At 35.1% G+C, this 72,089-nt stretch overlaps 4 protein-coding genes across 8 annotated transcripts in view; 2 read left to right on the forward strand and 2 right to left on the reverse strand.

Annotated features, from left to right (window-relative positions):
• Nucleotides 1-2,749, forward strand: part of LOC136804067 (kinesin-like protein KIF16B) — a 20,099-nt gene extending 17,350 nt beyond the window's left edge. Inside the window, exons 19-21 of the mRNA XM_067060807.1 lie at nucleotides 1-270; nucleotides 753-957; nucleotides 1,247-2,749. The exon at nucleotides 1-270 is cut by the window's left edge and continues 85 nt beyond it. Of these exons, the coding sequence (XP_066916908.1) occupies nucleotides 1-270; nucleotides 753-957; nucleotides 1,247-2,628 (1,857 nt within the window). The 3' untranslated portion in view covers nucleotides 2,629-2,749. The remainder of the gene's footprint in view (nucleotides 271-752; nucleotides 958-1,246) is intronic.
• Nucleotides 2,750-14,806: 12,057 nt separating this feature from the next.
• On the reverse strand, nucleotides 14,807-30,135 carry LOC136804070 (CCAAT/enhancer-binding protein epsilon-like). Of its 2 annotated transcripts, none has more exons than XM_067060811.1 (2): nucleotides 29,992-30,135; nucleotides 14,807-16,459 (listed from the first exon to the last, which is right to left on the reverse strand). In XM_067060811.1, the coding sequence occupies exons 1-2, from the start codon at nucleotides 30,016-30,018 to the stop codon at nucleotides 15,446-15,448; spliced, it is 1,041 nt and encodes a 346-aa protein (XP_066916912.1). In that variant the 5' UTR covers nucleotides 30,019-30,135; the 3' UTR covers nucleotides 14,807-15,445. The 2 variants fall into 2 exon arrangements, with proteins under 2 accessions (XP_066916912.1, XP_066916913.1); XM_067060812.1 differs by lacking the exon at nucleotides 29,992-30,135 and adding an exon at nucleotides 16,898-17,047.
• Nucleotides 17,415-51,746, forward strand: LOC136804069 (nuclear valosin-containing protein-like). 2 transcript variants are annotated; one of them, XM_067060809.1, is made up of 23 exons: nucleotides 17,415-17,524; nucleotides 26,021-26,141; nucleotides 32,779-32,846; nucleotides 33,429-33,581; nucleotides 35,576-35,651; nucleotides 35,895-35,997; nucleotides 36,212-36,457; nucleotides 36,781-36,845; nucleotides 37,052-37,186; nucleotides 38,108-38,327; nucleotides 38,960-39,098; nucleotides 39,439-39,576; nucleotides 39,903-40,039; nucleotides 41,472-41,551; nucleotides 42,501-42,623; nucleotides 43,009-43,113; nucleotides 48,067-48,129; nucleotides 48,441-48,563; nucleotides 48,763-48,862; nucleotides 49,082-49,188; nucleotides 49,588-49,664; nucleotides 51,032-51,236; nucleotides 51,641-51,746. In XM_067060809.1, the coding sequence occupies exons 2-23, from the start codon at nucleotides 26,037-26,039 to the stop codon at nucleotides 51,686-51,688; spliced, it is 2,616 nt and encodes an 871-aa protein (XP_066916910.1). In that variant the 5' UTR covers nucleotides 17,415-17,524; nucleotides 26,021-26,036; the 3' UTR covers nucleotides 51,689-51,746. The 2 variants fall into 2 exon arrangements, with proteins under 2 accessions (XP_066916910.1, XP_066916911.1); XM_067060810.1 differs by having other exon boundaries at nucleotides 17,428-17,524; nucleotides 33,429-33,572.
• A 7,839-nt stretch (nucleotides 51,747-59,585) lies between these two features.
• Nucleotides 59,586-71,745, reverse strand: LOC136804066 (serine/arginine repetitive matrix protein 1-like). 3 transcript variants are annotated; one of them, XM_067060804.1, is made up of 2 exons: nucleotides 71,645-71,745; nucleotides 59,586-62,442 (listed from the first exon to the last, which is right to left on the reverse strand). In XM_067060804.1, exon 2 carries the CDS (start codon nucleotides 62,377-62,379, stop codon nucleotides 60,193-60,195), a length of 2,187 nt encoding a protein of 728 aa, XP_066916905.1. In that variant the 5' UTR covers nucleotides 62,380-62,442; nucleotides 71,645-71,745; the 3' UTR covers nucleotides 59,586-60,192. The 3 variants fall into 3 exon arrangements, with proteins under 3 accessions (XP_066916905.1, XP_066916907.1, XP_066916906.1); XM_067060806.1 differs by lacking the exon at nucleotides 71,645-71,745 and adding an exon at nucleotides 66,557-66,612; XM_067060805.1 differs by lacking the exon at nucleotides 71,645-71,745 and adding an exon at nucleotides 64,129-64,166.
• Nucleotides 71,746-72,089: the final 344 nt, after the last annotated feature.

Raw genomic sequence — 72,089 nt, forward strand, 5'->3', positions numbered from 1 at the left:
AAAGTGGCTGAAGAAGAGCAGAAACGAGTGATGGAAGAGACGCAGAAGCGGCTGGAGAAACAACGAAAACACCTAGATGATCTCAAACAGGAACAAGACCAAGCGAAAGAGAACGCACACCGTGAATTGCACGAATTGAAAAAACGCATACAACAAGAACAGGAAATGGAGAAAGCCAAGTTTGACGAGGAAATGAAGAAATTGTTACAATTACAAGAGGTGCAACAAAAATCGGTTAAAGACAAAGAAGAACTACTGGCAAAACAAAAGGTACTATACCAAATATTTTGCTTCTCCCTTTCACGTTTCTATCAAACTACATAATTATTATCAATCGGTGATGTTGACCGAGAACTAATTAAATCACAGTCTTGCCTATTTTCTATCTCAAAGAATCAGTTTTGTTTTTTCGATCAGTTTTGTCCAAGTTTTCTGTTTATTTCACCCACAGTTGTATCACCTGCAATGAACGACTTGCTTGAAAGTTATAATGAAAATGCATATTCAGTCAGACTCAGTTTATACTTTTTGAAGTACCCCTTTGATGAGGGACCTACCATCTCATCCTTTATTTTCCAACTATGTTTTTTAAATATTCTTGATAGTATTGTTCTTTAGACGTTTTTGTAAGGATTTGATCATTCTCGATGAGAGAAACCCTGCTTGCTTGAATCTTAGAGATATCCAGTTTTTCTGTTTTTCATTCAGTATGGGACTTATTCATCTTACTTCATCACCTTATCTACCCTCAGGCTGAAATGGAGCAAGATATGTTGAACCAGAAGGAGATGATCGAGACGCAGCGATCGGAAGTTATACGCTTGCAACAGGAATATGACAATTACAAACCTGCGCCCTCACCACAGAAGAAACGAGAGCCATCTGTTGTCGAAGAAGACATTGCAGAGGGCGTTGTCGAGGGCGCTGAGGGTGGTACTGATGATCAACCAAAGAAAGGTAAGAAGTAGTCTTGTTGTATAATATTGGTATTCGAATATCGAATTCGAAATGTTGGCTACTTTACACTTGTCTTATCAACAAACTTCAAGTCACCTTAAAATAGGGTTTTTTACCTTATAGCTCCCTGTTTCCAGCCTTTAATGTCTTTTGATTTCGATAGTTTTCAATTCACAGCCTTATACTTTTCGCAGACGGGAAAAAATCTAGTGGACTACCGAATTTTTACTTTTGAATTATCGAAGAATTTAATCTACATCATCTTTTAATATTTATTTTTACTCCTCAGTCGAAGTGGAGAAATCGGGTGATCTGCGTGCAAGACTTGAAACTCTTGAAGCTGAATACGAAGAAGCCAGTAAAATCGCTCAAAAGGAGATTCAAGAAGCCAAAGGGAATTTGAAGAAGGCAGAAATGGAGACGTTACAAGGGAAAGTCGGTCTCATGGAAGGGAAAATGGCTTTGCAGAAACACTGGAAAGAATTGGAAGCTCTACAAAGTAAGCATAAGAAAAAGCAAGAAGATATACAAAGTCGTATTCGAGAAATCCGTGGTAAAGTTGACAAAGCTGATGTGGTCGAAGAAGAACAGTTGGTTAAGAAGGAGAAATCGATTGTGGAGAGACGTAAAGCGAGGAAGAAGGTGGAAGAAGCAACACAAAAGTTGATGGAAATGGAGAACAATTCACGAAAGTTGACGCGTACCGAATCACTGTCGTTGAACCAAGATTTAATGGAATGGCAGAATAAGGAAGAAGTACACGAGATGCAAGAAGAACGTAAAATCTTAATGGAGCTGTTGAGTAAACATCAAGTCGCGCTCGTCAAGGCTTCGCAATTGGTGACGGAAACGAAAACGAAACTACAAAGTCACATCGAGAATGAAACGACAGTTGTCGGGCCTGTTCGAGAGCAGTTAGCCACTTACGAACGTGAAATGGATGATTTAAAGAAAACGGAAGAAGCGTTGGAAAAAGAATGTCAAGAGCTTGATCGTGATACTAAAGAGCGTAAAAAGATATTGTATAAGCAACGAAAACGGATAAATCTTCTTGAGAAACAGCATGCTCAGAGTTGTGGTCAAGAAGGTTTGCAAGGTGAAGAGTTGGAGGAATACCAGCGTGAACGAGAAGCAGAGTTGGAATTGATCCATCGCGAGAAAGCCGTCTTGCATGAAATGGAAGACAAATATAGAAAAGATCAAAAACTATCTGAGCTTGACATCGGCGAGAAATGTCAGGAACTCGAACAACAGAAAAATGAACTATCAGACAAAATCAGTTCCGAAAGGAAAAAGTTGACCGAACTAATAGCTGTGCATGACGAGACGAGAGAATTTATTGAAGCTGAACTAAATGGACGTAAAGAAATTTTAAAACTTTCGAAAGAAAAAGTAATGCGCGATAAAAAGGAACTAGCAAAGCTGGATATGAAGCAACAAAAAACTGCTACTAAAGCAGCTGAAGAACTATTCATGATGGCCGAAGTTCTAGAAAAGGAACTTGCCGATTCTGGCAAGAAAGAAGAATTAGCTAAAATTAAAGATCACAGGCGAAAATTACAAGAGCTCGATCGACAATTACGTTTGGCCGAGCGCAAAGAGAGATTCACGGCCAATGATGGAGCAGAAGGTATGACCGGCCCTGATGGACAGCAATGTGTTATCCTATAGTTGCCATAGTTTCAAAATGGTATCCTTAAGTAGTTGTGTGTGTGGTAAATGCAAATGGTGTTTGCAGCAAAATGTCCCAGTATACACAGGATGTCCTCCTTCTTAAAGCTGGTCTCGATACAAAAATAAAAATGTTGAAATAGCCAAGAAAGGATCTTCCTGTTGCAAATATGGACATAAGTCGAATCCGTCCTTTTTATGAAAAGGAAATGAGTATACGTTGTTAGAGCATTAAATCAATATAATTTGACGGAACGACTTTAAAAATAGCTATAGGTATTTTGCTAAAAGGATATAATCTCTAAGCTGATGATATCTACCTCTAAACTGGAAAGGTTTTGAAACAATAGCTTGTGAGTATGAGAGGATTTTAGCGGAAAGAGAAAATTTTGGGCTTTCTTCAATTGCAAAAGAGTGGAGTAAATTTCGAAGAGATTTTGAAATTCTTAAAGATCATCTAAATATTTTAATACTGTATGCTGGATTTAGATAAGATGAAACTTCTTTTTTATTTTCGTATGTATAAAATAAGATACAAGATTATATTTTTGGGGTTTATCTTATTTTTATGGACTTTTATTATCATCAAGTATTTTCAAAATTACTTAGGCAACAAGCTGAGGGACTGTTGTCAGTAAACGAAAAACTTTTGAGCGCCAAAATTGCGAATTGTAGATACAGCCTTCGTTCATAGGTAGTCCTTTAAGTCCAAGTGTTAAAGATGTGGCGTCCAGCCTAACGAGTGCTTTTAATTTCGGCCACTTTGAGTCTAAAGACCCGTAGGGGCTAGAGAGAATTTTTAACCTTTGTCAAGCAAGAAAAATTGAAGCCTAAAGATTTGATATTTTCACGTGGCATAACAAACCAATTCATCATCCACCCCCTCTATTTTTCGAAATGTTTATCATTGATCAAACGGTCGGTTATTGACAATTTCCCCGAAGTTCGGGTTACGGTAAGTACACTGTAACGTAACGTTTTACTTGATGACTTTTTCTGAGATATTGCGAAAATATTAAATCTACCCATTATAGCTTTCGTGGTGTAATGACTAAGCAATTTTTATTTTTATACTTCCGATTTCCTTGTAACCGAGTGCCATTTGTAAATTTTGAACAGGGATATCCGTATGGAATGCAAAACCTTAAATCTGAAATTAATCTTCATCACAATGAAATATCTATCAAAAATATTGAAATGAAATATTGCACGTTTATAGTTATGAGAAAATAACATTTTTTAATTCGGTTTTTTTAAGAACCTTCCAATCCAGCCTTTCATAAGGCTGATTATGGCAAAAAGTTTAGAAACATGTAAGAAACATTTAAGGCTCAAAAGGCCGATTTCTTTAGAAACATTGAGGATGCTTGGTAAAACTAGTTTCTTAAAAAAAAACGTGTATTCCTATAATTCAATTTTTTTTAATTCGAGCCGCAGTTCTCATTCCCTGTCAAGTAGAAATACTCACAAATAAGGATATTCTACTACACTTAAAAAGATTGTAGAGATTCCAAGGAGCCGAAATCACCAATAAGAAACAATGTACCCCGAATGTAGGCTCTTTTACTAAAATGAAATTCTTCACTGTACGTAATATTTTGCTTGAGATTAATTTTTATATATTTTTTATTTTTACTTATATTTTCTATGGATAATCTTTTCATGACTGTCCTTGGAACCAATCACCTAATCAGATCACAAAATCTGAATATGAATTGCTTGTGTTAAATTTGGCGAACTTTTCTCTCTTTATAAGGTCAACTCTACGCTTTAAAATGAGTTTTATGAATGAATCAGATCACTAGCCACAATGCAATTGGTAAATTTAGAGTTTTTTTGCCAGAGAAATAAGCACACTTTTCGTCTTTTGGCGAGATCTCACTGTTTAGTTTGGTAAATTTATGTTTTGGTAGCAATGAATGAATATTTAGTTAAGATTAGAAAATTAATTATTTTCAATTTAATATTAATGACCAAAGAAAACCATATTTATTTCATTCAAAAATTAAAATACTTTTTTTAATAATATTAAAATACAATAGATGTCCTCAATAGAATTCCTATGCTAGTCAATTATTTTTTTCAACCACTGAGAACCTGTGGTGGTCAATGTTGTGGTACCAGCACTAGTGGTACTTCACCTTTCTTGAGACCACAAAGAAATGGCTTTGAAGGGGCTAATTTTTCCGAGAACTAGTTTTGGCAAAAATATTACTTTTTTACCATTTTTTGGGGAAATCATAAAAAGTTAGTTCAATGTATTCTCGGCGGTATTAAAAATTTCAGGGTGGAAAATTCATCTTAACCGTGGGTGCATCTCAAAATAAAAAACTGCATGCGTGGATTTGTAAATCTAAAATGGCCATTTTGCTGGTATTATATCACTACTGATGTTTCAGAAGAGATAGTTAGGGCTGTAAAGAAAAACTTTACCTTTGATCACTGTAATACAGCTAAATTTACGATATTGAAACTTTCTCCCAGTCTCCATGTTACGTCTTACAGTATAGAGTACAGTGTGTGGCCTCCAAAACGGAGACAGTCCCCAAAATGTAGGTCGTCATTAAAATGAGGATTCTGACCTGTAGATTTATCAGAATTAGACGATTTTTGTTTATTTTGAAAGAATGATGGTCATACTTAAAAATGAGCATGTTTTTGATGGTTTGAGACAGCTTCAAAATGACATATTTCCGTCTGAAGGAAATATTTGAACACCAAAATTAGATAAAAATTACATATAACTCACTCTAGCTCCTTGGATAGTGAAAAATGGGGTATAGGAAACTTTCTACACCTAATGCCTTTCAGAAAATGCACATATATCTGTGACTTTAGAGGGTGGGTAAAAGATATAGCATCTGAAAGGTCAACCAGTATTTTGGAGTCCTAGAACCAGCATTGATAAAACCGGAATCATAAATTTTACATCCATCGGGTCGTAAATTTAAGGGAAAACACAAATATGTTCATAGTTTTCCCCCCTATTACCACTGGGCTGAATAATTTGATTTTAACTACACCTACGTTTTGGGGGCCCCAAACCTGCGTTTTGAGAACCAGGGTTATACTGTAAAAATTTTATCAAACAAATTAATGCCAAAAAACCTCTAAATCACATTTCAAAACTATGGTCAAAATTTTGTATTCATATCTTAAAGATATTTCGAGAAATCGCTAAAATTGCAAACCTCCGTTTTGGGGGCCATTAGAAAAAAGCTACCTATCTTTAAGCGATTGAAAAATATTGTTGAAATTGAAAATTTTGAAAAAGAACTTCTGGGAAATAAAGTTGAGATGTTACAGTTTTTCATGCAGCAAAAATTTTCGCAAAACGCCTTTTCCTCTAGATTTGAGAGAAATTTTAAATTTGATCGACGTTTTGGGGGCCAAAATGTATGTATTTGAATATACTACTAAAGTGTATTTTTTGAAGAATAAGAATAAAGTGTGTTGTGTGTATTCTTAAAGGAAAATGGTACAATTCTGTGTATTCTTAAAGAAAAATGGTGAAATTATGTGTATTCTTGAAGGAAAATTGTGCAATTCTGTGTATCTTTGAAGGAAAAAGATACAATTCTGTGTATTCTTGAAGGAAAAAGACATAATTTTGCGTATTCTTGAAGGAAAATTGTGCAGTTCTGTGTATTCTCGAAGGAAAACGGTGCAGTCCTGTTTATTCTTGAAGGAAAATGATACAATTATGTGTATTCTTGAAGGAAAACGGAGCAATTCTGTGTATTCTTGAAGGAAAAAGACATGATTTTGTGTATTCTTGAAGGAAAATTGTGCAGTTCTGTGTATTCTCGAAGGAAAACGGTGCAGTCCTGTTTATTCTTGAAGGGAAATGGTGAAGTTCTACGTATTCTTGAAGGAAAACGGTGCTATCATGTGTATTTTGGAAAGAAAGTAATGCAATTCTGTGTATTCTTGAAGGAAAACGGTGCTATTATGTGTATTTTTGAAGGAAAATAATGCAATTCTGTGTATTTTTTAAGGAAAATGGTAAAGTTCTGTGTTTTTTAGGGAAATTTTGCAATTTTGTGTGCTTTTTTAAGTGCAATACAATGTTTCTGTGAGAGGTTGAAAAATGGCAAAATTATATCGTTAAAGAAATTACTTCATGGAAACTTCTCTGATTAATTTGACGAGGTCCAAAAATCCAATCATATGACACGTGAAAGGACGTGCTTTAATGATAAATCTTAACAAAAAAAACAAAATGGCAACTTATATTGTGTCAACATATACAGTATCGAATTTCGAACTTGACAGTCAGTAACCCTATCTGCTATACGTTAGGAGGCGCTTCTTTTCCTCTGTATAAATATAGAAAGTAATGTAGAAAAATAACCATAATGCACACACACGAGTTTTTTTTCAGTTTTTTTGTTGACAGTCAGCCAATATTTATGAGAACACTTCATACTATTCAAATAAGATTAGATGAATGAAAAAAGTTAATACAAACATGTTATTGATCGAACTATTCATGCTAAAACAGAAATTATATGTGAGATTTATTTTTTGCAAGGTCTAGAAACGCAAAATTTACAGGGGGGTGTAAAGAGGAATATTCTTAATGAATTGAAGTTAAATGACATATAAATAAACAAGATTTAAATTTTGGGAACAAAAAATCAATCTTTACCCCTGAACTATTTGCAAATCTTTTGCACCAATTTATGGGACGAATTACCCTGTTGATTTAAAAAAGTTTAACTTTCGCCGAAAACTTTTTTATCTTACCCAGGTCACGTTTTCCGATTTCGATGTTGACTCAGGCAAATTAAGGCACGTCCAAATTTACCATAATTTTTTATCACCGTTTCCACTTGTCATAGCATATCACTTCATACATCGAAAGAAGCCTATTGGAGTGTAGATTAGATCACTAGAATAGCTGTGCCATAATTAATTTTTTCACCCAAAAAAAGATATTAGACAAAAACCAAAAAATGCTGACGTCAGCAAAACTTGTTTTTTGAATAACTCCAGTTTGGCTTATGGTATGTATAAACATGAAATTTGGACAAAAGTTGCATATCAATAATAGGAAGATTTTTGCATAATTGTTTTTGCAAATTTTGCTGACGTCAGCAAAATTTCCAATTTTTTTTTTTTTAAATGATCCTTTTAATGGTGAGCAACTTTGGTCCAAATTTCAGGTTTTTACCATAATCCAAACTGGAGTTATTTAAAAAACAAGTTTTGCTGACGTCAGCATTTTTTGGTTTTTGCCTAATATCTTTTTATGGGTGAAAAAACTAATTATGGCACAGCTATCCCAGTCTGACAATAAAAAAGAATACTGCGTTAAATTTTTTCTAAAATTAAAAGACCCCAGTAACCCGATGAGAATGGATTGAAAATTCATTTTTCACGGTGGCAATAAATAATTATTTTGGACGCTACGCGTGAAAGAAAAGACTTAATTAGTCTTAATTAGGATATCTAAGCGCGCAAAGTTAAATGCGGAAAATTAAATTGAAGTTTTAATGCCTTCAAGGTGAGGATGGAAGGTGTGTATTAGTCTAATGGAAATGAGATTTTCGGGTATCTATCTCAACGGAGACGGTTCTTTAGTCGTTCTCTTGAGTGAGACTAAGTCCATCCAGGGGGATAAAAGGGTGTCTTATAACCTAAAAAAGGATGTTTGTCGTTGGAGAAAAAACAGTTATAATCTTTCATAATTATCAACATATGAAAATATTACAAAATTTCTACGCTTCGGGCATAATAACTGACACATTATCCTACTTTCTCTTAAATTCTTAGCTCCGGGCTAATAAATACTGCATATGCCACACAGATCAATGAAAAATGACGCTCGCTTTGATGGTAATCGAGAAATGAAGAGTTGCCTTCAATAATAAGAAAACTAAGATGTTCAATTTTTTAGAAACCTGATTGATCCTGCCCTTTCGATCAAATTACTTTCTTATGATAGTAATTTTATCTCATCCTTGACATTTGAGCTGTACAACAAAGTGATAAGAGAGTACCATGTCCGTTATAAGTTTCCAGTCTCTTATCTCAGTTTCTTTCGGTAGATGAAGTTTATTTGTCATTGAGCGTATTTTGTCTGGTTTTATAAAGTTAACTCCATTCATCAGTCTATACGAGAAATCTCTGAATGTACAGCATGGTCGCATACCTCAACAGTTCCACCAATTCCTAATCACACCACTGCCACACAGCCCCGGTGGAGATCCAAATGGAAATTAAAATTCTATTTTTCCAAAAAGTAACAAAATCCAGTGGGGACGGTTTTTCAGTGCAATTTTTTACATTGAATTTCGAATGGGAATTAAATTGAAATAAATTTCCGGGTGGGGCTCAAATTGTAGTCTTCCAAAAAAAAAAAAAAAGCCACCACCGATGGTTGGGGGGTCCTAGGGTCTGTGACACAGGGTGTCTAATTCTACATCTATACCATTCGTTAGTAGCCATGCTACGCGAGCATTGATTAGAAAGCCAACTTCCCACCGCTGACGAAATTTCGGCTTAATTTTCCGGTGGTCGCAGGGTCTGTGAATCAGGTTGTCTAAGTCTACATCTATAAACTATCCGTTAGCAGCCATCTATCATATTTCTACGTGAGCAGCGATTATCCGTAACTTCGTCAAGCCAAGTGTAAACTAAAATATTAAAGATGGCCAAAGCAGCGACACGGTAGATTGCTTTCAAGACAAGCGACGATGAGAGATGACATAAATAGAGCAACCAAAAGCAAGATAAAGCCATGATTCGAAAGTATCGAATACAAGGGTTCTCTTCTTTATCATTCTGTTGCGGATCTTTGCGTGTGAACAAATCATCGCCGTTGCTTTTGAACAAAATTCCCAACATTTTTTGTTGATATAACTGTATTACCAGACTGCTACGAACTTTGATATCGTCTGAAAGTACATTTTGTCTATAGACCAGCTTTCACACAATATTTGCTGTTTTGGTTTTTAATGTGAAAATATATTTTTTTCGATCTCTATAAAATATGAGAAAAATGAGATATGCAGACGGTTATGTAACAACTCTCTACAATGTTAAGACGTAAAGGTATTTTCGCAAAGCTACAAATCTTTCTTTTCTATTTTGAGCTCACACACTCACAGTGTACTCAGCAAGCAAAAAGTAACTCAGACAATACACGTTTTTCTTTTATAAGAACAAACTATATAAGAACATAAAGCTTCGATGGCAAAAACGCTGAGAACAATTAAAAAATTCAAAGCTTTGCAGACTCTAAAACAGCCAATTTCTTAGTAAAATGGAAAAAAATACATAAAAAAATGAAGAAAATAAGAACATGTTAAGAACATTTTAGGCTTCAAAAATTTTATAAAGATGTTATAGTAAAAAAAGCTACGCGTAATTAGTTAAACCATTCCAGAGAGAAATCAATATTTCAAATTGAACCTTCCTAGCAACCTAAAGTACAGATAGTGCTTAGTGGATAAATTACAAGTCTGAAATTGATCAAAATATATCTATTCAAGTCCATATCGCACGTGAAGGACAAGATGTAAAGGGCGAAGAAATCATAAATAAAGACATCTCTTTTTTGGCTACCGCAAAAGAATCCAAGCTAGATCTATTCATTTATCACTTTATCCAATCATCTGAAAATCCGTATAAGCTAAAATACCACCCCGGAATACCGCCACGAGTAAAACATCATACCAAAGGAACTTCGTGAACAGAACGCACAGTGCAGAATATGAGAGAAAAACCTCGAAGAAGATAAAATAGAGCTGGAACGCTAAAACAAACATTGTTCAACCTTTTTAAACAAGTTGCAATTCGTTCAGCTCGATATATTTAAGGTTACACATGGTTCTGACTGTAAGGTAAAATTCATCCGTCCAATTTTTCTCCACATAGCAGACAAAAAGTCGAAAAAATACGTGATTGTAAGAATGGTGTATCCACCTTTCATCGACTCATCAAAAGGTGTAAAGTCCAAAGGACAGTGAAAATTAGAGATAGAGGAGTGTTAATAAAGATAGAGAAAACTATCAACCAAACTTTGCCCCCTTTTATGAAAACATCACGAAAAACTATTTATGATCACGTGACATGCCAAAGGAAAACACTCGAGTGCAAAATGGACGTGATAAATGAGCTGACCGCAAAAAACACCAGATTGTCAAGAGAGAATTTTTTTGTGAATGACAAGAAGGGGATCTCTTGAAGGTATGAGGGTCAACAGTACAGTTAAGTTTGATGGTGAACATGCCACTTGAAAGCAAAGATGTGAAATAAAAGTAAAATCAAATCAGAACAAAAATTCATGCAATTTGGGACAAACCATTATGTAACAAACCTCCAAATTGAAAATAAATTGCCCTAAAAATCGCAAGGCAATAATGCAGTTAAATTGTCTTGTTAGTAACTTTAAGAAAGAAGTTAATAAATCCCGAGTCTTTTCTGATACTACTCCCTTCTTTCACATCGTCACACTCATCTCTCGAGCGCCTCGCTGAAAAGCCTCGGTCTCGATGAAAAGAAAGAAGGCATTTTTTGGGTGATTTTCCTCAAAATCATTTTCATTTGGGAGGTTGTTACATATATGCATGATTTTTTGGCGTCAGTGTAAATCATAAGATCCTTTAATTTCTCCTTGATATATCCATACAACCCTTTGGCAAGAAACAACAATAAACAAAACAAACTGCGTATAAATGGTAGTGGCAACGAGTTCAGGGTTTTCTATTAACTTAATCAGATCTTCCCAGGGGGTAGAAGGTCGGAGAAATATTTCGCCAATGAGCGAAACTATTAATCGAGGTAATGTTAAAGACAACCCTGTCTTCGTTTTCCTATGGGAATGAAATTTTAGGGCATTTTTCTCACCGAGAACGATCTTTCATGTGGTAAGGGCGTCCTCCGCCCGTGTCTGAGACACATGTGATAGGGATTTTATGGAACTAAGCCTGTCAGTGAAGAAACAACCCTGTGGATTTTGAGCAGCCAGCAGGGTGAGATTTGAAATTCACTGAGGTGCAAGTTATGGATGGTAAATTTCCTTGATGTTCATGGGTATGATAATATATTGAAGTAAAATATTTTGAAATTTCTTTTTTTTTCGGATATTTCACCTTCAAATAACGAATTCCAAAAGAGAAAGGAGGAGACTCTAGGGCCACTTTTTTTGATGGGAAATAACTATTGGGGTAAGTTAAAATCAGAAACTTTTGAGTGAGGTATTGTGTGGATTCCTTATTATTTTCAAAGGGTAACTATTTAACTATTACACTCCAGTTGGGAGAGTCATTTGTCCAGTGTGGCAGAAAATTGGGCTACTTTTAAGAAGACCTTTCCATTGAGGTAGATTCCACTGTGTCACAATACAAAGACAGGGGTGAGCAGTGAGTTTGCAGTGGAAAAAATTGATTAAATCATATTTCAATTTCAGTAAACACTGCAACATTTCTAACTTTGGACTCCTTTCAATCGAAAAAGTGAAGAACAACAGTAAATCAAAAGCGTTATGATGAGAGCATCATGTCTGAAAATGGGACAATTCTGTCAATAATTTATACAGTGGTTTAAATTACTTTTGACAGTTAAAAATCTTACGATAAAATACAGTACATAAGAGTCATCCATTGTTCACAATCAAGCGACAGAAGGGGAAAGTAACGGGTATGAAAATTTTTCTCCTTATTCAATATACCTCAAAAAATAATCAATTAATGAATAATGCATACAAAGTAAACCAATTTGGACAACCTACGATTTGTGTTCGTTCAGGGAAAGGAAAAGAAGTAAAACCTCAACTAGGTTATGATGAATAACAGATTTGGACAGATTGGTTGATAGTAAAAACAATAGACTACAATGAGTTGTCACAGTGATCATAAAATTGATATTTGACCTGTATGTGGTCTATAAACTCAATTTTTTTAAATAGATCATTCAAAGCAATGTGACTTATGAATACAAAAATTCTATCAGTGATTCATTGGGTCGCATTTTAAGAATTCATTTAATATTTACACAAGTATGGTCCGATACGAAATGGGAGGCACATTGAAGAGTGTAGTCCATTGATGCTAGGTACAATCAAACATTAAAATATCATGCAGTCTAAAGATACAGTCTCCGCCTTTCTTAGCAAGAATGTATATGTTTTTTCGGCGAAAAAAACTGTCTGAGATCCCAGATATGTCATTTATATGTCCGATATACAATCAAAGTCCATTGAACAGTGGCGGATCGTCTTACAATAACGTTATCGAAGAGAGAGAAACAATTCTTTGTCTTCCAAGAAACGTACACGTTCTGACAATATTCTTGGGACAGATGCCAAAAAACAGTTATTATTCGATTAAAGACATGTTTAATTTTATAGGCGTTTTCGGCTGTGAAATACCCTTTTGAACGGCAAGGTTCTCGCTTTTACTGTGCGATCATTACAGAAATTTCAAGTTGAGCTACGTCGTCGAGACGCCGGCTTACTGAGAAATGAGGAAGTAGATAAGATGTCGAAATCCAAAGCTCGTTACAATGTAAGTACTAGATCGAGTAAACGGAAGAACGAACGGAAAAGGCATAGTCCATCAAGGCTCATAATCAATTAACAACAAAGAAGGAGATTATAATTTGTCATGTTTATTTCTAATCACATGAGTGGATTGTGCAAAGCCAAAACAATTAAGAAAATCAATCGATCGATCATGTTGAATTTGACACAAAGGTAATTGAATGAAATGAAAATGACTTCCGGAGATCGAAAGGTTGCTGACGACAAACCATCAATTTTATAGAATTAATGAGGGTCACAGAACAACTCGACATAAAATCATATGAAATATCTTCATAATCCGCAGTTAACCTGCAAATCAAAAAGGTCACTCCAATTAAGAGATAATGTGGAAAAGCTCAGAACACTCAAAGAGTCATGGTGTTTCTAGTCTGATGTAGAGCCGAATCCTTTCATAAAACTAAAAGTCATCATTGTAAGAAATCAAACAATTAAAGGCTAAGAAGAATCAGTTTTTCAAGATGTATTCTTTAAAAAAAGATGCAAATGACATCCCTACGTATCATTTAGTCACAGCAAGAAAAATCCCACACCTTAAAAAGTAAGACGCAAGAGAAAAGGGAGAAGGAGTTTTTACTCCGGAAAAAGGATTTAACATCCTCTCTTCTTCATTTATGACGAAAATACTGAATATGCCAAAAGGGAAAAGATGCCTACTCTATCATAAAAACACGTCACATATCGAAGCGTCTGTTCGAAAGAAGGAAATCGCATGGGGTGGCAGAGTGCCGAAACATAATAAATAAAAGTTTCAGATTTAAGAAGATTTAAAAGTAGATCAAATTTCTCAAACTATCGACGACAAAGAGTGACAACGAGGACCATGTAGAGTAGAAGGGGTACAGTGATATTAAAATTATATGTAATCGACAGTTGCGATGCATACTATCTCTTTGAATACGGGGACAAGACTAAGTAAATCTGAATCTCAAATCAAAACAAGCTTAATTTTAGCCTTTTTTTAGATAAGACATAATGAGGAATTAATGAAATAAAATTAATTAAATCGGCAGAAATCGGCTGTATAAAAAAAGTGTCCCATGGAAAAAACCTCAAACAATCGATTCTATTGTTCAAAAGACGTATATTCCTAATGGGGATTTATGTCTTACAAAATATACACTCAAAATCTAAATGGTGATGCAATCTCGATGTCTCCCACTGTTTACTGTTACTTATCAATTAATTTAGACGATAATGTTACAATTTAAAAGTATTTAAATTTCGAAAGAGGCTCTCGTCTCCTGTTATGACTAAGTTGTTGACAACTGAGAAAATATTTCAAGTCAAATACGCATGCAGGTTGATCTAGCGAAAGATTTCGAAATCCCTTTATATTCCAATATTGTCAAGAGCTTGTACAAAAAAGCAATAAGGACATGTTTTAGATCTATTGTCAAACATTGCACAATATTGGTTAGTACAAGAGGGTCGTATTAATTGTAACAGACTCAGTATCTCAGTGACAAAGGTGATTAGTAAAATAGCACTGGGGGAGTCACTTGAAATGACGTTAAACTTACTAAGATATTGCTTCATATCAAAATGGTCGAAATTCTTTATTAGAAACTAGAGCATTACTCAAGTCCTAGGCATTTTTAAAGAATTCTGAATTGGGAGACTGAGATATGATTTAAAGGACTAAAGTTTCCTGACTTTTTTTCCTTCATAAACTTTCGTGTTACATTTTTTTCGTTAATAATTCACTATTTATATAAAAAAACCAAATTGTAAATCAAAAATTTAAACCAAATAAAAGGTCTACACAACGTATAATATATACATTTGTCATTTTCTTTTCTTTTTCAAGTCTTAAAGCTACGAACAGTCAAAAAATAAAAAATACAACCATATTTGATATTTTGCAATTTTTTCTTCTTTTTTTCAGATACATTTTTTCATGGTTAGAATTAATTTTTGGATAATAGGAACATAGAAGTGTCATGCAGTTTAACGAAATGAAAAATTCAATAATATGAATGTAATTAATTAATTAATGTTATTACTTTACAATTTTCACCCTAGAAATTTCAAATACTATCTTTCAAATGAAGGCTTCCTTTTCGTGTAACTTTCTAACAATTTTAACTTTTCCAGCATTCTGTTCATGAGTAAGTGAAATTTCTGATAATCTTTGCGAAGTGACGAATCCATAAAACCACTAGTCCATAATATACAAAGTAAAATAAATCCAATTTTTCAAAACATTAAGATGGTGGATAGACTGAAATGAAATGTAATTTGAGAACATTTCTTTCCATAAGTTTCTCACATATTATTTACAATCTTGCTGTTTGAGAAGATTTGAGGATATGATGAGAAATGTGCTGGTTTGATTCCAGGATTGTTGTAAGAGATGTAACTCTTCAATGCATTCAATTCCTTTTGAAGCTCACTGATTCGGTTACGTAATTGATCATTTTCTTCAGTCAACTCTCCTACACGCATCTGGGTTTCAATATGCTTTAGTTTAGCTTTTGTCCTGCTTTTGCGCACAGCTACATTATTTCGTTCACGTTTCACAAGATATTCCTCACTACCTTTCTCAAGTGATTTCCTCGACTTATGATGACGAGGAGATTTGTTGCTGGATTTTTCGTTTGGGCTGACGTTGCCTTTCTGTGGGCTATCGCTTTCTTGGCTTTCCAATTCAGCCAAAGCAGCCTTCAACTTTTGGGCATTCATATCCAGCTTTTCCATGTTCAACTCACCATCAGATTCTACATCAGATGATTGATTGCTTTGGTGGGCTGACTGGAGTTGATGCATTAAGCTTTCCCCTTTATTTGCTGCACCGTCGCTTCCTTGGAATTGAGGTGTGGGGAAATCAGCATTGTCAAAATCATGTTCAGGAAGTAAACTTTCTGGCGTTGAGCATCTTGAGGTGGCCGCCGAATCTGGTTCTTCTTTAATTTTGATCACACCAGGCAGAGGTTTGTGCAACATTTCTGCGTCTCTGGCAACTTTTTCGTGAAAGATATCATCAAAAAATTCCCGAGGAGTTGTAGGTAGATCAGAAGTTAAATATTTAGACAAATCAAGGACACATTCGGAGAAAAGGCTGTCTTGGTGTTGTTGGGAGACAGTTCCATCTGATTCTAAACTTGGGACAGCTTGGATGCCTTCTTGAGCTCGGCGTTGAGCTGCTTGAAGTTGAGCTGCAAAGTAAGTTGGAGGAATCATTGGCATTATATTTGTTTTCGACACGACCGGTTGTGATGAGCGGAGATTGTTTGCACTCAAATTTTTATCAAGATGGTCAGTACCACTTCCAAAACATTCCTTGAAAAGTAAATTGGAAAATTGTTTTTAAGTCTGTGTGGCTGCATGAGAAAGTTTTGGACATCATAAGACTTTATTGCAGAGTACAGGACATAGATGAAAGTTATGATCTGTTAAGAGGATTCGATGGCTCTGAATGAACATTCTCAAAAGAGGATTTTCCTTTCTTTGAGTAGTGAACTCCAGCCAGCCACAATATTTTTATCTTCCAAGAAAAATTTATCTAAGTTATGAGCTGATCGACTAGTAATTTCTCAAGATTATCTAAAGCACTAATTACAGCTACAAAAACTAGGAATTAAGTGATAATTCTAAAAACTTGTTTACATGTTTCAAAAAGATACAAGAAAAAATTGACATAAACAAAAAGGTAAACAAAAATGACAAAAAGCTGAGAATCCTTTCAAAATCCAGATATTCAGAAGGATATATGTTTACCTGACTTTCCGAAGTATTTGCCAGGATTGTATGGTTCCTTTTCCAGCAATAAAGCCGTTAGGATAGGGTAAACTGAGTGTAAAGTCTTGAGGCTTACGACACAAATCAAGGTTTGTTTCTTTTGCTAAATTTTCATCGCAAAGTTCGACTCTAGGTAGAAAAATAATTAGCGAAGCATAACGCAGAATCGACGATTGTTTAAATGAGCGTTCTGATTGGTCAGGACCCTTGTCGAAACAATCTAGAGAATACATCCCCTTTTTCATAAGAAAGTACATTCAGGGGGTAGAGTTGTAACCTGGTATAGCTCAAATTTGTAGATGAGATCAGTTTTGAGGATAAAAATTCAAAAAATCTGAATCGAAATAATGTTTTAAATATGTAAATGGCTGATTTGATTTAAAAAATGTCAAAGTAAATAAAAAGTAGGTATACCTATTTAAACGTTTAGACCCCCTGATAAAACTATATCAGTTTTTCGGAAAAAGTTGACAAAAAAAGTATACTTTGAACGACCGATTATTATGTCCATAGCTCGAAACCACACTTCAAAACACATGGTACAAAATTTTTATTTACAGAAATTGAGCACTTGAAGTCACAAAGCATCACAAATAATAGAATAAGGTATTGAAATTTCAATGTTAGGCTCGAAATCATTAGATGTATTTCAGTATATGGCCTCCTAAAACATAGGTTTGTAATCTGGCATCTGGTTGTGTTTTTCACAATTTAGCTCCTGGATTTTACGAACAGATTGTCCGCTGGAAAATTATGTATGTGCTTTTCCTTAAAATGTGCTCCTGGATTTTAAGAACAGATGTCTTTTAAGGTGACCCCTGGATTTTACTTGGGTGTTTTGGAGGAAAGTCTCTCCTAGATTTATCTATAAAATTTACTCTCCTGGAAAAAAAGAACAGATATTTAAAAAAAATCTGCCGGCGGCGGCTGCTCTTGATGAATATGGCCATGTTCGTAAAAAATAAGCTTGGTGGTGGCTTCCTATTATTTCTATCTCTAAAGAAGGATGTCAAAATCAGAAGAGTGGATGTCCACATTAGACCTAACTTACGGAAATCTGTTGACAGGGTTAAAATTATAAATTTAAGGAGCTTCACTATTTTTCGAGCGATGTCAGGTAAAAAAAGGAGTGCCGTTTGCAAAGCATTTTTAGTACCGTCAACTGCTCTAACTTGGGACTATCTGACAAATCGGCCACCATTTGATTTGATGACTTAATGAACGGCGTATTAAAAAATACACGAAACCAAATTTGTTGTCTTAAAGAGATTTAACAGCCAGTGAAAATACAGACTAGATATTAACCAGTCCCATGTTTCGACCAATCGCGGTTAGTTTGAAACAAAGGTGACGGGGCACGGGGTGACGGGGCAGCTCTAATCAAAGTAATTCAAACAGAAAATGTTCTTTCGAAGTTTGCGTCGTGTACAACGCAGACCAGAAAACACCGCAACATATTACATACATATATACATATAATAAGGTTATATTAATCAATAATACACTTTTAATGCTATATGCATGTTTGTTATATGTTATATGCAAGTAATATACATATTACAATTCCCATCACCTGAAAACCGAGCTTTCTCAAGAAAATGATAGTAAGGCTATTGTTAAATCATATCTCATTATATCCCCTCCATCACCTTGATGGTTGAGTATGAATATGATTTTAATGGATAATACTGTAAGTTGGTCTAATGTCGACATCCGTCTTCTAATTTCGACACCCTTCTTTAGAGATAGGAACAATAGAAACTGAGGAAGGTCGGAATCGCTGATTGACTTTGATTAGCGCGGCGAGAGGAAAAATCTTTAGTCTATCAGTAATTTCGACCTTCTTATTATTCCTATCTTTAAAGAAGGATGTCGAAATTAGAAGACGGATGTCGACATTAGACCAACTTACGGTAGCGTAGAAATGGTGGTATTTTATAAATGTGTCAATATTTTCCACCTACCATTATGAATTTTTAATAAAAATGACATAATTATACTCATACTCTAAAACAACAAGCTTGCAGCATTTAATCGTTTTTAAAAACATGTCAATCTATATCCAGTCACATGATTAGCATACTGAGTATGAAAAAATATTTTGCTGTAAATTGGTTCAGAGGCTTATATTTCATGATTTTGACAATATTTTTGCCATTCAATATCATTTTGTCAAAATTTGTGGGTGACATGTTATTTAAAAATTTTCATGATAATACTTATTTGTACAGGGGGGGAGGCACGCAGCTACTACAAGACAGTATGACACTTACTACCGTGGTGGTACTGTATTCAGAAGTTATGAAAACAGTTACTACACAGTGTAGTAACTGCTGTTTGGGGGTGGTGCCAAACACTAACACTAGCACTTTTGGTGTAGTAAGTGCTTATATTTTAATTCTTTTTCAAGAACTTTCAAAATTTTTCGCCAAAAATGAATTTTTTTGTGAAAAAATTCTTTGTTAAAAAAAATATTTTTGTTATAAATGGACAAAAAATTTGAAATTTTTCTCAGACCCAACTTTGAAATTATGCCTTCCCTAATTATCATTAAAATGTTCTCAACAGCTGTTAACCAAGTAAATTAAAAGAAAATCTAGCACAAAAATGGCTTTAGGTTGAAAAATAATCGCAATTTAGGGTAATTTCGAGCATGTTTTTGATGATTTCACTCAAAAACAGGGGTGGTACCTGGAAATCTTTTCTGAAAACAGTTACTACCAAGGTGTAGTAACTGCAAAGGGTGGTGGTCCTGAAAAAAGTGTTGAAAAAGTACTTACTACACATCATGTCTTGTAGTAACTGCGTGCCCCCCCCCCTGATTCGTATATAATTGTTTTAGACATACTATACTAGTAGTACTAGTACTATTTTATGTGTTATGTAGTACGTGTTATGAATTTTACGTCATGATATTGTTATATTTTTTCCGGTCTGTAATTTGTATGCCCCGTGCCCGTGACCCGTGTTTCGAACTAGCCAGACCAATCGTCCCAAGTTAGAGCAGTTGGCGGCATTTTGCAATGTTGTTTGGAAAAAAATGCAAAAGTATCTTCAATGTATTTCTCGAGAAAAGCAAAGTAAGACTTGAAATAAGTGATTGTAGACGAAGCAAAGTATAGTGAAGTAGCGAGTAAATACAGCAATAGATAAACGAGTAAAGAAAGTAACAAAGTAGTAGCGAGTTGATAAATCAATAGATAAACGAATGAAGAAAGTTGTGAAGTAGTAGGTAGATGAAGCAATAGATAAACTATTGAAGAAAGTTGCGAAGTAGCGAGTAGATAAAGCAAGATATAAACGAGTGAATAAAATTGCGAAGTAGCGAGTTGATAAAGCAATAGATAAACAAGTGAAGAAAGTGGCGAAGTAGCAAGTAGATAAAGCAAGAGATAAACTATTGAAGAAATTTACGAAGTAGTAAGTAGATAAAAAGCAATAGATAAACAAGTGAATAAAGTTGCGAAGTAGCGAGTTGATAAGGCAATAGATAAACTATTGAATAAAGTTGCGAAGTAGCGAGTTGATAAAGCAAGATATAAACGAGTGAATAAAGTTGCAAAGTAGCGAGCAGATAAAGCAATAGATAAACAGAAGTGTGGATAGACAAGTAGGCGTTGTCTTATGATTTTTTTACTTCTAAATCTAAAATTCACTTCGCATTTTGCGAAGTGCGAAGCTATAATTCAAACCCTGGTTGACTTCAAAATTTTCATCAAAGGTGTAAGGTAAGGCCACAATCACAAATAACTTTGTTTGCGTCGTTTTTAGGTAAAAAAATGAGTCTGTCAGGCTGGCAAAAAAAATGTAAAAAAAGAGGATTTTTAAACTACGAGTTTCAGGCAAAAATCAAAGCTTATAAATTGAAATAGATTGCCCGCTATTTTGCCATGTTTATGTAGACATTTGTCAATGTGGTTCTTATAGATTTTCCCCTCTTTTCTTGAAATGTGATATCTCTGTTTTTATGACTAGGGAGATGATAACACATCCCCACAAACCTATAGGAAAGGGTTGGATGGACAGGGCAAAATTTCCCCCTCAATTTTTAAAAACCAAACTAATTTTATTTGAAAGCCCTTACCTTAGGGAGAAAAATGAGGGGTCATTTATCAAAATTGGTTAAGTATTTCCAAAGTTATTTCATATTAAAAACACACAAAATCTCCTTTCCAAAGAAATGTCTGCTTGCACGGCTTTAGTAAGAAATAATTTTTCAAAAGCATGAAATCTAGCCTTCCATGCATGGCAGGGAGTGCAGAGTTTTGCTGGTGCAGTCTGAAAATCGGCCCGATGACTATTAAACTTTGTATTATTGCTAATGAGCTGGAAATGATAGCTAAAAAAATTTTAGCACTAGAAAGCTGAAAACCTCAGCTTTCAGATGGTGTATGCTGCTTATATACATGAAAAAATTGCAATTTCTTATTATTTTTCAAAATTTCAGACGGCCTGTAGATTTTCAAATAAAGCAGCATAATGATGGATTGTAGCCTAATCTTACCCTGGATTTACTGAAAAAACTGCGATTGAAAAGATGAACCAGCTCATTAGCACAGCCACATTTGTTTCCATGTGGGTTAAGAATTTTCCAGTGCAGTAAGCATAGTTTGCCCCCCCCCTTTCTTAAGGGGGAATGACACCTTCTGAAAAGTTGAAGAAGGGGGGGACAGGAATTTTCATGAAAAAGAGGGGGTTAGCAAGGAAGGGGGCTTACTTTACATATATATTGTAGATTATTTTCAAGCACAGGTTATGAAATTTGGTCTTCATTAAAGGAAGTTTTCTGTTAGAGTAGTCTGAGTCGAAAAGAAGAAAGAAGTTTATTATTTTGCTTTCTCTCTAAGATATTTCACCATATATTTGTTAGCTATTTTTGTCCAAAATCCTTAGGGGATAGGCATTTTTAAAGGTTAGGGGATCATTTAAGAAGGGGGGGTCAGACCCCTTTCCGCACTATGGTAAGTCAGCGCTAAGTCGTGTTTTCACCTTGACGTTGAAAAATATCAATATCTTTGGAAAGAAAAGAGATATTCAGATGAAGTCTTTTTAATTTGTTTCCCTGATAATTTCTGATTGATTTAAAAAAAGAATGAAAAGATTTGAATGATTTAAAAGTAAATACTAATGCATTGAACTTAATTTTGGTGAAGTCTTCCTTGTGACGCGCCAAAAATCTTGACAACTGCGCACCCAAGATATTACCTCCGTTATATTTTGAAATTGAATTTTTCTGTGTAAAACAATGAAACGTCTGATCGAAGTAAGGATGGTGGGTGAAGGATGGAATTGGATAAAATTCCCATCAATCTTGCTACCTCCTGAGCCAGACTCAAAATAATCAGAAAATAATTAAGAAAAATGTGTCCCTGCAAGCGATTTAGAGCACATTCAAGATCGGCCAGGATCGGCCAAGTAATTCTACGGCCCAAATCGGCCAGGTCCGGTTCGGATCGGCTAGGTCCGGTCTGGATCGGCCTATAACGGCCAGGTCCGGTTTTGTCAAATTACAAACCTGATAAAACAAAAATAATGATGTTCGGCCAATGTAAGACCGGTCTAGGCCGATATGGACCTGTCCAGGCCGATACGAACCGGTCCAGAATGTTTTACGGAAGCCGAAATACTTATTAGAAGCAAAATTGTTTTCAAACAGTCGTCGTTTTTGTCGTAAATCATATACTCCCTTGTATATCATAACATTGACTCACTCGCTCTTATTAATCCATTAAGAAAAGATTGTTAGAAATCCTCCTTAGAATAGAATTGCACTGTGTCCCTTCGTTAGTTTATTTAGACATCGATCCCTGTATCATTTACATATCTCCCCTGTTAAAACTTGCATGTCAATATTTTTCTTCGTATTTCATACCAAAACCAAAAGGAATACCAATTGTTTCGACCTTTTAACTAACAACAGCACAATCTCTGAAAAAGAAACTGTTACTTGCCTTTTCCTTTGCTGATATTCCAACAATACAGTAATCTTGATACTTTATAATGTTATCTATTAGCTCATGAAAAATTGTTCTCGTGATGGTTTTAGTGAAAACATAAAAATGAAAATGCTTCTTGCTTCTGTTGTGGTACTTTTCCTTTTGCTTTTGTTTTGATTTTAGAGTTAGAGACTTTTAAAAACATCCGGAAAACTTTTTTAATAATTTGATCGAACAATTTTCAAAACATTTGAACGTTCTCTGGAGTTCATTCGAACACTTTACAAAATGATTCGAAAGTTTTTAGGCACTCGAGATTGTAAACAAAAAACCGTCATACGAAAAAGAGTTACTTGTTTGTTTTCAGACCGGACTTGGCCGAATTGGACCGGTCTAGATCGGCCTTTGTTTAGAGAAAAGATTTAGAAACATGGCTCAGCTAAGATCGGCCTAGATTGGCCAAGATCGGTCAACATCGGCCGAATTCGGCCAGGAACGGTCCAAGCCGGCCAAAAGTTCGGCTTTTTAAGGATCGGCCCATTTTCAATGTGCTCCAAATCGCTTGCAGGGACACAAATGATCAGTCAGTCAAACTACGTGAACACAAGTAATTTGTGATTGTGGCCTAAATCAATAAATAAAGGAAAGTGATCCACAAAAAAAATTCAAAGTTTTTGGCCTGGGTCCAGCATATTTCAGCCAAAACAGATTTTTGCAAATTTGCTGACGTCAGCAAAACTTTTTGTGAATCACTTCCCTTCATCCATTTATACCTTTGGTGAAAATTTGAAATCAAAAGCTTTCCTCCACTTGAAGCTATTCAAAATTTTCTTTTTTATGATGTCATCAAAATGGGGCAAAAATTAAGTCTTTTCGAAGTTTTTCAATAGACAATATCGGCTTAACGTGAAAACTCAGATTTGACCCCAAATATTGCTCACAATGCTTTGCGCGGAAAAAAGTTCATGGTGAAATTTTTTCCGCACAAAGCATTGTGGGGAATTCTCGGGGTCAAATCTGAGTTTTCATGTGAAGCCTATATCGTCTATTATGGAGCAAATAGGACCATCTGACCATACCCTATCTCCTTTTCTGTATCAAAATGCTTTGAAAAAACCTATAAAACATTTACATTCTATGATATGCGGCCACTAGGGTGTGCATTAGGTATCTCGAGTTGTTTCTAAAACACTTCTTTGAAAATAACGTCCCAGATCCATTAAGTCTTATAGTGGTTCTGTTAACCTAGTTAACTAAGCCCATATTTACAAGGCTTTTGGCAATATGCGTTTTTAGCGTTTTTCATTTTTTTCTCTTGTTGACTTCTTATAAAAAACACACACAAATTTTTTTCTTCACTCTCGCTACACTTTACAATAAATGTCAATTTATACAGTACAAAAGGAACGCATAAACTGTAGTTACATACTTAGCAAATCCAATATTAGCAGCCAAGTAAATAAGGAACTCGATTAGGAACTTTTAGGATGAAACTCTCTAGAAAAATAAGGAACTCCAGGCTCGGAGCTAAGTTATGATTCCTTATAAAAAAGCGTGTACTAAGAAAATATAGCAGATTAGATTTGAGGGGAAATAAACATAACAACAGAATGTACCTCAAATTTTGTATTTGCTGTAAAACCATGGTTGCAGGAATCTTGCTTTCTGAATGGTCTCTTTTTATAGCCTAACATGCCATCTGTGCATCCCATTGAGCATAAAAATCTTATATGAACTAAATGAGTTTTGGCTTTTAAAGCTGGAGCAACAGGTTGATTATCACATTTGTGATATTATTTTTTGGGTACTCCATCAGGTACTCTACTGGAGTACTCCATGGGTGGACTCCATATTTTACAACTACTTAATCTCAAAAGCTTTAGCATGTTGAAAGAAAGTTTCTACAAGACCTTCATCTCAAAGCAAGCGCTTTTTTGAATCTATGACCAAGGATTGGTTATAATAATCAATCTGAAGCCATAAGTATCCAATACATGTATACCAATCCAATTCAATTGGTCAAAATGGAAGCTTTTATGATGGGTTGTCTCAAGTACCTTACTCCTTGTTTTAAAAAATATGTAGAGGTTTTGGATAGTATAGTGGGCACCCCCATCTCAAAAAATAGGAACATGATCTTGCCCCTAGGTAATAGCTATGTTGTAAAAGACAAATCAATTATATAGCATTATCCTCAACAAATTTTATGCTGTAGCAGGCTGTAGTAATTAGTTATTCAAAACACCCTCATGTTCTCTCAACTAATTATTCCAAATACTTCAAGCATACAAACTTTTGCTAATTTAATTTACTTTTCGCAAATTTGACAAGAAAAAATCTTTCATTTTTTTATAAGTTTTACAGATTTTTTATTTTGTCAAGAACTTCCAAGAATATTCAAAGACATTTACTTTTGCGAAAAATGGTTAAATTTGCAGAAAGCTCCGAAAGTTTTTGCTGATTTCTTTTATTGTAATCTCAGGCCTGTTGTTCCATTTTTACCGAAATTTTGACAGAAATGATCCATTTTCAGTAGCTAATTCCAATTAAACAATTTCAAAAGCTGGAACTAATTCTATGGATACTGTCCTGTCTTTCTTTCAAAACGTGTCATGTATTCCCAGATATTCAAGCTAATAATTAAATGTGCTAGCATGATTTACATTTGGAACCATGTTTACCTTTGAAAAAAGCAAAAGGCTCAAAAATTCCTAAAATAATGGTAAATAATGTCCTTAAAAGATAAGGGTGGGTATTTACCAGTTCTGAAAGGGGATATGTATATACTATATTCGCTGGCATCGAGGCAAAAGGTCCAATTAGTGTCTGAGAAAATTGAGGCTTTTCTAACTTAAGATTGTAACATTGGGCCTTTTCTTGTAGTAGAGAATGGTTCTATCTACAAGAGAAAAGAACACATCTCTAAATTTTATGTTATCAAAGCAAAAAAAAAAGTTTTCTCGGACACTTATTTTGATATTGGACCTTTTGCCTTGACGGCAGCGATATTTACAAGAGGGTAACATTGTCAGGTAGGTGTTAAAGGGGTCTTGCTCTGCCACACATTCCTAATAATCACAAAAAGGAAGGTTTAATGGACACTTGTAGACGTTTCATTGTATCTTAAAATGAATCTGAATGAATTGTTCTCATTACTTATTATTAGGGCTTGATGTTGAATAATGTCTCAAAAAACCCAGGCTGCTTCATTTGGTGGAAACAAGAGGAAAAATAGTGGCGGTGGCTCTTATTTTGTGGATCGAGCTTTTTTACCAAGAATAAAAGAGGTATGTGTCGATTGTTTGTTCTCATTTTAGTTAAGTCAATCATGCAACAAGACTTTGTATGGTAATAAATGGCCAAAATTTGGCACAGGTGATTCTTTGCGTTAAAATAAGATTTCAACAGTAACACCTGATTATATACATGACAGATGGACGCTCGGAATTCCCGAGTTAGTAAAACCGAAATAGAAAACCGAGTTAGCAAAAATCCTATAACTTCTTTTGTCAAATTAAAATTTTCGAGTCAGCTAACTCGATTTTTTTTGTCAAATTAAAATCTTTCGAAATTTTCGAGTTTTAGCTAACTTGATTTTTTTTCTCATTTTAAAATTTTCGAGTTAGCTAACTCGATTTTTTCTTTTAATTAAGATATTCGAGTTAGCAATCTTATACAAGAAAGTGTTGTTTATCTACGAAAACAAAACAAAAGCACACTGTTACATAATACGTTTTGGTTTATTAATTTATTAAATTTTGCATAGCGAAAGTATTAAGATAGCCTTTCACGGCGGTGTGGAATAAAATTTAGATTTAGAAAAGGAAAGTGTTTGATATGGTGGAAAATCACTAAACTCACTGATTTTAAATTATTTACAAGTTCGTAAAACAAACGGAAGATTTTCGCAGGTTTTCTTTGGATCACGTCATATATCTTTGTGTCATGAGCTTCACACTTATTATTTTCTTATTTTCTTTTAAGCATATACTTTATGTGTTTTATGAGAATAAAATCAATAACTCTTGATAGAGGTTAATATACCCTTCGGTCATTAGTTCTTACAAAGTAAACAAGGTCTGGCGCATAATATGAGCATATTAATTTTTGTACCTACCCCGCCGGTGGGCTATAAATTAACCTATGTCCGTCCGTCCGTTCGTTACCAACTTTTCTCGGGATTGAGTAATAGGAATCTTTTGATTTTTGGTACAAAGGTGCAAAATGGTGGCGGCCAAAGTGTGTGACGGAGCCCGATTTTCGAAAAAAAATGTTTTTGGGCAAATTTGGGCCAAAAAACGGCTAAAAAACGGGTTTTGGACTTTGTGAAATATTGGATCATTGATTTTTTCTGATTTTTTGCATGAAAGAAGGTAAAAGATGGCTCAAGCAGATTTTTGTAAAAAACGAATTTTTCAGCTCAAAAACGCATCTTTATCTTTAAGAATCACTATTAATAAGCATACATCAATGTTCTTAGCCAAATTACTCAATTTTTTGATGAGATAGATGTTTTTTTTGCTCACGAAGTCTTGAATATGAAAGAATATTTCAAGAGCATGAAATTTTTGTTTCTAAACGTTTTTTTATAAGAAACAAACGACTAATTTTAATAGATCGTCACTATTTGTGTTCTGAATGATTGTTTAATGGTTACGCTCACGTAGATATCAATTATATATGTGTTAAATGCATAACCAGGTAGGTCCATAAAAGTATCACTTGTTCTTATAAGAATCTACTTTATAAGAATCCCATGCTACAACCCATGCCGCGAGTGTAATAACACGGAGATAAATTAAGGTGTTGTGATATTTTTGAGTTGAGAAGTTCGACCAATAAAGCTATATTTACACTCAATTATCTTTCTCAAACCTTTAAACAACTTTTTTGTCATCTAATTTTCGCATATTTTCGCATATTATTCTCTTCCTTTCCAAAAAAAAGCAAGTTTAATTAGTCATAATTTACACTTCTAAAATTGATAATGTATTTTAGAGAGGGACCTGCCTTCGAAAGAGTTGCAGAACATTCATAAAACATTACCTGTTTCTGTTGAAAAATGATTGTTCTTCTAGTTGGTAGTAAGTGGAAAAAAGCAAAAATCAGAGGATAAAATTTGACGAAAGATAACGAAAGACTTGTTAACAAATACCCAAAACATATTTTCATCGGAAAACGGCAAATGAAGTGTTTCATGTTGAGGCGACGATTTTCTGAATTTTAAAAGGATTTTTTTCTGAATCGGGAAGTTTGTTTCTTTGCATACATTTTTCTATCTTGCTTCCCGTTTCTGTTTTGAAGAAATCGAACCTTCCTAAACCGGCAAATCTTCCGAATTAGGAAGAATTCTCTATCTTCCCGTTTGGGTGTCGAGTCGGGAAGATCGTCCCGTTTGGATTCAAGTTAACTATCCTGAATAAATTACTCTTAACAGATAGTTACATACCATCGTGCAAAGTAAACACGAGTGTTGGATGTATTTTTTTCTTATTGATGCAACCTTACGAGAAAAAAGATTTGGTAAATGAGTCCCTGACTCGAGTCGCATCTATGAAAATCTTATTGAATTTGTATATGGATTGCATTTCTTGAAAGTGAGATAAAGTAAATATCTAGGCTGTGTTAAGCAATATATCCCGTACTTAATTTAAGACCAAAAACTCTCAATCTTTTCTTTGTAGCAGTAGCTGCCATCTCTAACTACTTGTTTTTCCCATGCAGTTTAAATATAAGGCGAAATTTTCAACTTAAAGTCGTCTTGTTTATTTAGCATAGACATTTTCTGATGATTCAAAATTTTGTAGTCAGACGAACGGGATAGTCTTAATTTATTAATTGTTTTTTTTGAGAGATTTTCTTTTACCTCGTGTGGTTTTACACACATTTCAAATCAAATACTCCCATGACAAGCCTAACCTTTAGTGTAGGTATTTTGCAAATTAAAGAAGCTATTAAATGAAGCTTAGCAAACTCTTAACCTCATTAAAGCATTCAATTTAATACACTCCAATGTCATTCGGACGGATGGAAACATGCTGTGTTTAAATCTATTCTCAGTGTAATAGTGTATTGAGCCAATTAGATCGGATATTGTTGGAGGCAGCATCCTCCTAACTCCCTGAGGCACTTTTAAGCTCCCTTAGTACATGAAATGTAATGGATTTGATCTTTTTCATATTTTGATATCATGTGCGTGATGGGCCTGAAACCGTATTCTTTATAATAATAATAAAATAAGCCTTTCCTGCCCGATTAAAATTCCGGATATTAAAATTTTGGTCCAAGAGAACACAGGTGAACCAAAACGTTAGCTAATACAAAATTGGTAAATTCGATGGACCACAGTTTGAAACATGTAAACTGGCTAACAACCACTTCACTATCTGGTAATTCCATTTCTATATCCATTGTGAACGTAATTACCTTATTACACGAATATTACTAGTCATTTTATTAACACGAAAAAATTCGTGTTATATATTCGTGTAATAAAGTAATCTCCTATCCTGCTGTAGCACTTGCTCTTAAAGTAGTAAACTGTATTTACACATTGTATCTATAAAAAGTATATTCTGTTTAGGAGAATTTTTTCTGCGACACCTTTCTATGATACCCTCACTTGGAACTATGCCTTTCTAGATATCCTTGATTTTTAAATCACTTTACTAACATAATTTATCAAACCTTTTTCTTGCATCGGTATTCAGATACCCCCAGAACAGAAATATTCATTTTAGAAAGGGCATACAGACATCTGAGAAAATGATCACAGACGTCCTAATCTTACTAGTTTTACTGATTTTTCAATTTTTACTAAAACTAACTTGTGAAAATGTTGGCTGGGAGCCCTGTGATCATTCCCGTGGGGGGGGGCACTCAAGATAAATGACCTACCATACGTGCGGCCCTTAGGGGTATATTTTCCAAAGTTCCCAAAGTGTACTGTAAGGGTCGAAATCAGCAAAGATGAGAAAAATTGCACCCAAGGGGTGTAAACTTCGAAAATCTGACCACATTATATTTTGCCTGTTCACTGTAAGGATCCGATTTCAAAGGTCTACTTTTGGGCCGCACGTATGGTCGTTTTTGAACCGAATGCCCACCCCCCCCGGATCATTCAGATAAAGATCATACCTGTTTATGTTGTTTGATAATCTGCATGTTTGCTTCTACTGGTGTTGTTCTATCCGAAGCAAACCTAGGACATTATCTTTGGGTGGTTATGGTAAAAATCTTTCTCTCTGTGTGTAGAGTCGACGAGTTCAGAATGACATTTGTTCTGCAGAAATCGTGATGGTGCGTGCTAGTTATACTGGTACATTGTGACGTTCAGGGATAGTTTGAGTCTCAAAGGTTATTTGAACTTATTACAAAATATGTAACTACCAGTGGGACGAGCAGACGCGACTGTCATAAAAGTCTGGCTTTGACGTCTGTTTAGAAAAGTTATTTTGATTCTATGTTTCCAAGTTGCTTTTGATAGAACAATCTTTACTTGTAGTCTTTTTTAACAAGCTTTGACCTAGGAAATCTATTTTGTTTGAAAAAATATATCTTTAGACCGGTTCTTTCTTTTTTTTTTTTTCACTAAGTTAAACATTTATGATCTTTTGAATGACTCAGTCTCCAGTACTTTTCTTATAAAAAGATCATTAACGCGGTCATTAATTAGTGTTATTTGAGCGTCTATATAAATCCATAATTACCTTTGAAACTTTTGCACTCTTTTAATACTAGTAATATCTTGATCCTGCCAATTAATAAAATACTATAGGTCACGAATTTCATATAGATTGCCTTCTAAAAGTGCGGAAAGCAAGAACCTGAATCTTAAAAATCATTAATAATTATTATGAGGAACTCGAATTGATGTCTCAAAATCCCTTATCATCGCATTCGCGTAAATGAATGTTACCTTTGGACAACCTTTTGACATAAACTTATTGCATATAGGAAAGAACACTAACCGTAATTAATTTACACGTCTTTTTTTTATAAGAACAAACTATATAAGAACATAAGGCTTCGAGGCCCAAAAATTTAAGAACATTCTAAGAACATACTAAGTCTCCAAGACTTTAAAAACATGCATTTTCTTAAGAAATTACATCAAAATGCTCAAAAAATGCTGAATATAAGAACATTTTAAGAACATTTTTAGGCTTCAAATCCAAAAATTTAAGAACATCCGAAGGCTTCGAAAATTTTTGACGTTCTTATAAAAAAAAACGTGTATCTGTCAATCTTAACCCTTTAACTGCCGTGCTTTTATTTAAGGTTCGACCTATTTGCCAGATGTTGGCATATGCCAACACCAGTGACCGTAGTGTTTACCATCAAATTTAGATCGATTTTCTGAAAAAATATCAGAAGAATGAGTTGAAAAATGTATGATTAGGGAAAAAATCTTTAAAATATGTTTTAATTATTCAATTTTGCCATTAAAATGGATATAGTTCAAAATCGAACTTTCGATAAACTTCATAAAAACGGCCTATGCCGACATCAGCATAGAAAGATTAATAATTTACCATTTTACAACCTCGGTGACTCACAGCACTAGTGCCACGCAACAATATACAGGATTTGTTGTTGTCATTAGATACAAAAAGAGGCTTTGGAGTGGGTGAAGTCTATTAAAACGGTCTTCCAACTTCTAAATAAAGTGACCTGCTTAATTGAATTTTGATTACAGGAAACCCGCTTCCAAATATCTTGGCCAAAGTCTAATATCAATGTTAATATCAGATACTGGAAGACTAAGAGAGAACACTGTTTCTAGATATTTGGGGCAAAAAATCTTCAGGCTTTTAGAGGATATCCTCAGGATCCTCTGTTTTGCCTTGGATACGGCTTGATAAAAAATCAATATTTTAATTTCCCAAGGATCCTTGGCTAACTCAGGATCCTCATTTTTTATCTCTTCTTCTCAAATATGATCCTTAGTGTCCTCAGGATATTGCGAGGATATCCTCAGGATCCTCACAAATTTGTTTTACGTCAATTATTTTTCATTAAAGAAAGTGAATCTTAGGATCCTTAGGATCCTCAGGCTTTCCCAAGGATCCTCAGGATCCTCAAAAAAAATTTTGACGTCAAAGGCTCATACTTTGAGAAAAAAATAATTAAAAAAGTGAGGATCCTCAGGATATCCTCGCAAAATCCTGAGGACTCTAAGGATCCTAAGGTTCATATTTTGAGAAAAAAAGAAAAAAAAGTGAGGATCCTCAGGATATCCCCGCGAAATCCGGAGGACCCTAAGGATCCTAAGGTTCATATTTCGATGAAAAAAAATAAAAAATTGAGGATCTTGAGGATATCCTCGCAAAAGCCTCAGGACCCTAAGGATCCTAAGGTTCATATTTTGAGAAAAAAAGAAAAAATGTGAGGATCCTCAGGTTATGCTCGCAAAAGCCTGAGGACCCTAAGGTTGATATTTTGAGAAAATACAGAAAAAGGTGAGGATATCCTCAGGATCCTGAGGATAAATGTGAAAAATCCGTGCTTAGCTCTAAGACATTCTGAAGTTTCGAAATTTAAAATTACTGCCCCGACTCACGAAAAAAGTATTAATTTACGGTAATGGGAACAAAATGGTCACAGAAATAAGAATACACCTTTTTACGGTGAGCTGTTTCGTATAAAAAGTCACCAACATTTTGAGTAAACAAACCATCCTATTGGCTAAAAGCAAAAACATAAACAAAAAAATTTAAGAATAAGAGAACAGAAAGCACATTTTTTTGTTTATGTTTTTGCTTTTAGCCAATGGGATGGTTTGTTTACTCGAAATGTTGGTGACTTTTTATACGAAATGGCTAACCGGAAAAAGGTGTATTATGAGACTACGAAAAATGAGATTATTTACATTTGTTTATTCAAACAAAGCGTTTTTTTAACATCGAACTTTCCATCATATAGTATTTGGAAGTACGAGAAGGGCCACACGAAGCCGATGACGTGGTCGATTATCTTCAAAATCGGTTCCAGTAAGTCTGTGTTCATTTTGAGATTTCGACGTTTTAGCCAAGCAACAAAAATATAGTCTCATTGTCCATTGGGCTATTCCAAGTAAAGTCTGTACCCCCTATGTTGAGGAGGTGTGACTGGAAAATAAAAAATCCAGGTCTGGTTTTTTGAGTGTACAAATCCAGAGTGGTCAGTAAAATGAGGTGGAAAATCCAGGGAGCTCAGTAAAACGAAGTTTGAAATCCAGGGTGGTCACCTTTCCCAAGAAAGACCTCCTCAACATAGGGGTTACAACTTTTTTCTGGAATAGTCCATTCCTTATGGACCTTTTAGCAATACACTCTTTATTATGAGAACCATTTAACTTGAGTTGAGGTTTAGATGTTTTTATTTCTAGGGCAAAACTAGGCTATTTTTAGGCCCTATACCCTACTTTTGCAATGTGAGCCTAAAGCTTGTTTAGTTTAGGTATTCCGAACTCGAGATATTTATTTGATTGCTCTTATCTTTGCCTCTCCGGCTAATAGATACAACGATGTTTGGGTGGTAGTGTGTATGAAAAAACAGCGTTTGTAGGAGCAAAATTACTTTAACTTTTTCAGCGAGTACAATCGTAAAAAGCGTACCGTATTACGTTTATCAGTGGAGCGTGCTTTGGTAACGCTTTTGACCAAACCCAAACCGGATGGAGACACGCCGAAGTTAGATTCCCTGGAAGAAAATTATTTACGCAAACGTCAAAAAAGGTCGAACAGGTGATTCTTGTCCTCATTTCGAAGTCAATTAACTTCTCTTGTTCAAAATTAATTGACTTTCTTTTCCCCAACCTTAAAAATCCATGAATTAAGAAGCATCTTTGCAGTTATAGAGCTAGTTTATTGTTTGATACAATGATTCCCGATTCTTATTGCACTTGCTTTTTTAAGTGATTTTAATCGGGCTTCTCTAGAACCAGAACCCACGGATCGCCGCTGTCGTTTACGTTCGCCGCTTACGTTCTATTTAACAGGTCAATAAAACAGTCAACGAGATATCAAAATGATAAAAACAGGAGATCTTTTTGGAATTCTACGTCGTAGAAAAATACACATACATAAACTTGGTAATGATAAAAACAGGAGCATTTTTTTGGAATTTTATTCTGTTTTTGAATCTTAGTTGTTTATTGGACCTACCTTGGAGGTCCTATGAATTAACCGATGTCCGTCCGTTCGTTCGTTCGTCCGTCTGTTACCAGCTTTTCTCGAGATTGGCTCATTAGTTTTTTCTGATTTTTGGCACAATGATGCAAAATGGTAATGCCCAAAATGTGACGGAGCCCGATTTTCGAAAAAAAATCATTTCCGGCCGAAAATGCCGGAAATATGCCGGAAAAACTGTTTTTTTGGCATTTTCTCAAGATTCCATCATTAGTTTTTTCTGATTTTTTGCACAAAGATGCGTATTAGCAATGCCCAAAACTTGGCCGAGTCCGATATTTGAGAAAAAATCTTTTCCGGCCGAAAATGCCGGAAATATGCCGGAAATCGCCGTTTTTGCAGATTTTCATCGGACTTTTTCCTTATAATTGATTGTTTTTTCACACAAAAACATTGTTAATAGCAATGTCCACGATCAAGCATGGTTCAATTGTCAATAAAACTGATTTTTGAAGCCGGAACTTTCTAAAAATCGCCGGAACAGCCGATTTTCGCCGGAAAAACGGTACTTCTTGAATTTCTCGAGCTGTACTTTATATTTTTTTAAGAAATTTTGCACACTGATGTAAAATGACAATACCTAAAAAGTGACCGAGCCCGATTTTCGAAAAACATTTTTTCCGGCCGAAAATGCCGGAAATATGCCGGAAAAACTGTTTTTTTTTTTGCATTTTCTCGAGATTTTATTATTAGTTTTTTCTGATTTTTTTCTCAAAGATGTGTATTAATATTGTTCAAAACATGGCCGAGTTTGATTTTTGAGGACATTTTTTTTCCGTCTGAAAATGCCAGAAATATGCCGGAAATCCCCGTTTTCTGGATTTTCATTGGACTTTTTCCTTACAATTGGTTGTTTTTTCATTCAAAAACATTATTAATAGCAATGCCAGCCCACCATCAAGCCTGTTTCAAATTTCAATAAAATTGATTTTTGAAGCCGGAGCTATTTAAAAATCGCCGGAACAACCTATTTTTGCCGGAAAGACAGTATTTCTTGAATTTCTCGAGCTGTACTTGATATTTTTTTATGAAATTTTGCACACTGATGCAATATGACAATACCTAAAATGTGACGGAGCCCGATTTTAGAAAAACATTTTTTTTCCGGCCGAAAATGCCGGAAATATGCCGGAAAAACCGGTTATTTTACATTTTCTCGAATTTTCATCAAAAGTTTTTATGCTCAAAAAATGGCTGCGTTCGATTTTTGAGAATTTTTTTTTTCAGTTGAAAATGCCGGAAATCGCCGTTTTTGCAGATTTTCATTAGTATTTCTATGTTTTTTCATACAAAACATTATTGATAACAATGCTCACCATCAAGCATGATTCAATTGTCAATAAAACTGATTTTTGCGACCAGAACTTTCTATTTATTTTTCCCCTACAACCCTTCCCTCTCCCCCCATCAACAATCAATGATGAATTTATTGTGTTATGCATTTTCGCTAAACGCTACATTTTTTGACTGATTTTTTTCTCCTCGCATTGCGATCCAACTTTCATCATCAGGTAGGTCCATTCAGCATCTAGCTTGTTTTCTTTTTACAGCCAAGAACAAGAGAATGACGACGTTGACAGTGATGACTCATTAGGAAGTATGGATGAAGAACTCGTCTTGTTCAAGGTTTGCAAAGAACTGATCAATTTAAAATTACGTTTCTTATACTTTTCTGTTCGTCTTCCATATTCAAAGTTATCATTGAAGTCTAGATGTGTTAGTAGAAATGGTTATTAAAGGTCATTCGAAACTTATGTCAATAAGAAAGAGGTGGAAGAGAATGATTTGATTTTACTGTAATATTACATTTCTATCCTTGTCTGTTCTTCTTTCACATTTAAAGTTATGATTTTTGATTTCTTTTGTCAGGACACGAACGCAATGAACAATTCCATGCAGAACATGTATAAGAACGTCTCTAAAACACCGAAAGGTAACAATGAGGTTCAAGTCACCAAAGTCGTCAACAGCGGTAAACATTCTTTTTATTTCCTGAAACTTTTACAGAGATTTTACTTTTTCGTTGCACATCGTAGAGAATCTGAACTTTTCAACATTCAAACTTACTTAACTTTTCTCCAAACAAGGGGACGAACTTTTAGCTTTCTCTTTTCTGAATCAACTAGCTAATTCAAGTGCGAGAGAAGTATGAAAGTCAAATTTAGTTAACCATTTTATATATGTAGCTGAAAGTCAAAAACGACAACCACCGTCAACCAGCGAACAGAACACCACCAACAAGGTCCAACAACAACAAGACCAGAATGCCAATCCAGTAGCCATCACACCATACGAAAACGTGAACAAATCTCACTCCAAACGCAATCTGAATGTCATCTCTGAAGACGATAGAATGTCTTCACGACCTTCAACACCTATCACCAAGTCGGCTTCGCGAAAGAAAGCCGAGGGAACTAAGGAACGAAGCAGAAGTACGTTAAATTATTTATTTTTTGTTATCAAAAATTGGAATTCGTAAGGCTGAATGACGTTATTTATGATTTTTGTTATCTGGCCGAGTTATTACCGACTTATCACCAGAATCCTTCACTCGGTGGCGGGCCTCGTTGGCATTCTTTGGCATAAAAACTCAAAGATTCCTTTCTTTTAGAATTGACTGAAAAAGAAAGACTAAAAACGATTAATTTTTCACTCTAAGATCGCTAAATAGTGTGTTATATTTACTATGGTTTATGCACGGTTTAGTTCCTTCCTCCTTAGTTCCACTTCATGTGTTCTTTTTTTATTTCTGTAGAATTCGACCAAAGTGTATCTACGACAACATTCAAGGATATCGGTGGCTACGAAAACGCTATTGCGGTAAGAAGAAACGAAATGCGAAAGCGAGAGTTCTAGTGATAAGATCAATTAAATCTCCATAATTTGACCCTCTACAACAATTGAAATTAGAGCAGGTTTTCTCTATTTATAGCTAGAAGAAGTTTATAAGAGGGTTCCATAACTGAAAAATTAACGCATATGCTATCTTTTACTGTATAAATTTAACATCCCTTATTTTCTTTTAGGAGATCAGTAAGCTGATACTTCACCTGAAGCACCCAGAAGTGTTTAAACACCTCGGCGTCAAACCACCTTGTGGTTTCTTACTACACGGTGCACCTGGCTGTGGTAAAACGTTACTGGCAAATGCTATTGCTGGTGTAAGAATTTAGTAAACCTTAAGGGAAGAAATTTTCGCGAGAAGAAATTTTCGCGGAATTTAATTTCGCGAATCAGAGTTTAAAAATGGCAAATTTCGCGGAATTTAATTTCGCGAATGAGCCGATTTTAAAAGTTTCACGGGATTTAATTTCGCGACTGAGAAGAATTTATCAACTTAGATTAACTTTTAAGCATAACGGAGTTGTTTATATTTGTTTATATTTCGTAAAAAATACACGTTATAATGCTTAAAAATCAATTGTGTTCATCTTTTTTGGTAATACCTGGTCAAAAACAACAAAATAAAAGAAGAAGAAAAAAAATTTCGCGGAATTTAATTTCGCGATTTAACAATTTTGGTGTGCTTCGCGGAATTTAATTTCGCGAATCACGCCCAAATTCGCGAAATTAAATTCTGCGAAAATTTCTTCCGCGAAAATTTCTTCCGCGAAAATTTCTTCTCGCGAAAATTTCTTCCCTTAAGGTAAATCTTAATATTTCGATACCTTTACTGATTTTGTATTGAACAATTTATAGCGTAGCTTAGATATCTACTTCATATAAATCTATGAAGCTATGTTTCAAGAATCTGAATTTTTCTGGTGTGACTTTCCTATCAACATTATAATAATTCTCAACTTCAGTTGAGCTAGAATCCGAGAATGTTTGCATGTGTCCGCCAAAAACTTTGGGGCAACCTGGAGTCTTCAAAAATGGTCCGATTTGGCTGAAATTTGGCACACTTGCTCCTTAGATTAGTCTCTGGGCACTACTCTTTTGGTTTGCTTGGCTACAATAGGGCCTATGAACAATTTGAAGCTACTGAAGTCGAGCCCAGTGCGTTGCGCACGTTCCACTATTAATGAATATACCCACGATCAAAGAATGTTGTACAAACTCTGCTTCCTTCATTTTCTCAGGAGTTGAAAGTTCCGTTCTTCAAGATAGCTGCACCTGAAGTTGTTTCTGGTATCAGCGGTGAATCGGAACAAAAGATTCGTGGTCTGTTCAACGAAGCACGTATGTTGGCGCCCTGTCTTATTTTCATCGATGAGATCGATTGCATCACACCAAAACGTGAGACAGCTGGCAAAGAAATGGAACGACGTGTTGTGACGCAAATTCTTACGTGCATGGATGGTAAGTCATATATGTGTAGGCGGTTTGACATGACCGCTTTCAATTTACCTTATATTAGAATCCCTGTGTTGATCCAATGTTATATATAGACGCCACCGTAGTTCTTGGTGGTTCAAAGGCCGAATGAAGCTAATAAACTTTCCGGTATCAGCACAAAATATCTATTCAAAACGATTGGATTTTAGAGCACAGCATTTTTAGATTGCCTGGCCCTCTAAAACAAGCCAAGCAAAGTCCCGCCAAAACTTCATGCCATATGAGAGACATTTCTCTGAGCCTGTGTGATGGATTGCAGACGATTGTTAGCATTCGAATAACTTAACTAAATTGACGCTGCTTTATTGGTTCAATGAATGGGTATTTCACATTTTATCACAAGTGTGCTCCTACGCTTGTGTTCTCAATACTGTTTTCGAGAATAACTTTCCATATGTGTTCATTGTTACCAGTCTCCTAAAACGCTTACCGCGCCGCTAAAGTTTGATAGGTGTATTACAGAGAAAATCGAATTGTAAAAAAGGAATGTTTGGAATTTTTGTATATTCTTTACAATATCCATACTTCATACTATTGGAATTCGAATCCGAGAAATTGAACTGTATCCTATGATCGATCTTCCTTTTTTGTTACAGAACTTGCATCAACAGATGCACACGTCTTAGTTATCGGCGCCACTAATCGTGTCGATGCCCTCGACCCTGCTTTGAGGAGAGCTGGTCGTTTTGATCGTGAAATATCGCTCGGTATTCCTGATAGCAAAGCTAGACGCAGGTAGGTTTTGTTAAAAGGGAAAATTTTGCAATATTTGTGAAAGAATTGTCACAGCCTCTTTCAAATTTACTTAAGGAAAACTTCTCATCGCTTTATCATTAAGAAGATTTTCCCCTTCATTTATCCAATAGTCTCTTTTGAAAAATTTTAACTGGAACAAAATATATGGAATTCGAAATCTAGATTCAAATTTGACAACGCGCCTTTTTATATTCCTACAATTGTCAAGATTAAATGCTTAAAATTTCCAAGTAGTCTTGACTTGAATCTTGGATATTGTCTGTGGAGTTTGATAGCGAATTTTGACTAAAGATGTTGCAAATCCATATTGTTTTCCCAGCATTCTGAAAGTGTTATGTCGTGACTTACGTCTTGAAGAGAGTTTCAATTTTGATAAAGTTGCATCACAAACACCTGGGTTCGTTGGCGCGGACATTCAAGCGCTCGTAAGAGAAGCCGCAATACTCGCTGTTGACAGGTAACTTTATCAGAGAGTGCTCTTCATCTTTACTCTATATTTTACTAAACTGCAAAGCTCTGTTTTGCTGAAAAGAAGGTACATGAACTTTATCTATCCGCTTGTGTTCGCCATGACATTATATTGAATGATACAGGCCAGTCATAAACAGGCAAGGAAAAATAGGTTTTCAAAGCTTCCGACAACCTCGATCCCTGCGTATCATCAGCCTTTTGATTCTTACTGGCGTCAATCAGTAACGTAAATAAAGCCTGGGATACACAGGGACGAGGTTGAGCTTCCGATAGAGTCGAGAAGTATATTTTTAATATTCTTTCCCTTTTAAGCGCGTTCAATATGATCAAAGAAAAGGAGAAAGTAGCTGTTAAATTATTCACGGACGAACAAAATGCACCGTCACCATCTGCCGATCAACCAATCAAAACTCAAGCTGAATCGAGTGATTCACAACAACAAACCAGCTGTAAGACTTTTGTAAAACTTAAGATTTTAAACCTCCAATTTGGTAAATTTTCTTACTTTTTGGACCTACCCCGGTGGGGTGGAGGTCCTATAAATTAACCCGTGTTCGTTAGTTAGTTAGTTCGTTCGTTAGTTACCAACTTTTCTCGAGATTGGCTCATTCAATTTTTCTGATTTTTTGCACAAAGGTGCATTACTATAAACACTCGAATGTGACGGAGCCCGATTTTCGAAAAAAAAATTTTTCCGGCCGGTAGAACCGGACATTTTTTCAACTTATTTAATTGTTTCTTTACAGAAAAATGTTCTTTATGATGATGCCCAAAACTTAGCATCGTTTGATTTCCAAAAAAATCATCCTTTGAATCTGGAACTCCTTAAAAATCGCCGGAACAGCCGAAAACCGGCGTAAAACGGTTTTCCTTCATTTTTTCAACTTATACTCGACAGATTTTCATGATTTTTTGCACAATGATGTAAAATGGCAATGCCCAAAATGTGACAGAGCCCAATTTTCGAAAAAGAAATTTTTCCGGCCGCTAGAACCGGAAATGTCCCGAAAAAAGCGGTTTTTTGAGATTTTCTCGAGATTTTCTCATTAGTTTTTTGCTATTTTTTGCACATAGATGCACATTAGTACTGCCGAAAAGGTGTCGAAAACCGTTTGTCGAAAAAAATTTTTTTCCGGTCTGTAGAACCGGAAATGTGCCGGAAATCGTCGTTTTTTTCACATTTCTGTCACATTTTTTCAACTTATTTAATTGTTTCTTTACAGAAAAATATTCTTTATGATGATGTCCAAAACTTAGCATTGTTTGATTTCCAAAAAAATCATCCTTTGAATCCGGAATTCCTTAAAAATCGCCGGAACAGGCGAAAACCGGCGTAAAACGGTTTTCCTTCATTTTTTCAACTTATACTCGACAGATTTTCATGATTTTTCGCACAATGATGTAAAATGGCAATGCCCAAAATGTGACGGAGCCGAGTCTGATTCCTTTAAAACGGAATTTTCCGGGCGGAAATACCGGAAATATGCCGGAAATCACAGTTTTTGAAATCAAATCTTTTTCAATAGTGTTGATAGTTTCTCTCAATAGATATGCTTTCATTTTCTTTATTTTTTTTTTATTTTGACCAGTTATGTCTTATGTGTTTCATTGTTTCAATGTTCACTGATTAGTTTGATAACCAGGTAGGTCCATAAAAGTATCGCTTGTTTGAAATTGCAACATGTCTATGTTTTGATAAACCTGACTTAAGGTTGCCGTTCCTCACCTTGTGGCCTATACTCACGGTAAAAATTTCACCATTTTAAATGAGCGCTATAAGCCCGAATAGGATCCATTATCACAAATTTCACTTTAACGCTAGCTGTTATTATAATATTCAGCAACCTTAATATCCACTAATTTCCATCTTCTCCATTTCAGCGATTGCCTGGTTACGGGATCAACCACCGTTAACAAACGAACAGTTGAAAGGCCTTTTCATCACTAGCGAACATTTCGAGGTGAAGTCTTTTCCTTAAGAAATTCATCATCTTGCTTCTTTACCCTTGACTCTCCGGTTGGTTATTAGATCTTTAGTTTACTCACTCTATGTGTTCAAACTTTATTCATTGTTTTGCTCCTTTGTCAAATCTTTCATTTGTGATGAATATGACCGATCCGACTCCATATGAAACAATATTTCCGTCTTGCTAGACTGGAGTCGTTTATATAATGCGTGTAATACAGTAGTATAGGCGTTATATGATAATACAATTATTGTTAGGGGATTTAGTTTGTATAAAAAACTAGAAGAATCCGGTGTTCCGGCCTTATAGAATACCCGGCTAGCTACGCAGAAACTTACGTAGCAAGAAAACAATTTATCATAGTAGGGGGCCAAGCCTGGGGTTCCGTGACATCTTTTTTACGACCTAACCATTTTTAGTCTATTCCAAAGAACAGTATATTACAAGATATTTTTGAGAGGGAGGACGTGGATTAGGCCCGGGAAAACTTTTTATGACCAAAATAGTGTCGCCATAGGCAAAACTGCAAGGGAAAATAAGGCGTTGGAAAATAGCTGATTTTCAAAAGTCAAAATAAACGAAAATGATTGATACTATCTGAAAGAGCATGAAATTCCGAGCAAAGAAATGTATTACAACACCTCCTTGACTAAAACACACAAAGAAATACAACCGCTTGAAAACATACCAACGTCAACGTACGATCAAGACAAGATTTGAAGTCAAATCGCAGTAGAGCTGACAGTTAGTTGTCTTAAAGCGGCTGTATTTCTTTGTGTGTTTTAGTCAGAGAGTTGTTTAGTTTTTTTATGGTTTGAAAATAATTTCAAATCTGCTATGTATTAAAAGATTCAAATAGCATTGTGGAGAGGAATAACATCATCCGAGAGAGGGACAGTTATTTGTCCACTTTATTAGTTCAACCTCATCTTCCTTTCACTAGAAAGCACTACCGTTCGTCCAACCATCAGCGAAACGTGAAGGCTTTGCTACAGTTCCGGACGTTACGTGGAATGATATCGGAGCTCTCGAAGATATACGCGACGAATTAAAAATGGCCATCATGGTATGAAAAAGTAGTAATGGGCACTTCCAGAAGATTTTTGTACATTGGCGTGGAAGATATATTGGGTATTTTGTCCGGGGGGGTAGTGAAAAATTTGCAAAATTTGCCTTGTTTTAGGGGCAAACTTGCTCGGATTAGGGGTGATTGTCCAGGGGTCAAATGATTCGTGTCCGGGGGTAAATTTCGAAAAAAATGATATATCCTTCACCCTCCATATTAAATTTTATTCTGGAAAAGCCCCATCCTTTTTAATCAAGTTCGCGAAAACTTAAGTTTTGTGATGCTTTTACTGAACGCAACTTCCCCCATCTTACAATAGGATATAGGCTTACACCGGGAATTATTTTTGCATTCGTAGTTTTTTATCAACTTTTTTTCATCTCAGGCACCTGTTGAAAACCCTGAAGAATTCGAAGCACTTGGGTTGACAGTTCCACCGGGGATACTTCTTGCCGGACCTCCTGGTTGTGGAAAGACACTTCTAGCCAAGGTAATTGTTTCAGCATCCAATATTGTTTGGCTGCATTATTGATTGCGGCAACCTGCTATTTTAATAAGTAGTCCTTTTCTCATTTTAGTTTTTTTTTATTCCTAACTTAGTGCTTAAATTGTACAAATTTTACTTGGAAAAAGGTAATATGGTGTAGCATCAAACACGTGCTAACAAGAAGAATAAGTAAATATATCTGTGGCACATGTGGTGGATGAATATTTATTTCAATAATATATGAAAAACAAACAAATATGAAGAACAAATTTCAATGTACACTCAAATATTGTCCACGAGAGTGGTCTGCTATGTGATAATACCGTAATCTGTTTTCACTGTCTTCCCATTTTCGCTTGATGTTAAACCAGATTTGTCCCCAAATGTTTCTATTGAAATTGACCTCTGTTCCAACATGCTGGTAACCCAACAACTTGCTCACAAGAATCGGGATAATGTCATCCATAAACGTAATACGATAGTTCATCCCTTTGATCAGACGATTCGCGTACGACGCATAGAGCCTATTTCCTGGTCTTGGAGCACCGAACGTCATCAAGTTAGCCTGGATACCTCTCTTGTACAAATCGACTGTTAAGTAGACGGCTTGGGCACCGCCTAGTGAGTGACCAGTGACGTATACCTTTGCTGTCGGGTGTGCTATACGGAAATTCTCGACTGCCTGAAGCACGAAATCTCGCGACGATTGATATGTTGCTTTAAAGCCTTGGTGTACCTTACATCCTTGGCAATCACCTGTGGCAACTAGTGCAAGCTTCATGTTATGGACCCAGTTCGTGATCGAATAACTCCCTTTGTATGCGATCACAATGTTATCGCGCTGTTGATCGTACGACACATATCCATAAGAATCGAGATCTGTTTCGAACCATTTTTTGTTGACCGTGTCTTCTTTCTTGTCTTCAAGTTGTGCAAAATATCCCTGAATCATGTTGAATTCTGTACGGTTGAAAGTGGCTTCAGCTTTTAAAAAGCACAGACAGGCCAAAAGTATGAGATTTTTCAGCGGCATCTTTGTACAGCTATTATGCTCCAGTGCCTTTTTCCTGAAGCTAAATTTTAGTGTTTTGGTAACCAGTTGAACTACTTTTAAACTATCAGGCTTGTTATACAATATATTTGTGCAGTTTGTCAAACACTTAAAAGTTCATTGAAAACGTCCTTTAAAGTTCTTGTATAAGCTTGACGTTTATTGATTGATCAATATAGAATCACTCCACCCCCAATTTTGATTCTTGAGTCACTAATTTGAATGTTTCAGCCTTATATAGGCGTCGTTGGTTTTCCAAACAGGCTAGAATGAAGCTTTTGATAAACTTATGCATGTGCTTATCAAGGTTGTTCCCGTTTGTAACGATTTAATAATGTCATTTTTGTCGAACCCAAACAGTCCTTTAGTTCGTTTTTTATGATTCTGATAGCACTCATCAAAAGAAATTTTAGCACGTCTAAAGGCTCTGAGTACAAGATCATAATTCGATGTACATTGTCAAGTGCACTGTACTCAAGTAATAAGCATCAACAAACATGTAAAGTTTTTACTTTCCATTTTTGTCAATGACAATCTACCGACACATGAAATCTTGAACATGGTCTAGCTCCTCGCCAAATCTTCTGAAAAATGACACATTACATTTAACAAAACAAATACTTTATCCTCAAATAACTTAATAATTAATCCTCAACCAGTGAATTTTTGTGTGGCATAGAGTAGACCCTTAGAACTGAAGGATTGTTAAATCTTAGGAATAGCTGACATACAGGGGGCTAGTACTATGATACACCACGACGCTTAGTCCAAAAAACCCGTTTTTTTACTGTGGGGTACTAAAATGCCCTTAAGATGGTATCTCGACAAAGAATTTTTTTTGTAATTTGGTACTAAAATTGGTGATTTTTATCATTCTTTGAATCTTTTTAGAATTCTTTCGTAATTTTTTGAAAAAGAACATTTTAATTTACTTTTTTACCATCGTCAAATATCAAAGACAGTACATCCAAACGACGAAGAAACTCTTTCCATAAAGGTCAAACATTTATTTCAGATTTAGGAAATTTCATAAACATTACAACCTTGCTTTGAAATAGTTACTACTTATATGGTCAATAACATTATACAAGCGTAATGGATCAGTCTTGTCTTGGAAGCGTGGTTCAATCCTATACCAGAAATGACCATCTATCTTTCTATGGATATGTATCTCTGTTCCAACGTGTTTGTAACCAAGCAACCGAATCGGTAGAATCGGAACTTTGTCGGCCATGTACGTGACGCGGTAATTTAAGCCCCGGATCAACCGATTGACGTAGTTCGCATAGACTTCATTTCCTGGTCGTGGACAACCAAAAGTCACTAGATTAGCCTGGATACCTCTCTTGTATAGATCAACTGTCAAGAGAACAGCCTGTGCACCACCTAGTGAGTGTCCAGTGACGTAGACTCTAGCTGAAGGATGGGTTTTGCGGAAGCTTCCGACTGTTTGAAGAACGAAGTTTCGCGCCGATCTATATGTTGCCAGAAACCCTTTATGGACCTTGCAGTCATTGCAATCGCCAGATGGAACAAGGCCCATTTGCAGGTTGTTCAGTCAGTTTGTGATTGAAGCACTCCCTCGGAAGGCAACCACGATACTGTTCACTCTTGCGTCGTACTCTACGTACCCGTAAGAATCGAGCTTCGTATCAAACCATCTTCTGTTCGTCGTGTCTCTTTTCGTAGCATAAATATTTTTCAAATAACTTTGAATCAGGCGGAATTCATTTTTGTTAAAGGCAATCGCTACCTCAAGCATCAACGCACACAATACAACGGTGTAAGCCAACTTCATGTTTGTTTGTGGAGATACCTACATGCCGCTTAGTTAAACGACCTTTTTATTATTAATAAGCCTTTTTGGAGACTTTTCCAGATAGTTAGTTGGCTCTCAATCTAAGTATACTAGTTTGTCAATATATAAATTGCACCTGATTGCACACTGAATGAAATCAGGGCAAATTATTTGAGCAGTTTTGTTTTGCGTGGGTTCTTATCTAGATTTCGGGCTATTCTATAGCAATATGTTTTAATGTTGACCAAATAGTACGTTAAACAAATGTATAGTGATTTACGTTCATTTGTCTTTTAAAAGTAAATTCTTTGTTTAACTAACTTAACAGATTGCATAAGTTGAAATTATTAGAAAGCCTTACTTTCCCTTAATAAAATTAAAAACTTAAAAGACTTTATTTCCTGTAATCCCACAGTAGTACTCGTAAAACCTATTTTTCCGCCACCCCTTATCATTCCAAAAAAGCAGCGAGCATTTTATTCCGTCGCTGCCGACTACGAGGATACTCGTAATAGGGTTAGGGGTTGTAAAATGCCAGTCTGAAACTTTGTTCATCTTCATTTTTATGGGGGTAACTTGAGGGGTCTTAATAGGCGAAAACTAGAGAGGATTCTTTACCATTTCTCCGGCCAAAAAATGTAAAGCCTTAATTAAGACTTGCACCGCTTTTTTAGCGCCCTTCTTTATTTTCACGTTGCAAATTATTTTTTCAAAATATTGCAATGGATTTTACTTTCAGTCTGGCGGTTGTGAAAAAAAACCGCGCGGGATGGGAAGTAAGTGGTTTTTATTTTTCATCCAGCAATTCCAACTCTAACCCCTTAGGGCTTTAAACCGATTTTACAGATAAAATGTGGTCCAAAATGTCTTTCTAGACAGACAATAGATTGCTTATTTTTAACTACGTCCATTTTACAAGTAAAGGCAATAAATACTAAAAAATTGTTTAAATTTTGGTACATTTTGGTCATGTCCCCTTAAAAACATAGCAACTGCTTAAATTTGAGTTGAGATTTAAACAAGTGATAGGCCTTAACAATTTTAGACGATGTGTGAAACTTCCGGTTTGTCACCTATGTGTTATTGTTATTTTACAAACATTAAAATCTACTTAAAATGCATGATCCCCTAAAGTGCATGACCCCCATTATGCACAACCCCTCTTCTTATCATGCTGTAATTTTGACGACCTCGTCAGGTAGCAAGCAAAGACGTCATCTATAATGACAAAATCTTGCCGATTCGCATCCCTTATTATGAAAAACATCAGAGAAGTTGCTGACAGCCTTAATTTTACATTCTATACCTCGAATAAAACTCGATTGCGTGATTGCGTCCTGCAGGAAGTTTCATGGGCCCTATTAGTCCTGTGGAATTTAGGGTCAACCTAGAAAAAAATATTATAAAAGGTTGCTAATATACCAAATAATATATCATCTACTATATATTATTTGATATAAGGGTTAAAAGCAGTATATAACTACAATATTTGCTTCAAATAATTCAATACATTTGGTAATAAGTTCTCTACAAGTGAACAAAAATGCCCGATTTTTGAGAAAATTTCTTCTCCGGCCGAAAATGCCGGAAATATGCCGGAAATCGCCGTTTTTGCCGATTTTCATGCCTTTTGCGCCTCATGCCCAAATATGCGCACAGAGTGTATTTCGAAGCGATAAACGTGAGATACACTCTGGTACAGATTATCCTTTTCTAGTCAGCATTGTATTTTTCCTTACTTTTGGAAGAGTGTATTTGTTTTTCCAATTTTCAGGCCATTTTAGTGTGTTGTATAAGTGGTATGCAATTAAAAAGTTAGAAAAGCGCAAAAGCCTTTTGATGACCGACATTTTCGTGATCTAGAGTTCAGGGGGGGGTAGTAGTTCTCCTTCCGCACTATGATGTATTTAGTTTGATGAGGACATATCCTTTTCAACATGGAAATCAACACCCATAATCATGATTTAGATCAAATCCGCTAGTTCACAAAAGTGACACCGTCCACGCTAAAATTGTCACCTGATCTAGAAACTTAAAAACTCGAATAATATGGATTTGTATTCGTTTAAAAAAAAGCCAAAACCCGTTTATATTTCATAATTTATAGGCAATTGCGAATGAAGCTGGTATCAATTTCATCTCCGTCAAAGGTCCCGAACTTCTAAACATGGTATAAAGAAAATTAGAAATTCAACTATTTTTCACAAACAATTAGAATTGATTTATCTAAAATTGTCCATGTTTTGAATACCCATAGGAGCGAATTCATTGCTATCAAGGATAAGGTGTGAGACATACACTATCAAACCTATTCTTCCTCAACATGGAATTTGCAACAATTGTATTAAATTATATAACCAAACAATGTACATTGTATTGAAGCCCTTTTTCTGAACAAATTGTAACATAGACAAAGAAGGATCTTGGAACTAATTATCAAATCCTCATGTTATCTACTTCATCTATTTTCTTACTTTTCAGTATGTCGGTGAAAGTGAGAAAGCAGTACGTCAAGTGTTTCTACGTGCACGCAATTCGTCACCTTGCGTCATCTTCTTCGACGAAATTGACGCGTTATGTCCACGACGTTCGCAAACGGGAGATGTAAGACAATGTAGCATTAGATTGTATCTTTCACACCAACTAATAATAAACAAACGTATTTGGCAAACCTCTGTCTTTTGAGGCTCTTCACCACAAGTTGATTTTACGTGAGCCACCCACTTGGTGCAAAATTGTCTTTACCCTTACAGTACTTTTATTATCTTTTTCCGATTGTTAAACTGTATTCGCTTTTCTCTAGTCTAGCGTCTCATCTCGTGTTGTCAATCAACTCTTGACGGAGATGGATGGATTAGAGACGAGGAAACACGTCTACATTATGGGAGCAACCAACAGACCAGGTATGAAAAATCGCATTGGCAAAAGTAACGGAGTAACTGTAATTATTATCGGATGCAAGCGGGCTCAATTTATAGAGTTCTTTCACGCTTTTGAGCTGAGGTATTTTACGATTTTGCGACTTTGACCCGATTGAATCCAATTTCTTAACACTGATAATACCCTTTTCTTCCATTCAACTAATCAACGAAATGAAATTCGATATTTTGATTAATATTTAGATATTTTGGACAACGCCATTCTTCGCCCTGGCCGTTTGGATAAATTACTTTACGTTGGCCTCCCTGAACCAGATGACCGATACAAAATACTACAAACTATAACCAAGGTATCCTTTCATTCTAGCAAGCATTTCTGAATTGTTCGTTAAAACCAAAATGTCGAAAATGAAAATTATTCAGAATTATTAAGTACACTCCTGTATCACAGCCCGGGTGGAACTTCTTCCCGCATGGGGATGAAAATTTTCTATTGTTCTCTGGTGTTTACTGTTGATTATCTAAATAAAACTCAAGTTTTGGAAAATTTTAATCATTATGATTATAATTCCTTTCACGAAGTTAAAACTTACCGATCGGATTACTATATTCGGGCATTGCTAGTATATTTTAGGTTAGCCAGCTGTCGTATCAATGAGTACCTTAAGAAAAAAAGAATTCACCTTCTCGTTCAAGATGATAGACATTTTTCATCTTCCATCTTTTTTGGTCTTTTTTTCTGACCACAGAATGGAACGAAACCGTTAATGGATAAGACGTTAAGTATACAAGACCTCGCGAACGACCCACGATGCAACGGATTCAGGTACGCAACATACTTTGGAGTTGTGATTTAGTGGGTACATCAATGTCGTGTATGTTTACAATTGCTTCACTGTGTTACATGCTAGATTTAATTAAAATTTGAAACAATAATAAATAATCTACAATATACTACATCGCTTGGAAATTACACCAGTATGAAACACCGTGCAGGAATTGTAAACATACTTAGAGTTGTGACTTAAGGGCCCCCTTAAGGGGTACATCAATGTCATGTATGTTTGGGGTTGAAATAAGTAGGATCACAAAATGCTCAAGAAAATTCGTGCGAAATATCGAGAAATAAAGAACTAGCTTACAATTGCTGTAAGTGATTGTAAGTAAGTAATTGCTGTTCATGATGGCGCAATCTTCTAGGCAATGCAGTGGATTGTAGATTTTATTTCAAATTGAAAATTCAAATAAAATAAAAACAACAATCCAAGCCTAAAAATTCCGCCAGCGTGAAACACCGCGCACCAATTATAAGTTAAGTTTTTTTATTTCTCGATATGATTGTTTGGGGTTTTAATTTTTCAGCGATTAGAAAACTTTTGTCTTTTTAATAATTTTTTTTCAAGCTTTCGAAGTCTGTTTCTTTGAGATCCGGAATTTTAACCAAGCCACTGTATTATTTCAGATAAACGCCCCTCGAATAAACGTCCCTATTAAAAACTTAAAATTTTTATAAACGCCCCTGGTGTAAGAGGGTGACGATGGTTACTAGATAAAAAACTATTGATAACAAACGTTCTTATAGCTTTCAATGATGCTTCTGGTAGTAATTCTCTTTACCGCTAAAGCCTGCTAACTGGATCAGTACTAAATCGACTAATTATTCCAGAAACTTCTAGAAACTTTGATAACCGTATTATGTCTCGAAATTAATTACACATCCCTCCCTTTTAAGGTTTGGCGAAAGCCCGCCTCCTTTTCCATTAATATGTCCATGCGTCAATCAGTACTATAGTGCTAGATCATCGAATCCAGAACGACACATAATTTCTTTAGGGGTCACGACCCTCCTCTCCACTTTTCCACTGAGATATGAAGACCTCTAGATGGACGCCATCTTCCAAATTGAAGCGTCTCAAAAAATGTAGAAAATAATAAAGACCTTCCCCCGTGCCAACGACCCGCGCTACGAATAATTCACAAAAACTTAAAAACCCCTCAAAGCAGTTAAAAAGCTAGAACACCCAAGAACAAAAAAGGAAACCCCGTTCCCTTAAAAGATCTGGTAAAACGTCCAAGTAGTGGTTTTAGAAACTGATGCGACAAGACCTTTGCAATTCAACTGCAACTCAACTAACAAATAACACAGTAATCTACAATGCAAACCAAGCAAAGCTCTCCGTCTACCTATTTCAGTGGTGCTGATCTGAGTGCCCTCGTTCGCGAAGCTTCCACCGCCGCCCTGAAAGAATTCATGCTAAATCGAGATAGACAAAGTTCCGAGCAAGCTGTTAATGGCGTGAATCCGCCCTTGATGGGCGTTACTATTAAAACAACGTGTATTCAAGCGAAACATGTGGAGATTGCTTTTCAAAAAGTGAAACCTTCGGTTTCAGAAAAGGTAAATGGTTGATTGATGTCGTCTTTCTTCTTCATCTGTAGGCCTACGTAAATTTTGGCTCAGGCTACGCTTTTCTTTTTTATGTTGAAATTTTAGGCATAAATGTTCTTACGATGTTCTCAATAGGCTTATTTTCTTTACATTAAAAACTTACAATGGGTTTATAGCTGTTAAAATCTGTACTCTTACTCTTATTTGAAATCAGTAATCTCTGAAATCTGAGGCTCAGAATTGTTCTTAAATTGTTCTTGGGTTTTGGCCAATCAGCGTCGTGCTCTTATAAAATTCTTCTTATAAAAAAGCGTGCTCTGGATGATGATCTAATCTGCATTTTAGCTAATACTTTTTGGACAATTCTTGTTAACATTTTGTTTAGATTTTTGTGTTTTCTCTTGCCTTTATAGGACCGTAAATTTTACGAAGATCTTCAAAAACGGACACAACGTTTGTGAGGAATGTAATATTAATGATTTTTAAATGATGACAAAAAAAATAAATTTGATACAGAAACAAAAACTTCGTTTCTTATTACTGTTGTTACCGATTCCTTCGTAAAGCCTTATCTTGTAATCAACTTTACCAAGAACAATGCACTCTTTATAGGCCCCATTATTTTTTTTGTCTGTTTTACTTCGCAACCAGTCACTTGGCAAGTGGAAGAATGGTTTTCTTTCTAGAAAAACCCATTGAATAGAATAGATTTTCTAACCCGAACACGATCCATTGTATTGGTATTAGAAGATACAGAAGAAGTGAAGTGCTCGACTGCGGCATAGCTGCTATAAGAATATCCAAAATATTTAAAGCCTTCGGATCTTCTTAACTTTTTCAGCCTACTCTCGCGTGCCAATTACTACTGGGAGGGGGTAGTCGAAGCTGTTTATTTGGTGGATATTCGTAATCCCTTATCGTGATTACGTAACTTATCATTCAATTTTTTTCATTTCGATATAATGAAATCACATTTTTGGAATTACCGTAGTATCTCTGATAAACATCGAATTTTAATAAGATCAAGTCGCAAAAAGTTTTTTTCATATCATCCAAAGATTTTAATTTAATTATAATTTTTGTCGAGTTGTCATAAAAAAAATGATTTTTTTCTATATATCAGACAGATTTTCTCGCACGCTAATGTCACCGACCTCGATAAAATTGACGTTTCATATATTTTTTAAGTGTTTGGAAAATTCCATAGAAGCTAAAGTGAAAAAATTATAAGCAAAACTTTACAATACGGGGATGCGGTTAGTCTCAGCATGTCACGGAAACGCTAAAATCTTCAACTTCCGAAACTTTTCATGACATATTCATTTTTGTCATAATATGAAACTAAGCCAAGTTCATCATTCGGCATTCTTTGTAGCATATAATTAAAAGAAATTTAGCTAAATTAACCTCATGAATTTTGAACGCAAACCTTTTTAATTGCTACTTTCTATATAGAGAATCTAGCGGTTTCTTTCGACAACAAAAATGTTTCCAATTTCGAAATTTGACGTTTTTTCTATTTGCGTAGAAGAACAATATCACACCCCTGAAACACACGGAACCAGTCCTTTTTTTAATATTGAATCATACTTAATTTTTTTCCCAGGTCCGTACGCTTACATGAGGCACACTTTTTTTCTGATTAGCGAGGTTAAGCAAGTGTTTATTTAGACCGTTCAATGCGATATCGTAGTCCTGTACATAAGATTTCACTTGATTTCCTGAAACGGCACGAAACTCCGAGTATCGGAAAAAAAATTGTCTCTATTCTTGACTGTCTAAGATTTCACTTGCATGGTTTGCTTTGGCAAGTTATGTACAGGGCTACGGTATCGCACTTTACAGTCAAAATAAACCCGTGCTTAACCTCACTATTATATTACACACTATGCTGCAAAGGGCCTGTTAACTCTTTGGGTTCGGGTATGTGCCGATCTGATCTCCGAACGTCGATCCTAGTGACAGACTTTTACAGAGAAACTTGGTTGTAGAGAATTACCATGTATTATAATCTATTACCATGTCTTCCTTTTACTCTTAGAGTGTTTTTTAATTTTCCTGATCTTTGTAACTATCTTTAAACTTAAAAGCTGATCTGTAAAAGTCCACCTAAACTCAGCATTTATTTTAGCTTTTTGAATTTTTTTCTACAGAACATAGTCATTCGCGTTGACTTCCCTGGAAAAAGGCTTCATGGATTCCCTATCAGTTTTAAGCAACTTCTTCTCCTTCGTGGGATCAGGACCCAGTCTGTTATTGTCCAATGATAGCATTGTACGTAAATAGCTTTCGAAAATGTTGTTTAGCGGTATGTAAATTACAAAGGGAGCCAATGTAACAATGCCGATATTAATAAGGCGCAACCCATACGATAATTTGCCCTAATCAAAGGTATTTAAAATTGGTCATTGAATGTACACGTTTTTTTTTTAAGAAACACACTTTTAAGAAACATGAGGCTCAGAATGCCTAAAAACTAAGAAACATGCTGAGGCTGAGAATGAGAAAGTAACATTTTTTAATTCGGTTTTTTTAAGAACCTTCCAATCCAGCCTTTCATAAGGCTGATTATGTCAAAAGGTTTAGAAACATGTAAGAAACATTTAAGGCTCAAAAGGCCGATTTCTTAAGAAACATTGAGGCTGCTTGGTAAAACAAGTTTCTTAAAAAGAAAAAACGTGCACAGCCTTGCGAAATTGATTTAGCTCATTTGTTCTACCAAAAATACATGTTTGGTTTCTGTATCTAGAAGGAAGTAAAAGTATTGTGCGGAAGGGACTTTTCTAAACCCCCCTCTTGGAAATTCAAGACAGCAACCGCTCTGTATTTCATTTTTGACGTTTATTAAAAATATATCGGGTAAAATTACCAATGTAATTTTTTTCAAAAATATAAAAAATTTGACATTGAGATTTACCTAATCGTTTAAAATTCTTTGATATACACGTGTTTTTTAATCAGAGCATCCAAAATTTTTTAAGCCTAACAATGGGCTCTTCCAGAAAAAGTCCGCGCCCCCGCCCCTGTCGAGGATATCGGATATCCAGGGAGTTAACGATTTTTGTTCAAAAGTGGATATTCAGGGGGTTAAATATCTACAAGGGAGCGGATATCCAGGGGGTTAAGTGTCTTTTCAAGTAAAAAATACGATATCCAGGGGTAAGCATCTTTATAAAAAAAGATATCCAGGGGGTTGAGCATATTTTTAAGAGCGGATATCCGGTGGGGGGTCTTTACTAATAAAGTAGGATAACCGGGAACTCTTTACTAATAAAGTAGGATATCCAGGGGGTTCGATACTCTCGACCATTTTGTGAATGTTTTTGACCATTTTCCTAAGAAATATGGTGTTTTTGATTGAGTCCACAAAGCCTTAAAATGTTCTTAACTTGTTTTTAACATTTTGGCCAGTGAAGCCTTATGTTCTTATAGTTTGTTCTTATATCTTATATAAACGTGTATGAGGATTTGAATTGGCTGTGACGATGATCTTATTGTCACGCTTCTAGAAACTAGTTACCAATTCCCTATCTTGGTGGTCACCACAAACATTTCACTGCCTTTTATTTTCTCATAGTAATGCGTCAACCAACATATAATTAATCTAGATATTTTACCAAAACCATTATTATGTAAAAATGTCTTCTTTACACACTAATTAGACTTTATCTTCGCAAATTACAGCCTTGCAAACCAATCACTCCCTCCTTCCAATTCTATTTCCATCATATCCCTTTTGTTTTTGTGATAACTAAATCTTTTTGGTAATTGCATAAGCGTTTGATTAGTGGATCAATTAATAAAAATTAAAAACAACAAAATTTGTCTACTATTTCAGTGAAAATTCCTCATGCATCGACCGCTAAATGATATAACATTTGATGTACCACCTTTTAATGTGGGTGGTATTTATAATAAACTTTTGGGTATACCCATGGTTTACAGACAATATTATAAAAATATCGTATCATAAAGAATTTTGAACTTGAACTCCTCTTTTTTTATAAGAACATCCAAAATCTTTTAAGCCTTCGGATGCTCTTAACTTTTTTTTAGGTTTAAGCCTAAAATGTTCTTAACATGTTCTTATTTTGGTGTCCGGAAAATTTCCCCCTAGTAAATCCTCCCCTGGTGAATTCCCACCCATATATTTTCATATGTGTTTTTAAGTTTCGAAATCATGGACTGTAACCCCGGGGGGGTACTAGGGTTGGCGAATGAGAGGTATGTGCGGACGGGACCTCCGAAAACCAACCCTTGGACGACTGATTTTTGCTGAAAAGGTGACCCTTAGAGAGACTTTTTGAATTTTTTTTTTCGATTTTTGAAAAAAAGTCATACCCTTAGAGAGACTTTATCACAATTTTTTCTCTGGAAATCAAAAAATTTCCTAAAAATCCTGAATTTTCCGACCCTTAGAGAGACTAATTTAAAACTTTCAATCGAAACAAACCTCCAATTTTAGGGTCAGGGATTTTTACATGATAGTCTACAAAGTTTTAAGAATCACAACGCCCATTTTTTTGATTCTGAGAAAAGAACTGAAAGATTTTTACATGATAGTCGTCTACACAGATTTTTACATAATAAATAGTAAAATCGCTGTATTTCCCACAATCCTTCCATTGGTATCGCTACCGTGACCCCAATATAGTTGCGTTTTTTACCCTTTCCATTTTGGTGTGTTTAAAGTTGTGAGATTTTAACAGTCGTTAAAGATTTAGGGAAATCCTAAACTTAGCATCGGAATTTCTTAATTTCTTTGGGAAATTTACCATATGTTTTCCGGAGAAAAAATACAAATCTCTCTCTACCCCAGAAATTTCAGAGGCTTTCGAAGAACCTTTCAATTTTCCAACTGTGAATTTTTAACCATATATGTGTTTCTTCGGCCCTTTAGTTTTTTTTACTGTTTTCTGCAAACCTCAAGAAAAGAACGAAACGAAAAAAATAATTGAAAAAAAATTCAATTGCAAATAGAAATTATTTTGTAAGTATTTCAACAAAAATTGCGGTTTTGACGGAAAATATTTTCCTACTCAAAAATTTTAACTTATTTTTGTTTTTTCGATCGTTTTTTTCTTCTTTTTTTTTCAAAACCATAATTTTTTGAGGTTTTAAAAATGATTAATTTTACCCATTCGTTAACAGTGGAAAGAAGGTTTATTTTTAACGGAAAGCTGGAGATCCTTGTCAAGCTGTCCCTCCTGCGTGGTAGAAGCATCCTTTCCTCCTTTTCATTGCCATTTCAGTTCTTCCATTTTTTTTCATTTGGTTTTTCTACTTGGGATGGATTAAGTGGCTTCCAGGCTATATTCTCAGCCTTATTGGAACATTTCGAGCTTCTAGATCCAAAGTCTCATTTAAAGACGTACTTTAAAGCACTTAAAAATCACTTGCGGTTTTCAAATTCTGAGGGAATTCCCTTTTTGTGTCAAATATTACGGTGGGGATTGGAGATTTAGAAAGTGTAAAAAGGGCGCCCTAAGGGCGGCAAATACCCGTACCATTTGTCTTCAACCCCTTCCCCTTATTAAAACATTTTTGAGTTTTTGGATCCTAAGGTCTTACGACCGTCTCGTGTTCATGTTCATCCTTTTTTTCAAATATTTTGACTTTAAATGCAGTGCCGTAGCCGCAGGAGAGCCAGAACTGCTACTATTGAATTCATCGACAAATGCGACACCAGAAAAAATATTTTTTCCTACCTTGGTGGACCCTCCTTATATAATAAATATGTACCCCCTAAAATTAATTTTGTGTCTACGGCACTGGATTGTAGCAAAACTATGGATACTTCAAGTGCTATACCCCCTCCATAGATCTTTTCATAAATTACGTCACGAACATCACTTGCCTAGTTTTGAGATTATTGCCATGTCGATTAATTCACAGCGGATTTTATTAAAACTATTCATAAAAATAATCATGTAATATCTTAAGGGACATAATCACCATGGTAATTGTTTGAATACGAGGCAAATGATGTTCGTGACGTAATTTATGAAAAGGTCTATTGGTCGGCAATTTCCTTAGGATACTCCACGATAGTGCTTTGACGGTCGCCCACGCTAAAGTGGGTCAATACTTATTCGTAGAGCGTGAAAGAAAAAGTTAGCCTTTAATGGGCCTCTAAACCAGTCGGGTTCAACTGGGATAATTTCATGAAAATCGAGGTTAGAGCCGAATGTCCCCCTAAATGACGTGTTCAGACCTTATAAAGAATTTAATTTGGTTACCCTAAAAATGCCCTTTTCTTTATTAGGTGGACTCACTCACAAAGATAAAAAGTGATAAAAAACAGGGCTTTTCAAAATAAATAAAATACGCTAGCGCAAGAAGTGTAACCAACCCTTTGTAAACATTCATAATGTGCACTTTTTAATGGCTGCTTGATTGCACAGTTCAGTTGCACATACTTTTGAAGCTACTTTTGAAACTTGGAAACTTGCTGCTGCTGTATAAATTTTTATCATGTTTTCTGGTCTTTTGTAGAGTGTTTACTACTAAGTATTTCATGTTTGTGTAGTTAGTAAATGCACCAATAAATTGATCATGGTCAGTAAGTAGTACAAAGAGAGTTAATTTTCCACAACAACAACATCATTATACCCTCCCCTTTCTTCTCTTCTTCACCAAAATTACAAAAACAGTACAGGTATGATCTATTTTCCTTTTTTCAACAGATAGTTATGTGTTAATAGTGAAAACAGTTGTGACAAACAGTCAGTTTTAGCAAGTATTTCTTAGAAATCATGTCAATTGAAATTCAGCAATCATTTTTGTATAATCGAAACGACCCTGTCCAGACACTGTCGTACATTGTACGGTGATTTACGATGGGTACGGAAGGGTGTACAGCAGATTTAAAATTAACCTATTTTCACTGCCGTTCAAAGGACATTTAGATCCAGCAGTCCTGCCCCACCGTACACCACCGCACAATGTACAGCGGTCCCTCGTTAATGATGATAGTTTTTTATCCGATGAAGTTTGATTGGTGTTCGATGAGTTTGGTTTGGTAAGTAAAAGTTCCAGCTTTTCCTCCCCAATGGGATGATAGATATTGGCTCGCTCTTTAAGCTTTAGTGTGTGTGTCTGCTAATAAGCCGTTGGAATGTAAAAAGAATGTACGGCAAGGTAATAAATCAAACTAATCAAGCTTCAATCAAACTTCACCAATCTTGATACTGCTTGATACACCTTTTGCTAATTAGGAATTTCATTTTGAATCATGGTACCATTGTTTGTATAAGATTCCCATTTCCGCACTAAGATTCTTATTACTTTTCTGGAATCTTCCCCCTATATATTTTTCATGGGATAAACGGCAAGAGATTGGGGAGGGTTTGTTTAATGAGATACAATTTAAAGCAGTTATAAAGGAGTCAAAGTTTAATCTCGAGGAGTATTATTTCTTTTGGCTAGTTGGCTAGTTTTTACCCTGCCATTTTCTAGTCCAGAAGCTGGAGCTCAACTATTCAACTGCTTTTTGCCTTTAATGGGCTCTTCCAGAAAATGTCCGTACATGGGGGTGGACAGGGGTGGAGGATATAGTGTCCGGAGAGGGAGGGTAGTGAACAATCTACAAAATTTGCAATGTCCTGGGGGGGGTAAACTTGCTCTTGATGGGGTCAACTGATGCTTGTCCGGGGGGGGGGGGGTTTAGACCTGCTGTCCGGGGGATCAAAAGTCACTATGTCCAAGGGGGGGGGGGGGTAAATTTCCAAAAAAATGTTATATCCTCCCCCCCCCCCCCATATCCCATATTCAATTTTTTTTGGAAAAGTCCAATGATTTTGATGGTGGTGGGCCATCATTCATTTCAGAAAGCGAAGATAGTATTTAATTTTAGATAAATTCTACTGTTTATAGAAAGAAGTTTATATAAACTTTGCGCAAGTGAAAGAAGTCTTTATCACAAGTTGCTCTTTATCAAAGCACAAAATGAGGTTTCTGGAATCAAAGAATGAAAAGTTCCTTTTTTCTTAAAATTATTTTTCTCAAGTATATTGCAGAAAGATTTTGTTTGCGCTTTATAGGGCTTATTCTTTAGTCGCATTATTTAAGGAATCTTTTTTTAATGGATTGAGATTTTTCATAAAAGAAACAGGGTATCTATGACCTGTGTGTACAATACATTCTCTATATTTTGTGTAACGCTTCATTCAAAATGCATAATGCTGCAGGAGTCACGTTTCACGCGTCTTCGTCGTTGATGTTCAAGTATTATGCGAAATTTTCGACTTTAAGTCGTCTTGTTTTGTTTATTACTACATACAGCTACATACAAAGATAAACAAATTATGGTTTTAAAGAACGACAAATTAAATGTGTGTTATTGTAAATGCAGAAATTTTCAGCCGAACCTACTGACAAGGGGCCATTCATGAAAATCACTCTCAATTAAGAAATTTTCTTAAATCGGCCAAAAAATGGTGCAAGTTGCTCGGGATACACCATTGCCATTATCATGTAGACGATTGAGAGCACTTATAGTAAAATTTGGGTATATTTTGAACACTTTTACCATATTACTTTTTTGGTTTTAACAAAACAATATTATGTACACGTTTTCAAAATGAGAAAAACACTAACTTTTAAATTTATAAAAAAATTTGAAAAAAGTATGAAAAATGGAAATGAAATATCCTGCCTATGAGCTCAAAGTAGAATTTCGCTAAACCTTTAGTCAACATTTCTAAAAATTGCGAACCTTGAATTCAAAAGCAATTAGAAATTATTTACAGCTTCGTCTAAATACTTCTTTATGGAACGGTATTTACCAAACACTAAAAAGTTCAATTCAAACCTAGTTGATCTATCCCTGTCGCAAAGTTTCAATTCTTTTGAGTTGAAAAATTGCTAATATAGAATAAAACTCTATAAAAATAAAAAAAACATCTATTTATCATATAACTATGAGAAACTAAAACTAAATTTTATATTTTGGACAGTTAAAGTTTTAATTTGGACATTTCGGACATACCAAAATAGTTTTGCATCGTTCACAACATACCCCTTGTACATTACCAGATGGTTTGTCTAACAATTTATGTTTCCACAGCAACGAGTTTGCCCATTCTTTAGTAATAATTCCTTTAATGTTTTCAGCCTCTTTATGGTGTTTGGTTGCCATGATATTTTCTGCAACAGCAATCACAAAATTCTCACTTAGTTCAATTTGTGAAGAATGAAATTGTTTAAGTTGTGAGACAACTTCACCTTCAATTAAAGTTGATATTGATCGACGGCTTGGCTTGCGCTCGATGGTCTCGGTAGCTGGGATACCTCCTCCCTTCTCTAAAAGTTCTCTATATTTATTACGAAACGTGCGTACAACGCTTTCGTTCAAGCGTGGAAATTGTTCTCTGTATACTTTCACTGTAGCACCTAATCCGATATCGTTGCAAAGTTTCCCGATATTATACCGATCTTCGGGTGTATATTTTTGGTATTTGAATCGTTTGCTTCGCCCACTTTGTGGGTTTATACTGCCAATCGGTTTCCCAATCAAATCTTTGCGATCATAAGGATACTCTACAGCCGCGTAACCATTTATGCGTGGTGGTATTACGTCATATTCACGGAGTCGGGCGTTTTCGCTAATCGAGCGATGGAGGTGACCGTTGAAAGTCGGCGGTGGTGAATGATGTCTAGGTGAGTGTGGCCGCGGTCTTGGATAGTGTATGATAGGTGGTGCAATTACGGATGGATGTGATGTAATGGCGGAATTTGCGTTATGTGGAATGCTCGGAGAAGAGCGCATTGATGGTGATCTATTGTGAGGCGGAGATCGAGATCGATGGCGGGGCACGGGTGGCGAGCGTGAGCGATGACGTTCAACACCTTCTTCTTTTTGATGAGGTGGATGTTCGAATGGTCTGTAAGGTGGAGACTCACTTTCACTTCGTGGTGAACGTGCATAAGGAGGAGAAAGTCTTCTTTCTTCTGGTGGATGATGTTGTTTTGGTGAAACAGAAGGCGAACTGTGATTAGATGTTCGCTCTTCATCGCCACGTGGTGAAACCATGCCATTCGTTTTGGCGGAACCTGTCGAACCTGGTCCTGTCATTTGATCACCTTCTAAGACAAACACTTGTGGTTGCGTAGGATAATCATGCACATGCGTGTTGGGTGGTGATCGATATCCTGCGCGTCTCTGTTGAAGGTCTTGCTCCTGTTTGTGGCGTTGATATTGTTTGTGGAAATCGAAAATGATCGATTCGCTGATCCCAGGGTATTCTTTATGGAACTCTTGCAATGCTTTCATGACGCCATGATGCGAGCAATATCGACCGATTCTTAATTGATCTTCTAATGTCATCTTCATGAATCGTGGGTGATCCTTTTCAATTTCATGAAAGGCCGGGCGTCTGTGGGTGCTTTCTAATGGGAATGCCGGGCGTTCGCCATTTCGTTGATGATACCGTGCATATTCGTCCTTTACAACTTGTGTATTGAGCGGAGGTGATATCTGTCCATTGTATGGTTTATTGGTTTCATCGGTGACTTTGTACTTGCGTGGGCGACCACGAGGAGGAGCTGTGTAACTGTTCTGTAGTTCTTTCTGTCTCCTTTGCTCGAACTCATAGACAGCTGATTCCCCGATCATCTGCTTGTATTTATCACGAAAACCTCTTGTCACACTTTCACTCATCTCTGGGTAGCGACCTTGAAAGGCTTTACGTGCAGCAGCTGGTCCGTGCTCAAAACAGTATTTGCCGATAGCTATTCGGTCTTCAGGCGTGTACTTTTGATATTTCTTTCGTTTGCCACGTTTGTGTGGGATTTTAACGGTGTTGTTGTTTGAGGTTCCATCATGTGAACTGGAGTCATCATCGTCCATATCACGGGATAAATCTTCTGCTCCTTCTCCTAACATGCTTGGTCGTGCTACAAATGTCGGTTTCGATAGCATCGAAGGTCGATCGGATAACATGGAAGGTCGCTCGACCAGAGATGGAGAATCACGTGACGTTTGGTCTGCGTCTTCAATGTTGTCGATATGATTCGTTGATTGGTTCTCTTCAACTTCGTCAGAATCAATGTAATGATCGTCAATGACGGCGATTTGTGGTGGTGACGGAGTCGATAAATCACCATTCAACATGGATGGTAATGCACTTAATGCAATGGTTGCTGCCGACATTGTGCTTTGTTGTCATAAGTTGGTGCGTGTTGTGTTATTGTCGTAATTTGTTGTTTTCTTTTGCTGTGAACGAGAAAAAAAGAGAATTACGTCAGAAAAGTAGAATTGCGTTCAAAATCTCCACATCTTTTGGCAGCAGGCATGAATATCTGAAGAAAGTGTCACCCTCAACCAAGGCCACACATAAAATTGAATAAAACCGTCATGACGGTCATTTCAAGACCATTTTAATCACATCCCACTTCATTAAACGATCTAATCAACCCTATAAACCAAAAGGAAATTAGCGAAATAATTTTAGTAAAAACTCCCTCTTTTTTGGTCTTTTAGAAAAACTTATTTCCCATCCTCAAATATAATCAGAATCAAGAGGACCAACAACCATCAGTTTTTTTTTCTAATCGAGAAAATTTCTCTTATTTTGCGATTGTGGTTTTTACTTGAAGATAAACGTAAAAAACTAAATAAAAATTCATTTCTTGTGTTCGAGTTTAGTTCAACTTATTTTAGCGACCCCATTTCTTTTTAGTTTTGTGAAAACCAGATAAGTGATAATATCAAAAAAATAAAATACAGCGAAAAAAATAACAATTCTTTGTTCATTCCCTCTTTTACGTTCAATTTTTAACAAATTAGCAAAGATTGAAAAAAGAAGTTTCCACAGCAGATTACTGCTAACGCTCCTTCATCATAACAAAAAAAAACCACGAAATTTTTCGACAATTTCTTTCTTTTTCTGTAATAGTACAAAAAAGTTAACAAATCGTTATTGGATTGTTTTAGCATAAAGACAAAGAATCTTTATAACAAAGACTTTATTATATTCGCGTTTTTTTACGCTTTTTCAACAAAAGATAGTTAAATTCCATTACAGTTAAAATCTCTGTGGCTTTTTAGAGGATATTATTTTCGCGAAACGAGAATACAATATGCTGAAATATGAACTACATTCAATTCAACTAAAATCTGAATTCATAAAAAGTATCAATTGACTTAACTTGCTCTATAGAAAACTGTAATTCTATTCAAAACCGCGAAAATATAGTTTTTCATATCTCAGAGACTTTGTTCGTATTACTCCGTTCTAACGTTGTCACATCTCGGAGCTTGAGAAAAACCAATTCAAATTTAAACATCGAAATACCTTGTTTATAACCGTAAAATTTCTAAAGAACAATTGAAAATATATTGTGCGACTGTAACGGCAAATTAAGCGATAATTAACCAATAAACTCAATGGTTGCCTCCTTTCAAAATTAAACCAAAGCCAAACATATCATTAATATGTAGCCTGACCTCACAATAGCCTGCATTAAAAATTCTTTCAATAGCCTACACACTGTTGAAATTCGGTATCTTGGTGCATAAACTTATTGTCGATATCAATTTACCTTTAAACTGAAAACCAGAAGGGGTTTTAAATCTAATTTAAAAAAAGAAATCACTTTTTTTCTATCACAAAACTTTCGTCAAGTTAAATTTGAGATGACCGCAAAATTTTTCTCTTTTATATGACAAATTCCATAAAATAAGCTTTTTGCCTGACAGTAAAATTTCTAACTTAAGTCAAGCTTGCTCGAGAGAAGATACTTGAAAAATTGAGATCTAAGGTTGACAAAAAAAACAAGCGAATACTTAAAGATTTGGTGATCAATAATTTATACCCAAGTCAACTTTTTAGTAAACGCAAAAAAATCGTTAGTGAACATAGACAATAAAAGAAGAAATTTAAATTTAAATTCTCTTTACCTTTGAAGTACAAAATACGACCAAAAAATCTCTTTGCGTTTTTTTCTAGATAATAAAGCCTTCCCTCGAACTAAAATCTACTTTTAAATGTTTCTTTTATAATATTTTTATTTTACTTCCTCATCCTTTTTATACAGAGCGAGCTTTTTTAACGGAACTATGCAAACCGTACTAAAAACGCGAATTTTTCATAGACTCATTAAAATTTGATGAAGGGGCTACTCTAAACTCAACAGTGATTGGCAAAAAAAATACTACAAGTAGATCGTTTAAATTTTATTCCGCATTTTTATGATATAAAGGATATAAAAGAAAGAAAATTTAGACCAAAAAACGAGAAAAATACTTGTCCAGTATTAAGGCTTCCAGCTGGGCGAAAAGACTGAAAAAATATACAAAAACAAAAACAAGGGAAATTATTACACGTAAAAAAAAGAGAGTTTCATTAGAAAGGAAAAGGAAAACATATATTAAAATATTTTCGAGGAAGATTGAAACAAAGTATTAAACCGAGAAACTATTTCAAAATTAAACCAAAAAATCGCAAATTTTTGAAATAGAAATATTATTGAAAATACAAAATGAAAAAGAGGGTCTGTCTGTTAAAAGATATCATCACAAAAAAACTATCAAACAAAAACTTTACTACAACAACGGTACCAAAACTTAGTGCGTGTGCCATTTGCACTGGAAGCATGAATTTTACCTTCCAAAGTGAATTTGCAAAACAGTAAAAATTTCGTAAAATACTTCTTTTTTACTTTACACCTTGAGACCTTTTTATTCCACATAAAGACCTTTATTGATTCAACCATTCACCTTTTTAATGAACAACAACAAAAAACTCCATGAAATTTTACATTCGTCGGGTTTAAAAAGACCGTAAAGAACTCGTTAAACCGTTAAAACATCTTAAAATGAACAATAATTTGCCTCTTTTTGAGGTGAATTTATTTTATTCGGGAATTTATTTTAAATTTCCAAGTAAAACGAAGTTTGCAACCGCAGAACAGAAGCTCCTTTATTTGAAAAACGCACGAGTCACGTGTTCTGAATGGGAAATAAGTGTTGTGGCGATTAAAGGGCAAGCAACGCCATATCTAACTGAACTTGGAGATATCAGTGATACAGGGGTGTAGAGTTTTAAATCAATTAACAAGTACTAATAAAAAAATAAAATAAAAAAATTCGGTGGAAAATATTTAACTGATGATTTTGCTGATTGCANAAAAACTTAATCAACCTACTATACCAAAGGTCATTTCTTTTCAGAATATGCTGTACAAAAATGACGTTTAAACCTTAATTATAAAGGTAATAAAAGTTTATTTCAAAAAAAGATTTTGATTTATTTAGAATGATTTTCTTTCCTTTTTTGTACTTGTGAAAATAGCGGTATTTCAAAATCAAGGCCTTTTAGATGAATTTTGCATTTTTTATTGTCATCGCGACTAATTCTACTTTTTTTCAAAAGTCGATTTTAAAGTATACTTATCTATAACACCACATAAAAAACGGTGTTTATTAAAAAGTTAGAGAGATTTAAGCTAAACATAAAAATAATAAATTCTCAAAATTCAATAAAATTACGATGGTGATGATTCAAAAACTAAAATTGTTCACTCAGTTTTTACTTTATCTTACAATAGACTTTCTTTAAAAACTTGTTAAAAATTCCCTTACATATGATAAAAATATCGAGAATATTTTTTTCATAAAAAAAAAAAAAACTTTTTCAAGCGTACAAAAAAAACACGGCGAAAGAAAAAAATCTACGAAATTAAGTATGAAGAACGAAAAAATTTTGAGACTTAAAAATTTTTCATTTGATTTCATCACAGGCGAAAGGGACATCTTCAAAGGAAAGCTATTTAATCCAGGTTATTAAGCGATTTTAGCTCTTAACTTTAATTTCTTTCCTTCAACATAACTAAAATACGGTAAAAAACACTTTATTTAAGCAAAAAATCCTTTTTCCAACCTCACTTTTATTTCCAAAACCACTTTTTTTTATCCTTATTCCTTCTTTTTATTTTTATTTCACGACTTTTTAACCAAATGTCATACATCTTATGAATTTTCCTTTCATTTCGCTAAAAAATAAATAAGAAACTTAAAAACAAAACGCGAATACGACTCAAGTTTACGAAAGAGAAAATGTTAACACGTTCTTAAATTCCAAAGCGCAGAAAAAAAATCCTTGTTGATAACTATGTCTAGGATTTTTTTCTACATTACAATGAAAAAAACCGTGAATTCTAATAAAAGTTGGCTTTGCGTTTTTAAGTACTCTTTTTTCAAATTCAAGACTTTGACTAACGTATCTATCAATCTTAAAGTTTCACTTCGTCCTTTAAATGCACTTTGCTCTCCTTCCAGCACAGATAAGGAAAAAACATATCAGTGAAGAACATCGCAAACTACTAACCGATAAACATAAAGTCTGTCTCAAAACATTTTTGCTTTTTGACCTCCACTTCACATCACTACCATCAATGAATTAAACGAATTCATTACTTCACTTAAAAGTCAAAAATAACCTCATCGTCAAATGAAATGAAATCAAAAAAGGCTCAAATCCCCCGGTCCGATTTTCTCAATTTGACAATAAAACGCAAAAAAAAAAGAATATTAAAAAAATGTTTTTTTAATAGAAAAACAGACCAGTTAAGTTACCCGAATGACAATAAGAACTTTTGTGCGCTAAAAAGAGTGGTTGGCAATAATGAGAAAAGAATTTCTTAAAAGAACTGATTAGCAAGTTTTTAAACCCTCTTTAATACCGTTCATATAATTTGACGATTTCCCTTCCCTTCTTACTTACAAATCGCGGCTATTTTCAGTCCTTTTGTTAAAAAATGCTCTTTTTTTCTTATCTTTACATTTTCATCTTAATTTAGCGCTGACAAAAAATGCATGATATTTTCAAAAGAATAGATTAAAAAAATCTATTTTTTCCATGTTTTTATTGCAAATGTTGTGTTGTGTGTGATACTCGATTGTTAACGAATTAAATTCTCCTATTTTTTGTATTTTAACCAATTACTTTAGTCTTAATGCTGTTGAAATGGAGAGTCATGGTAGCATTATAAAAAATATGACAAAAATAAAAGCTAATTAAATGCGATCCATCCTAATGAATTAACTTTATCATCGAACGGAAGAAAGAGACTGGGTATCAGTCCATAGTATTCTGCTAATCCTCCCAAAAATAATTTTCATACAAGAGAAAAAAAACTTCCAACGGTTAATCCACACTCCGTTTATTTCACTGTATTGCGCTGTTGAATTTAATACCATGTCATTTGACACAAAACTTCACTCAAATTTTTCGGCTTAAATTAAAAATTTGGTCTTAAACATCATCTGACATGATTATAGTATGCCATTGTGGAAAACTATAAAACCCACCCTTTAATGCAAAATCTCCCGACTTCAAGCCCTTATAATGTCAATTAGCGATCGTCGTTTTTATAGCTGTGCTAAAAAAAGGTGGTATGAAAGGGCGAGCAACGCCATATCCAACTAAACTTGGGAATAGCAGTGATACAGGGGTGTGAAGTTTGAAATCGACTAAAAAGTACTAACAATAAAAAAACTCTTATTTCGAAATCTTATTTCGAAACTTAGGAATGTGTAGGACAGGAAAAATATAACGGGAACAATTCTCGTTTTGTTTTATTGGAGTGAATGAACGAAAGGGATTGTAAGTTTGGTTTAGTTTGATTGCCATTTAAATTCATTAAAGTAACACCAAGCAGGTAGATATACCTCAAAATTAGATTTAATAACGGTTGAAAATCCCGTTGAGAGTCCCGTTGCCTTGAACAAAAAATACCTTAAGGGTATGTGTCATTTGAATGCAATTAGAAATCTTTTTTGATCCGTTAATTCCTAAAAGAAAGCAGAAAAAAATCTTTTATCTAATGCTGCAATGCAACAAGAGAGAAATAATAAGCGAATAGACAAATTGATTAGCTAAAAAAAATTCACCGGATTCTTTCAGTCAAAGCGCATTCAATGAGCGATTTTACTAATAGCATTACCGAAACATTTTACTAATATCACCTAACCTAAATTTAAACCATTTTTTAATCTTCAACCAATTCGGCTGTTATCAAACGAAATCTGTTATCTTAACAAAACTCCGTGCAGGAAATTTTGTACCGTTTTTGTTCAGTTAAAGATATTTGCAGACACTCATCGCGAAGTTTTATCTCTTTTGTTATTTTTTTTTTCAGCGAAACTAGCGCATCAAAGAGATAAATTTGGCGACTGGTGTTTTTTCTTCTTAAAAAGCAAACGGTAAAAGATTAAGTGAAAAATCACTAATTGAATGATTGATTGCACTCTTAGTACTTAAAAAGGTTGGTGCCAAAAACCTAAAATGATAAGATTTGTTACTAGAGAGACTTTAAAGTCGATAAACAGACGGGACTTGTATTACACTTCTACTGTATTTCATCCAAACTTACGTATTTTTCCTTTGCTTTTTCGTGGAAATGTTCCTAAAGTTGTTAACCCTAAAAACTTATATTTTGACTAAAAAACATTATCGACAGAGTCAGTGTCCTCGTATTCTGTACCAAAGTGTGCCTCAAGTCTACTTTCTGGGTACCTCCAAAACAGCAATGAATTTCTTAAAAATTTAAGTAGATATTAGGTTTAGTTTAAAAGATTCCCCTGGGTATAATTGACACAGCAAGAAAATCATCCTTGCCCAGCTGGCACACAACGTTTTTTCGACGTTTATCTAACGTTCACGACGTTCATATGACGTTAGGTGGACGTTGAAAAAACGTTGTGTACCAGCTGGGTGAAAACAAAATGGTGATACCTTCAGTTTGTCGTGCAGTTATCTTCCAATTCCTACATGGGGATAGATAAAGGGGTGCATAAAGTTTTAATGATAGTCCTTGAAGTCTTTAAAGATTATCAAGGTGTATCGAACCAAAATTGAATAACACATTTCACATTCCATTTTTTAGATTCGTTAGTTTCGTTCTATAGTTTGGACATGGTTCTTGACCAATTTATAGTTAACTTTTGACATCTGACATCTCACCCTCTGTTCAGCACTCCCGGCATGATATATCTTTAATTATTTGATACAGTAGACGTTCTTATTTTAATTGTGTTTAAAACGGGAAATAAGAGGAAAAAGCCATGGTGCCTCTACGTAACGTATGCGGTATCCCGGAAGCAAGAAGAAGGAAGGAAAGAGACAAACACAGATCACACACGTAAACAAAAATGCACGCCAAAAATATTGATCCCAGCATGAGATTAATGAGTCTAGAATTGGTCTTTAATTAATACTAATGGAACGAATAGCTCCAGCAAATTGATATGGGGAGGATCACATTTTTGTTAATTTGTATAAAAAAAATGGCCAAAAATGAATTACATTTTGCGAGGTTATAAAACCTTCAATTAAAATTTGATTGTTTTAGATCAATTCTTACCTACTTAAGCATTGCAACATACAATTTTATTTTCTCCAAATGTCTCTGACACAAGGGGCGGTGTAATTATTGAACGACTAGTCGTAAGCTATTTTTAAGTCATTGCTCTATATTAAGTTTGATGACAGAACGGGAATAATTTGAATCACTTTGTCATTTTTAGCTTAAAAAGCTAGTTAAAAATTGTGATTGGTAGCATAGCTACAGGTCCTGAAGACTCAGATGGAAAAACATACTCGTTCAATGTTGAATTCAGGAGAATCCATGCACTAAAGCTCCTTTTAAGTCCTATAAAACTGTTAACTAAAACGTCTTAAAATGCACCTAAAATGCCCGAACCGGAAAGTTCGTATCACTGTAAGATTGTCAACAATCTATACAGAAGGAAAACAATATGGTAGGTAGCTCCCGTGATGTTTGAAATATCATGAGCCCTTCCTTGTCTATGGAAGCCCCCCTCTCTGTTTCAATACTACCACTGGAAAACATTAGAGCCGTACTTTCCTGGGTGTTTCAACCGTAGATAATAGAATTTGAAACCACCAACCACTAAATTAAAAGGTTTTCTATTTTCATTGGGCTTTTCCAGAAAAAAACGGTATACCCCCTGTTGAGGAGGTTCATCATTTTTTGGCTGGAAATGCTGTAACCCCCTGGAATTCCAGGCAATTTCAGGTTTAAACCCCTCTGGAATTCTGAATTTTACTTGGCTTTAAAAGGCTACCCCCATGGAATTCCAGTTTTTTTTTGACAGATTTATGTATCTCCCTATATGGGATTCCGCCACATATCAAACCTTACCTCCTTGGAACGGAAATGGACCTCCTCAACAGGGGGTATACGGTTTTTTTTCTGGAAAAGCCCATTGTCATTATGTATTTAGCCTACTCGCTCCTTCCTTTTATCGGATAGAAAATCTCAATTGGGTCACAGATACTCCGAAACATGGGTGCGTGATATCACCACGGTGAAAACTTAACTGGTGATATATATTCTACTATTTCATTCGAAACTAAGAACCCTGAAGAGCCGAATGGAAGAGCCTGAAGCGGATAAAATGAATTTGAAATCATTGTGCACTTCAATTCGTAACTCTCTGGCTTCAGTGACCTTGTGACATTTAGCATCATTTTGAGTGGGATGAAAATGAAGGAGCGCAATGGGATAAAAACCCCTTTCTTATGCCCTGTCACAGTGTGTGCCGACCTTAATCATTGCAAACTTGGGAGGCAATTTTTGGATTTATCTGTCCCCTGTAATAAAATATCGTTGAAATAACTAAGTGAAGGAAGAGAGCACAAAAACTTTTGGAGTTTTGGACTTTTTAAAATTGCTTGCCCATAAAATTGCTTTTGATGGGAATGAGAGTTTGCTGTGGTTAGAGATGGGCATTTGTTGTGGTAAGGGGTTCCAACGGGGGTCCATGTCACATTTCAAAATTAAGTTAGTCATAAGCAAGTTGAACTCTGGGGGATAAATAATACGATTTTTATATTCCCAGTCAGTTAGTTTGATAAGTTAGCTGATACCCACATCAGCTGTACCAACCTTAATTGCTACTAAACTCTCATTACTTGTATTAACTGCGTTGGAAACAGCAAGATTCCCAGCAGGAATTTAAAGAAAACTAATAAAAATTTAGCCATTTTTAACACACAAAAATCAAATCTTTACATCCAAAATACGTAAAAATATCACGAAACTGCTTTTTGAAAGCAAAAAACCCACAAATCCAATTCTCATGACAAATATGCCAAATCAAAATCGCAGATCATCAAAAAAAAATTCGATTAAATTTTTCATGTCATTTAATCAAAAGATGTTATTCTTTTATTTGGTCGTACATTTTGTCTATGCTTAAAACAAACCCCTTTTTGTGCAATTTTTGTTCTTAAGCCCCTATATTACAAGACATCAATGAACATTCACAGTGGTTTACCGGCAAAAACACCGAAATAGAAACAAAATTAACAAAAAACAGTGAAAAAAGAGAATTAAAAGTCAAAATAGTAAAAGGATAAAGGTTGTCAGAATTCTATTAAAATACCTACTTTTTTATTTTGAATTCCAAACGCCAGAAAAAGCCTTCTTACACTCCAGTCTAGTGTCATTTATGAAAAAACCCTCATCAAAAATTCTGACTTGAACAATCTTTTATTTTTGAGAAAAATCACTCTTTTCGCTTTTTTACGCGATAATTAAAGTAGTTTAAATTTAATAACTAGTTTTGGCATTGTGGTAGGTATGCTGCACAGTATGTAGTTCGAAAGACAATACAAAACAAAAGAACAATACATTATCCCATAAACAATACACAAACAGAAAATGACCTCGTGTATCCAAAGCACCCAAGAGAAAATTATGCTGAAGAAGAAAAGTTCGACCAAATAATATTACAACAAGCAGAGATTCTCATTTTCAAGGCATGTCGGAAACGCAATATGAAATCTTAAAATGACTGCGGTAATTGCATCGTCAAAAATTCCACAGACATAA

Source organism: Clytia hemisphaerica, unplaced genomic scaffold, assembly GCF_902728285.1.
Source record: "Clytia hemisphaerica strain Z4C2 unplaced genomic scaffold, Clytia hemisphaerica genome assembly, whole genome shotgun sequence".
Taxonomy (NCBI): Eukaryota; Metazoa; Cnidaria; class Hydrozoa; order Leptothecata; family Clytiidae; genus Clytia; species Clytia hemisphaerica.

Bases quoted from the DNA above. Each gene is read 5' to 3' on its own strand.
- LOC136804070 (XM_067060811.1), bottom strand. From the start codon at position 30,018: ATGCAGATTATCAAACAACATAAACAG. The intron at 16,460-29,991 runs GTATGATCTTTA...TTACTTTTCAAG, and splicing joins TTATCAAACAACATAAACAG to GAATGTTTTGGAAGTGGTAC.
- LOC136804069 (XM_067060809.1), top strand. From the start codon at position 26,037: ATGTCTCAAAAAACCCAGGCTGCTTCATTTGGTGGAAACAAGAGGAAA. The intron at 38,328-38,959 runs GTAAGTCATATA...TTTTTGTTACAG, and splicing joins AATTCTTACGTGCATGGATG to AACTTGCATCAACAGATGCA. The intron at 39,577-39,902 runs GTAACTTTATCA...TTCCCTTTTAAG, and splicing joins GCAATACTCGCTGTTGACAG to CGCGTTCAATATGATCAAAG.
- LOC136804066 (XM_067060804.1), bottom strand. From the start codon at position 62,379: ATGTCGGCAGCAACCATTGCATTAAGTGCATTACCATCCATGTTGAAT.